Source organism: Macrotis lagotis, chromosome 2 (genome assembly GCF_037893015.1).
Source record: "Macrotis lagotis isolate mMagLag1 chromosome 2, bilby.v1.9.chrom.fasta, whole genome shotgun sequence".
NCBI lineage: Eukaryota > Metazoa > Chordata > Mammalia > Peramelemorphia > Peramelidae > Macrotis > Macrotis lagotis.
Window position 1 is genome coordinate 58,525,550 of NC_133659.1, and position 72,089 is coordinate 58,597,638.

Here is a 72,089-nt window from a genome sequence, read left to right on the forward strand (position 1 = left end):
CCTCACTAGTGCTATTATTATTCTAATTTTACAGTTCAGAGACAGACTGAGTTTAAGTAACTTGCCTAGAGTTACATAGCCTTTGAATATCTGAATCTGAATTTAAATTCATGTCTTCTGACTCTTAAGTCCAGTGCTCTCTCTACTATGTCACCTAGCTGCCTCAGTAGGCACTTAATAAATAATTATTGTTTGATCTGATGTTGTTTTTCTCTAGAAATAAATTATATAAGTGGAAATTACTTCATTATATCTTAAATAAACTTTTGTAGGCTACCCCCCCCAAAATAGCATAATGCTAGATTTGGAATCAATGGACCTGAGGTTACATCTGTTATTGTGTGACCTGAGTCAAGTCAATTAACCTCTCTGTATCTTATTTTGTCATCTGTGAAATAAAAGGCTCTAACTTGTTGACCTCTAAGATCTCACCTGCCTCCAAATCTATGTTCTTAATTTTCTCTGCAATATTTTCACTATGAAAAAATATATCCTCAATTGCAATCAAATTTTGAGATTCACAAAGCAATTCCCTAACATGTTTTCAGTGTTCTGATTAATTAATAAATTAATTAATTCTTTCCAGATCTAAGAAATGAGAGATTACTTATGTTCATATTAGTAAGTATAGCAATACTGGAATTAGGATATGTAATTTAGATGATTTACATTCTATCATAATTTACAACCTTGTTCATTTGTAAGTCATGACCATCCTAAAAACTCCCCTCTCCCATTCTCATTCTCTCCCCTATTTTTCTATTTAGACTATATTGCCATCTAACTGGAGGTGCACATAACAAGGAGGAGGACTGAGGGTGGGCCATATAATGAACTGAATTGTTTTTATTTTTGAGGTGATAGGAACAATATATTTGTGCTTTGGTTGCCTTTTGGGGAATTGTATTTCTCAGACTACATCAGGTGATGATTCTACCTAGCCACAGATCAAGAAACTATAGCAGGCAAATGTCCACACACTAATGAAACCATGTTGGCAGAGGGGTAGAATCAGTTTGAGAGTAACTGATATCAGTAAGATAGGAAGAGCATGTGAAGACTTTCCCTGGTGGGATGGACGATGAGAACAATTTGCTCCAACTGCCATGAAGACAGCTGAAGCAGAATTAGGGAATGCCAAGAGTTTGGACAGACATCTATTATGTCAAGGTCATCCTTTACATAGCAGGTCATCACCAGCATCCTGACTTTTGTTTTGCCACTTGACTTCAATGACTCTGGAAGAAAAGATAAGGCTGATAACTTTGTGTAACTTTGCCTCACTTAATTCCAGTTTACTCACAAATCAAAGAATCACCCCCATGTTATTTTCAGTCTGATTTGGAAACAAAGGACAAAAGACAACAAGTTGGAAGGAAGCATTTTTGCATTGTCCCTGATTGTTAGCATAAACCTTTGAGAGAATGATAGGACACAGAATGATCTGAGCAGAGATTCAAAAAAGGTCAGCAGAAAATGCAAATAGAACCTGAGGCTACCCCCAAATGACAACTAAATTTTGCCATTACCAACAAGAATATTATTATTATTGCTGTTTTGCAAGGAAACAATGGCAATTGCTATCTTTATTGTGGTTACTTTCCTGAGTATAGCTACAGATGCAAGCTTCCAGTGTTTGTAGGTTTTATGTTGAATGCGATACCTTTGAGACCCAAGACTCCTGGGCAAGAATTTGATATTGAATGGACAACCCAAAGAACTGGTCCATCAGTAAAAATACCTTGAATACACATTACTTATGCATGAGATGAGAAGGGGATCAGATTACCCCTGGGAAACTATATAGTCCTGTAATTATTTCAAACCTCTCTGAAGCAAAGGTTAATTATTTTTAACACCAATATTCTTACAATGAAACTACATAGCTTCAAGCCATGTTATACACAAGAGTGATGACATAAAAGATGCCATAGAGATATCACTGGGGAGATCTTTGGTCAGTCCATATGTTCCACGGGAATCCATGCAGAGTCCAAATAGAGGAAGGGTTCCAGACTATAATGGATTCAAGGGAGGACACACACACAAGAATTGTGCAAGATGAACACATATGCAAGGAGGGAGAACTCACTTTGATGACATTACAGATCCATCACAAAAGCAAAGTAATTTGCTATAGCAATGTTGGGATAGCAATGAGAACATGTGCCAAAAGAATGGACCTGCACATCTGTTTCTCTTTTCTACTAGCTAATGATGCCAGTTTGATAAGCCAGCATGAGAAATGAAGCCAAGAAGACTAGCTGAACTTCTCCAGAAGACTAGGAGTTTGAAAAACAGTTTGGAAAACTGAAGGGAGGGTTCATGGATTAATTCTTGGTATACATCTTGAATTCTATTTCAAGTAAATGCCTTTTGTTTGGCTGCGATTTCACACGATAAGTTATGAATTATTGGATGAGGAAGTAAAGATATAAAAATTGGGGCTCACAAGTAGGGTTTGAATAGCTGGTGAATTGGAACCTAAATATGGCAGTGGGGGCTACACTTGTTTTGCCATGGTCTATGAGGGGGAAAGTTAGATAACCAATGGAAAAACAGGGCTGTTTTAGAACATCACAAAACCTGTCACGGATTCAAGACTCATTCTGATTGCTTGATAGGGAGGCTAGAATGAAACAAATGACAAATAAACTTGATCCAAATCATCCCATTGGGGAACTTTCTGATTGACATTTTTCATGGACTTCTAGGGATCAGAATCCTTCAGATATAGAGACAAACATGGACTAAACTAAGCCTAAGGAACTACGGACATACAGGCTAGCTTAGGAAATTTAGTGCTAAATAGACTGGATTAGGTGATTTTCTTTTAAAATACCTTGCTCTGGATAATGTTTATGAATTTGTAAATCTTCTTCACCTTTATAAATAAATCCCAGAAAATAGTGTTGTGGGCTGGAATACATGGAAGACATAGAGAAAAAGAAAAGGATGGGCTGAGTGGCAGTGAAGTGCATCTATCTTTAGTGGCAGTGGAGGAAGCAAGAGGCAAAAGGGAATTGTCTATGATAAACCTTGGAAACCCATTTCCATTCCAACTCAGGGACTATGTAGGATCAGAATTTCAAGTTGGTATAAGTAGTTTGGAAATTAGGGAAAGGGGAAGGCTTCACCCATCAACAATCTCCCAGTTATTGGGAGTTCTAGTTAGAAAATTCTAGGCAGGAAGAATCATCAGATAGCTGGGTACTTCAGATAATGGGTACTTCATACAAATTTGTTTGATTGAATTGAATTTGGTTCATCATACTCAATCTAAAGCCCAGGCTCAGATCCTTTACACACTGCAAATGCAGAATTTATCCCTGTGCAAAGACTTCTCTCCACTAGGGTCCAACTTTTATACTTTGTGCATCAAATAATATCTCTTTCTGTTCTAGAGCCTACAGTTGGGGAATTGATGTAACTTCCTTGCCTCAGGAAGTCATCATTTTAATCTAATTAACTTCTTTGGTGAAAGATCTCTCTTCATGACAGAAGACTCATGACATTGTGGCCAAACCCAGGGCAATGGCAACGCATCTCTGCAAATTTCATTAGCAGTGGCTATTTCCTTCTTCCAGATCATTAATAAACATGTTAAATGAGGCCAGTCCCTGACACCAACCCCTGACACACCCCAAGGAACCTTTTGCTTCCAACCAGATGAAGCTCCCATTTATCACATTTTTATGAGTCTTCAGTCCTGCCAATATTCCATCTAAACAATAGCATTCACAACTAAGGCAATCCAATTTAATTTGGAAGAGCAACTTTTACAGAAAATTGTGTCAAATGCATCATTGACACCCATATAATATCTACTATATCCCTTTCATCCACTAATTATCTAATGCCATCTTTCTCCTTTTTTCTGCTTTGCCTGCTCAATGCTAATGCTATGATATGTTATTTTTATATGTTCCCTATGGAGATTATTGGCCATTACTCTCTGAAGGTCCAATCATCCCATCTTCCAATAATGATTTTATTATTTTACCTATGTGGTGTATAAGATTTTGAAATTTAGCTTTTATATTCTTTCTCCAAACTCAATAAGAATCATCATCAAGACCTCAATTAAAAGAAACTAAAGAAATGAGATGATTTTCGAGCCCAGTTTGTTGGAGGCACTACCTCAAGCCTCTACTGTAGGATTCACTCCTGGGGACCCTGATCTTTGAAGAGAGATGGAAAAGTCTACCTTTCCCCTCCCTCATTAATTACTCAGTGATATTCACAATGACAATTTTATTTAAAGCTTAAATTGTTGGCACATGTGTAGCTCTCCACAAAGTTAAAAAGGTACTCATTGTAAAATGAAAATCATATATGGGTCAAGTGTTTATTTTCTTCATATAAGAATGCGAAATACAAAAGGTGTGCATTGACAAATACAAACTTAAAACAGAATTTAGTCATTCATAACTATTGTTATAATCTCTTCTAGGAAGCTAATAATTAAATCTGATAAATACAAAAGACAATTTGTGTGAACTACCAACAGGCAGTCACATTTCATCTCTATTCTGCACTGTCCAAATGATTTCCAGTCTGGCCTTCTGTTGGTGGTCATGGTTCCCAGGAAAGATTCCTGGAGGATGGTATGACTAAATCCAGAGCAGGGGGATAATCTTAGGGAGAGGGAAAGTATGCTGTGCCTCAAACCTCCTGGGCTCAGTATCTGATCTTATTGTTAGACATAAAAAATTCCCAATTAACTCCACAACCTCTTGGCATCTTGAACTCAGAAAGTTGCTTCCAAGTCTGGACATGTTCATCATGAAAATAAAGCTCAATCACCAACTCAAGAAAGGAAAGACAAAGCAGAAAAGGCAGACAGGGGCCCCAGATGCAGAACCAACTAGGTGAGTTCATATTCAAGTATGAGGAAGCATGATCTTGAAACTTTCAATGGGGCAAAGCCCTACATACCACTGGAAGTCCCAGTTATACCTTATTACAGTGTGAATGAAAGAAACGAGTTGGTGGAAGTTGTCTCTCCTAATTGATGCAGTGTTTACTCCCATCTTGTTTTCCACTTAGAAAGGACCAAGAGACCTCTGAAGTTTTCTTTGTCAAAGTTATGTAGCCTGCCAGTACTGGATCAGAAGCACCCAGGAAGTATATTATCCTCAAAGAGAAACAAGTACTGAGTTACCAAATTCATATAATTCCCAGAAATTTCCAGGCAGAGTCTAAAAATACTTAAGTTCAATTCAATCTCTTCTATGTTGTCATTTCAACTGGGCAGATAAGGAGGTAAGCTGATATATTTTTGGATTCAGATTTATCATAAGCAGCTCTTAAAAAAAACTCTATGGGATTTTTTTAGCTCCTGAAGTTTTTTTGGATCATGTTGCCTCATCTCAAGTATTGATCACTGGAATAATACAGGACAAATCCTGTCACAAGAAATACAATGTTGATAAAATTCTCTGTGGACAGTAGTGTAGTTCTCTGGCTAATTTCCTCAAAATCCCCTTATTTTTATCCACAGTAAAAAAGTATATTGTGAAAATGTGAAATATCCCTTCTTTTTGCTTTAAGTGCTTTAAAGTTTAACAATATAGACTTACAATAAGATTCAATTATGACAACAGTGTTCTCTTATACTGAGCAGTCCTGGTTGGTCCAAAGTTGACAGTGTGAGCAGGAAGAGCCTTAGGTAAAAGAATAGGGATAAAGTAAATTAAGAGGAAGTAGTAGGAAGAAGCATCAGAAAAACCACGAAAAGGATACTGTAGCTGTGGCAATATGGATATAGTTCATGGCATATATCTGAAAGAGGCAGTCACAGAATGTGGACAGCTTTATAGTACATAGGATTGTTATGCCCAGGACCCTACTCTTCATATAAGTAATCTTATAGATAAGTCAAAGAAAGATGCAAGGATGGATCACAACAAACAAATAAATAGATAAATGAATAAAGCAGATAGACAGATAGACTGATATGTAGAAAGATAAAGACTTCACAACAGAGGACATGAGGGAGAGAAGATTCTGGATTAGGCAGAGTTTAGACAATAGAAGTCTCCAATGAGATCCCTCTCAACTCTGATATTTTGTGAAATTCCTTCAGGAAACTGAGGGTGGATTTTGCCTTCCTGACCACTGTCTCATTTTAAGAAAGCTGATAGAGGAATAACTTGTTGCCTATCCTAAATAAAAGTTCCTGACACTGCAGTGGATAAGTGATAGAAAGTTAAAATTCAGAATCTCTTCAGCTTATATTTTAGAAGCTGTCCTCCTGATGATAATGATGACAAAGCACTGACAGAGTGCTTTAAAATTTGCAAAGTGTTTTACTTATATTATTTCATTTGATCTGTACCTGAAACTGAGGGACATTTTCATCCAGCTAGTAAATAAATGACATTTTCACACAGCTAATAAGAGTCTGAGGCAGCATTAGAACTCAGGGCTTCCTAATTCAAAACTAACACTCTATCCAGAACATCACCTACTCTTTGTTAATTGAAAGATAAACCCATTTCCAGGGGAGCTGAGTCTCTGTCTCTCCAACTTCTCCATACATACTTAATCTTCCAGCCAAGGTAGGAGCTATTTAGACAGGATAATGCCCATCCTCCTTTCCAACTTTCAGACTCCTCCAGATTGAATCCCTTCTAAATGACTCACTCAGGCCTAGAATCAATTTACTTGATCACAGAACTGGACATTTGCCCCTTGGGCTCAAATCGAAGTAATGATAAAATTGCTGCATCTACTTTACATTTCTGGCACTTCCAGAGAAGAGACTTGGCTTGCATTTCTGTTCCCAGGACACCTCGGCATGCATCCCAATTAGCTTTTCCATGCAAGCTCCGAAAACAGTGTTGCTTATGTGAAAAATGGGGCATTTTCACAGAAGTTTTTTTTAAGGGCTAACAAAAATTATTGGTTTTATCTAATTTGTATCGTTGGCAGGAGGATATGCTTGGCCTGAATTCACTGGACCAAATTATATATAACCTAGGGTAGAAGTAGACATAGAGTCATGCTTGTTTCTATTCCATACCAAATGAAATGTTGTTGGAATAGTTCAAGAGCTTCTGTCCATGATGCCCTTGACAAACTTAAGCATAATCAGCTGCCCATATATTACTGATACATTTATATTTCCTAGCAGAAGTCTTCTCTTAGGACTCTATAAACAAGAGAGATGGTCCTGGAGGGGGATTCAGTTTTTTAAAATGATTGTCCAAAGACAGGTATTTCCTGTAGCATCTGTTTTATAGGATAGTAAGAAACTCCTGGTTTCAAAAAAATGAAATAACATTCTTTTACCAAATACAAATTTTATTTTAAACTTTAAGAGAAGGTTTTAATATTAATTTCTTCTTCTTCTCCTCCCTCTCCCTCTCCCTCTACAAATACAAGTTTAATGCTTAAGTTCTATGGAAGAGGGACCGAGTCCTGAATCTGGAGGGTTCAAACTCCACCTGTGCCTATGCCTATATGACCTTGGACAAGTCAATTAGACTCTTTAGTTCTGAGTTCCCTTGGTTGTGAATGAAGGAAATTGGACTAGATTATCTTTCACAACCTTTTCATTTCTAAATCTTATAGCTCATAAAGGTCAATCATTGTAGATTAGTATTAGAAGTATAATCATCATTCTCTTCTCACTTTCTACAAATCATTTTCTTAGCATTTTGGAATAGCAGGGTTTAATTGGTATATTACTCTCCCTCTTCAGCTCTAAAAGAAGTCACATGACACCAGGCATAGAAGGACTTTTAGAGCCTATTTTGGGAGTTTTACCTTTTGTTGTGTCTTGGATTCCACTGACGATCTGGTAAATTCCATGGACTTCTCAGAATAATGTTTTTAAATGTACAGAATTAAAATATAATGAGATCACAATGAAAACCAATTATATTGAAAATATAATTATATTGAAATTATATTGAATTATATTGAAAATATCAACAATTTTTTTTAAAACTAAAGGCTAAGAACCTCTGATTTCAATTCCATTATTCTAAAAGTTGAGTACAAAGAGACCTTATAAGGGAACTATCTCTCCAAGGGGCACATAGAAGATTAAAGACTAAGCAGAGGATTTTCCAAGGGACTCTCTTTCATACTGTAGATAGCTTGACAAAATAACTTGGGACCATTTTTGAAGATAAGCATCACTTTCAGAATCTAGTGTATTTATTGAGTATTGTCATCAACTGGCAATCAAGCTCATTTGTAGTTCATGTACTTTCCTCAAATTACTAATTGCTATTAAAAAAAAGTTGAGGCATTTTTAGAACCTCATTTGGGCTATTGAAGAAGTAGGGTAATGAGTGTGGTATGAAGATTGGAGATCATTCTGAATAAATATTAAAAAGTCTGGTGAAGTTTAGGTTGGAAAAAGAAGGCAACAAAGATAGAACAACTGCATCTGACTATTTGAAAGGTTTCTTGTGAAGGATGGAGTAGACTTCTTCCACTTGGTCTCTGAGCACAGAACGAGGAGCAATGTTAGAATAGTTTCAAATTGCCATACTTGCCAGTAGAGGAATGGGCTGCTTAGGCAGTGAATGGGTTTCCTTTCACTTGAGATCTTCATTGTAAAATGTAGATAAATACTTGGTGATAATGGAGAATTTTTGCTCAGATATGGATTGGAATAAATGGCCCCTGAAATTCATCTTATATGTGATTTTCTGACTACCAGATACTTAGAACAATAGAAGTCTCCAGGGGAAAGGCAAAGAATCCATCTCCAAAGTCAATGCAATATAACCTATACCTGGCAAGAAATCTTTGGTATAGGAGAGGGAAAGAGCTTGCATAATCAGTCCCAATCCAAACATTTGGAAAGATGAATAGAGGCTAGAGAGCAAAACCATAGTACAATCCTAGCCAAAGGGTACTAGCTGAGTGTTCCCCCAATAAGAAAGAAGAAGCAGGTTTTGTAGGGTAGTGTTAGAAGCTTGAGAATCTTTTCTTTAATTGGCATCCAGGAATGATGAAACAGAAGCAAGTAAAAGAAATGAATACTTCTGTGTCCTCTAAGCTATATCAGTCAGAGTTGGCATCAGAAATTTGCATCCTTTGAATGATTTTGCTTTTCAATGCCTTTTCAGTGTCTTGTACATAGTAAGTGGTTAAATGCTTGCTTAATTGAATTGGGATTTCTTTTATTTTCCCATGCAAGTTTCTTTTGAAAAATTCTGATTTTCAAAAAAGCTATTTCACAATGGCAAGGTGTTCAAAATCTTAAAAAAAATATTCACAAACTATTAACAAACATATGAAAGATTGCTCCAAATCAAAATACTTTGAGAAACATAAATCAAAACAAATCTGGGGTTTTACCTAACACTCTCAAAATTGGCAAAGATGACAAAGGATAGAGATAATTAACGGTGAATGTGTTGTGGAGAGAAAGACACATTAATACACTGTTGGTGGAACCTTGAATTGGGCCAATCATTTTGTAAAGAAGTTTTGGGAATTGTTCTTAGAAAATGATTCAAACTTCTATATGCTTTGACCCAGAGACAACAATCTAGGCATATATCCCAAGGAGGGAAAAGATAGAAGGGTTCCAAATATACAACATATTTATAGCAGTATATTTTGTAAGTAACAAAGAACTAGAAACAAAGCAGATGTCCAATGATTGAGGAATAGTCAAATAAACTGTGGTACATGAACATAATGGGATATTCCTATGTTGGCAGAAATGGAAGATGAGACGAATTGGGAGAAATATGGGATGATTCATATAAACTTTTGCAAAGCAAAGTGAGAAGACCCAGAAAACTACAGACAAATTATAACAAAGTAAATGGAAACACAGACAATGTTAAATTTAAAATGCCCAGACTTTTCTTCATTGTCACCCATCCCATTATAGAGGTATGGAACATTGCATATATTATTGGATTTGATTGATATCTTGGTTAATTTTGCTCAATTTTTAAAATTTCTTTTTTATTCTTTGTTATAGGTGGTAGTTCCTGGAAAGTTGAAAAAAGAAGAATTGATTTTTAAATAATAAATAAAAAATTAATTTTGTTTCAAATGCACTAAGATTTATTTCAAAAGAAAGGGAAATTCAATGAATCCCTAAAAGCAACCTAGACTTTTACCGTCTAATTATTGCTTTTTTAATCTCTTCCCTTCACTTGGCTGCTAAGTTGATATTTCTTGGTCCCTGCTCTCAAGCTCATACGTCTGGGCTGTTAGGGTGTTTAGGACTAGTATCTCTGGGAGAGCTTGCTGAGCCCTTCTCAGGAATGCTCATTCATCTTTGATTTTTACCTTTCATACAATATTCATCTCTAATTCCAAGGAGTTATAGCATGTGCAGCAGTCATAACCCAGTAGAATTATCTTAGGCTAAAGCAAGTTGAGGATAATGGATAAGTCTCAAACCCACTGGTGAGTAAGAGAGATGTCTAACCTAAGCATGTGAAGACTTCCCATCCAGCAGAATGGGCTGAAGAGAACAATTTGCTCTAAAAGTAATTAAGACAGTTGAAGTAGATATTATAGAATGCCCTGAGCTTGGTCAGACATCAGTGATGCAAAGGTCACCCAATGCATCCAGGGTCATCTTCAGTCTTCTTGACTTTTGCCTTGCCTCTGGACTTTGAAGTCTCTGGAAGAGAAAGATCGACAACTTTGTGCAGCTTTGCCTCACCTAAATCCAATTTACCTACAAGTCAAGACATCATCCATGATGTCATTGATCCTCTTTAAAAAAAAGACAAACAACAAAAACCTCCATGGATTCTTTCTCAAGATTGTATTTGGACAGTTCAGTGATCATGGACAGTTCTAAAAGACTTGTGATGGAAAATGCCATCCACATTCAGAGAAAAAAAATATGGATTTGAAAGTAGACCAAGGCATGCTATTTTTACTTTTTAAAACTTGTTTTGTACTTTTTTTACCCTTTAGTTCTGATTTTTCTTTTACAACATGACTAATTTGGAAATATGTTAAATGTGATTATACATGTATAACCTATATTAGATTATTTGCTGTTATGGGAAGGAAGGAGGTAATGGAGGGAGGTAGACAAATGTGGAACTCAAAAGAAGATAAATATTGAAAACTATCTTTGGATGTAATTGGAATAAATAAAATAATATTTAAAAAAAGAAGAGTTGGAATGTTCTCTCCTTTTCATTGCCAGGCACTTAAATCTCTAATTTCATCTAGTTTTATGATTTTATATGGGTCCCAGGGGGCTTGATCAGGTTCTTCAGCCAATTCAAATAAACTTTGATGCCTAAGGACATCAACAGGGGCAGCTGGGTGGGACAATGTAGTGTACTCAGTCTGGAATTGGGAAGTCTTTAGTTCAAATCCAACCTCAGATTCTTCTTAGTTATGTGACTTTAAAGAAGTCAGTTAACCTCTGTTTGCCTCAGTTTCCTCAACTATAAAATGGGGGTCATAATACCACCTACCTCCTAGAATTGTGAATATCAAATGACTCCATAATGTAAAGTGTTTAGTATAGGGTCTGGCATGAAGTATTATATAAATATTAGATATTATAATTATGATGATGATGATGTTTACTGCTTGTCAAGGATCTAGATGTATTCTTCACCCTATAAATGTATCAGAACATAGTACACACCTCATTTTATCTCTTATTTAGAAGAAATGAGGTGTGTGTGTGTGTGTGTGTGTGTGTGTGTGTGTGTGTGTGTGTAAGGGGGGAAATGATTTATTTGATATAGTTATCAACCCCCACTCTTATGCATATATCTGACCTTTTAATTATTTACTACTCAAGACACATCAGTGGCCCTCTGGCCTCTAGGATAAAGCACTAATTCTTCTATTTATTATGTAAATCCCTTCAGTCTCACTATTATCTCCCTTCCAGATTAATTCCACTTTATTTCCATCACACATGCCATATGTTTTAGCCAAACCTGTCTAATTCTCTTCCCCATACAGGACATTTATCTCCAAACTTGTGCCCCAGGACTCAAATAGTTTAATACTTCTGTCTCTTAGCATCCTTAGTGTCCTTTGAGGCTCAGTTCAGCTTAGATCCTACATGAAACCTTTCCCTAGTGGTACAGTGGAAAAAGTACCTGGGCCTGAAGTCACAAAGACCTCAGTTCAAATTCAGCTTCAGACACACCAACTGTGTAATCTTGCCAAGGCACTTAACCTTTGTTTGCTTTAATTACCTCACTTGTAAAATAGAAACTGTGATATTTTAAAAGTTTGAGAGACATAATTTCTGAATTAGTAATTTTATTAATAATGGTAGCATTTTAATAAAAGAGGTCAATGGCACTAGGGAATGCTAAAGACCCCCATGAAAGTGGGTTCACCATTTATATACTTATGGAAGAGTGGGTGTTTCTGAGGGTGGCAATCAAATCTGATTGGTTAACAATGAGAGAACGATTATTATAATACAAGGAGGGTCTTAAGGTATGTGACTTGCATTATCCAAGTCTTGGTCAAAGAGACATCAATTTCTATATCACCTGTCTCATGAAAGAGAAAATCCACATTTTCACAAGCCTTTCTGAGTAAACTCAATAAAAAGAAACACACCCATTAGCCTAAATTTAGAATTTCTTTTCCTGGGTACGTCTGACAAAGATTGCCCACACTAGTTGATTTCTGGGTGACAAAATAGAAGAAGGGAACAATTTTGGTCCTGATTCAATAGCTAGTCATTAATATAAGAAAGAAATAATCAATTCTCTCAGGGTAATAATAGCACCTAACTCAAAGCTTTGATGTAAAGATAAAAATACTTGTAAAATACATAGCTCATAATTGGGGCTCTCTAAATGCTAAATAAAATGATTAGATTATTGACTACCACATGACCAAATTAATAATAAGTGAAGGAAACAGACCAACCCTGGATCCCTCAGAATCACAGCAGAAGTTGGACAGTAAATATTGGATAGCAAGCAAAGAAAGAGTCAGGGAAAAGTGTAGATGTGGTTACTTCCTTCCTTAGCCTTTGCCTTGTGTTGAGGGGAGAGAGGAGAGTGTTTTAAGTGGGGTGAATTATTCAAACAAGGAAATTAGGTAAAGGGAAGGGAGCAGAAGCAAGAGAAAAATATGAACAGGGACCACAGCAATGTCACTATAGGTTTGATGTACCAAAGAAACAAAACCAAATGCTGACATGATGATGTTTATGGTTGAACCCAAACAGGACATGCAAGGATAAACTTCCTTCTCCTTCTTTTTGAGAGATGTGTGTTTGTGGTGGCAGGAAAAGAAGAAAGTGGCAAGGTTATACTGGAAAACACAGATACTATTGTTTTTTAAAAAAAGATCCCCCCTTTATTTTTAAAAAAGAAAACTTCTGTATTCATCTTATGTATTAAGGATTTTCCTACAACTTGGTAGAGGGCAATTCAGTGGATCTCTATAGTTCAAAAAATGGGATCAATGGTGAGGGCAATGGTGATCCTAAACTAATATAGAGGCTATTGATTGTTCTCCCTGCCTCCAATAACTCTTTCTGCCTATTCATCTTCTATGCAACTTCTAATTGGATAGTCTGAATGCATAAATATGGCCATCTAACTTCCCTACTTAAAAAAATGACCAAAGCTCTCCGTTATTTCTAAGAAAAAAACCAAAAACCATACACACACACACACACACACACACACACACAAATTCCTCTGACATTAATAAACCATCACAATCTCTCAAATACCCACCTGTTCAGACTAATTTTGCATTACTTTCTTTCTTGTACTCTGTTTTCCATGCAAACTGACCCATGGGTATTCCCCTATTCATGCTATTCCTTCTCTAGCTTCCATAAAGCAGGTTGTCCTCCTCTTGACTGCTCCCTCTTGGGATCCTTAGCTTCCTTCAGATCTTAGCTTAAGTAATACTTCCTACATGAGGCTTCTTCTAATGCCTTCATTAAGGGTTCTTTCTCTGGGGCTGGCCAACTTTTATATATAATATATAGAGAGATACCTATATCTCTCTCTCTATAAGTGTATGTGTGTATATGTGGTGCATAGTTGGGGCTATGTAAATTCTTGCTATTATTAGTATGATTATTCTATATTATTATAATTAATGTTGACTACTACATAACCAAATTATGAATATATAGTATATACAAACATAAAGATATTTATAACATACTCTATAACATTATAATGTGCTATTACATGGTTATATAGTTAAAATATATTTTCTGTTTAATATATACTTTCAATATTTTCCATTTAATTATTTAATAGATTTCTATAATGTAATTTTTACTAATATGTAAATATAACATATTATATACCATAACATGCTATAGAATGTTTTATAATATACCTTTAATTTTATATTGATAATATATATATTAACTAGTATGTGTAACATTTAGTACCATATACACATATATTGATAACTATTTCAATGTGGTTGGTTTCTTTATTGTTCTTTATTCTGAGAAAAGGTTCATAGTCTTCACCAGATTGATAAAAGGTCTGTATCACAAAAAAATGTTTATGAATCCTGTTAAATACCCTAGTCTCTCCCCAATGTTACTCTGTAGTTTATCTATCTATCTTCTCTCTATCTATCTCAATTGCTTTGTAATTAATTTATATGTATATATTTTTAATGTTAATTTATCTGTGTACATCATTGTTTGTTGGGGGGGGCAAGGATTCCTCTCCAATAGGTTAGTTTCTTGAGAGCAAACATTGTTTTATTTATGTCTTTGTCTTTCAGTTATCTCGCATTATGCCATTAAGTACTTAATAAGCCTGATGAATGAATGAATGAAACAAACCAATTCTCTAATCCTAAGAAATCCACGAGAAACAGACCAGGTAAAGACTGGGGACCCAGGTGAGAAATAGTCAGGGAAAACTGTAGATAGATTTTCCTGTCTTGACCTTCTCCTTTTCATGGGGAAGAGGGCATTCTGAATATGGGGAATTAGGCTAGCAAAGGCTGGAGGCAGTAAAAGATAGAGAGCATTTGGAGAACAGTGAATAGTATAATTTGATTCAGAAGGCTGATGTAGGGCAGAGATGTCAAAGACACAACTCACAATGCTCCCAAATGCTTCCAAACCAGATTGGAGTTTCTATCTGATTTTAATGTATTGATGTGTTTATATATATAAAAAGCATAAACACTTTTGTCTTACTAAGTCAATATATGACCCTCAGAGATCCTTATGTGCAATTTAGTGACCCCTCTGTTTCTTTGGGTTTGTAAAGGTTGTAGAAGAGAAGACTAGAAATTGGGCTCTGATCTGAGGGGAGGTCTTGATGTTTAGACTTAATGGGTTTGAACTTGATTCTCTAATTCACTGAAAGTTTTCTTGAACAGTGATGGAAGTGACATGATCATATATGCAAGATGGGACATGGGGCCAAAGTCTATACTATTTAGAAAGTTGTTACCAAGTTTCATTGAGGGGTTTATACATTAGGTAGGAAGAAAGAACAACATAGAAACCGAATTTTGTGACATTGTATATGGCAACAAAGGAGGGGGAATAACCCAAGACTACTCTTACAGTTTCCAGTCCTTGTCTTAGTTATTGGGTACTGAAGCTAAAACCCATTGCTCTTCAGTCCTTCAAGGCAGTTCCATCTCTGAGTTTAGCTTGTATAATGGAAACATGAAGCCCATTATCTCAGTTAAGTAAATGCTTCTTCTCAAACTAGAGAATTTTAGGCAGATCTAAAAAGTGTTTTTATTTTTGACTCTGAAACCTTGCCATTTCATACTTGGAGCAGGAATGCTTTTCATGTAAATGGTCACTTTTCATCTGAGCAGGCAATTAGTATACACAGACCAAAGCTTCCTTTAAACAATACCTCCACCATGAGATTTTCTTTTTTCTTTAAATGTACTTGGCATAGAAATGTCTGAGCTGCCACCACTGGAGAGGGACCAAAGAGAGATGCATAGAGAATTTGGAAATATGAGAACAGATTGAAAAACAGTGGTTAGAGAAGTAGAAGAATATGGAGAAGGGGTTTTCCTCTTCCTTTTAAAAATGCCTTCTATGTACTCCACCAAATGAGTATAAGGAAAAAAAAGAGATACTCGTGGTGTAGAAACCTTCTTAAGGGGCTTGAGATAAGTTTCCATAACTGTAAAATAGAAATAATAATTGTAGTATGTGGGGTCTTGGGAGGTTATGTGGTACAGTGAATAGAGTGCTAGGTCTGAAGTTAGGAAGGCCTCAGTTCAAATTTAGCTTCAGACACTTAACTAGCTGTGTGACCCAGGTCAACTCACATAACCCATGTTAGCTTCAGTTTTCTAGCTATAAAATAAATTGGAGAAGAAAATTGGCAAAACACCGTAGCCATGAAAACCCCAAATGGGGACATGAAAAGTTGTACCCTACTGAAATGACTGAACAACAACAAAATGTGGAGTCTCAGATGAGAGAATATATGTAAACCCATCTTAAAGGGCTATAAGAATATCCCCAAAGTCTTAATTTTTTAATAGATTAAAACTGTGCTGAGGTTTTTAGGACACCTTACATATATGTTTTAGAATACAAGAATTGTGTGATCTATTCACAAGACCTCCAACATGACTGGAAGGTTCTCCCTTGTGTGCCTCTGATCGTAGTCATTCTCATCTCCCTTCCTGGAAAGTGATGATCTCAGCAGAATGGATTGAATATCATGACTAGCATAAACCAAAAAGCCAGCTAAACAAAAATTACAGATTTGGATGGGGGCTTCAACTATTAGTAGAAGGGAGTGAGACAGAAAGAGCAATATAATAAGAAAGGGGGTTGGAGATGATTGAAAGGGGGCAGAAGCTGTAATGCCAATCCCCTCCCCCAACCCACACCACCCAGTTGCTCATCCAATTAATATTGCCAGGTGTCCTGGCTGCATTGTCACCTGCTGTCTGAGGCAGAACTGGCAGAAGCTGGTAATTAGGGAAATCCCTAGGCAGGGAAAGGGTAATCCCCTCAAGGGAGGTGAGGCTGAATAAAAGTAGACCCTATCCAAAGGTCAGAACAAGGTCAGATATGTGATGGTACTGATGTTCCAGGGCTTAGAAAAGTAGCTGATGGGTGGTCTTGGGAATCTGGGCATAAATCATCAGTAGAAATACAAGGAAATTCAAATGCAGGAAGCACAGATGAATAGTGGACAGTCAGAGCTCAAACTGTTTACTGGAAACTTCGGGCTTTGTTTCTGGCAACATCTATAACTGACTCCAGCTGATACTCTACCTCTTGCTGACTCAGCTACCCCCTTCAAGTCAAGAGTGTATCCATAGGAGGGGAAAAGAGACTTTTTCCCACTTCCAGAGTAGAACTTTTTATTTTGAAGCTATGTTTGTGGAGAAGCATAGGTCTGACTCAAAGCCTCATCTATTAGTCTGAGTTTGGGATGGCCTTGTCTCCCCTGGGGTTGGTTTTCCAAAGAAGGGGCAAGGTGATGTTATTTCCACCATCACCACTCCAATCCCCACCCCTTGGAGTTCTGAAGTTGTGCCACTGAGTGATCTTTCATCAGACTTTTTCATCTTCTTAAGACCCCTCAAGTCAACAGAGACAGTCCAGAATATGCTACTATGGGATGATAGGGTAGGGAATAGAAAAGGCTGATTTTATGCAGATTTTTAATAATAAAATAGTCAAGTCAAGTCAACTAGGTGTTTCAGTAGATAGAGTAAATACTAGGAGTCAGGAAGACTCCTGTTCAAATCCTTCCTCATGTACTTAGCTGTATAACTATGAATAAGTCACTTAAATTCTCTCTATCCCAGTTTCTTCATCAGTAAAATGGGAATAATAATAGCACCTACATCACAGGCTTTGAAAACAATATAAATGTTAGTTATTATTAAAATATTAAGAATGAATCATGAATATAACACCAGTTATTCACAGAGGTTCTCACATCCATTTTCTTATTTGAGTCTTAAAATGGCCTTGGAAAGTAGATAATAGAAGTAGTATTCACATTCCTTGCCCCTTTTAGATGAGAACAAATTACTGCAGTAATTTCCCTTTCTTTCTTCTCTATCATTTCCCTAAATGCCAAAGGCAGCAGAAAGCCTAGGAGTCAGGGAAATAAAAGGAAAGTTCTGAAAGACAACCAGCAAATGAGAACTTGTGTATCGATTAAAATGGATAATTGTATTTCATTCTTGGGTCCTCCATGCCTTGTTATTATTCTATATAATAAATGAATTAAAACCAAGCCTCTCACAACGCCAAGCAAAAGGGTCCAGATTATCTATTATCAGCTGAAGATGAACAACAAAGTGACTTTGAGATTGAAAAATTGTTTCTTTTTTTCCCCATAGTAGTCCTAGCCCATAGTAAGCACAATGAATGATGATTAAATAACCTAACATACTATAGGAGATATCAGTCCCAAATGGATGGGAAGTTATCAAGACAACATTTTGAAGGCAAAAGAAGAAATTCTTTCAAAGATAAGGCAAAGTTACTGGGGTGATGAGGCTGTCAAGAAATCAACATGGAGGTATAGGAAACTCACTGTCAAACTCATGTTTTTAAAAAACCTGAATAAATATGGAACGGTTCAGAAGTTGGAAGTGAATACAAAAGATAATGTCGGAGGCCTTAAAGCCAAGAATGAGATGAGGTTTGCCATGAATACTAAGAAAAATTAAAAAGAGATAAGACCACTGGTGAATGGACTGATGATAATAGATGATTATGGAAAGACTGAACTACTCATTTTTTTAAATTTGGCTTTTGTTTTTCTTCTCCAAAAAGAGAGAATTTTGGACTAGATTAGAGAGGACAAAAATGTTTGGGGGGGGGGGGCGGCTAGGTGGCACAGTGGATAGAGCACCAGCCCTGGAGTCAGGAGGATCTGAGTTCAAATGTGACCTCAGACATTTAATAATTACCTAGCTGTGTGGCCTTGGGCAAGCCACTTAACCCTCTTGCCTTGCAAAAACATAAAAAAAAGGTTATGAGGGAATTGAAAACTAAGCTAAATATGGGTAATTACATGCTAGAATAGGGGGTCTCAACTCTGTAGGATCTATGAACAAATATCATGAGATGGAGGAGGAAATAGCACCTTTATTTTTAATAACCTCAAATGGAATTTTAGCATTTCCTTCCATTATCCACAGTCTTCACCAGAGACTGTCTGAGGGATGTAGGACATAAAAAGATTAAGCACCCTGTTCTAGAATAACAAAAGAACTGGCAGATTTTATTCTTGATTTCTTTCAGTGCTCTTTGAAAGATCTTGATGTGTGGGAAGTTCCCCAGGCTTTGCAGAGGAACAGCTTTCCCAATTTTTAAAGAGTAGTAGAGTCTATGAAACATAGTTTGATGTTTATTCCTGGCAAAATTCTCCATATTAAAGCTTAGAAAAAGAAGAAATCCTTTAACAGAAAAGGTCACGTCAGACTCTCATAATTTCCTTTGACAAGGTAACTAGACTCCTTGAGAGTAGGTATTGTTTTGTTCTTTGTTCTTATATTCCCAGAATTTAGGAAGCAGTCTGACCCATAGGAAAGCCTTAATAAAAAAAAATTGTTAGTTAATTGATTGATTAGGAAAATGCTGAAGACAGGGTGAATTGAGGTTTCAGCAAATGATTTGACAAAACCTCCATGCTCTGCTAATGGAGAATGCGGAAAGATTTTATAATTAGATGAATTTAAATATGATTGAAAGTTTGGAATAAAATATTCACATACTCTGGACCAGTAGGTTCTCAAACTTTTTTGACCTCATGATCATTTTATGCTCTTAAAAACCGTCAATGAACCAAATAACTTCTGTTTATATGGATTTTGTCAGTTAATATTTACCCTAAAAGTTAAAACTGAGCAATTTAAAAGATGTTTAATAATTGATTTAAAATAATAAGCCTATTATTTGGTGTTATTGTTTGCTGTTCAGTCATTTCACTTATGTCTGACTCTCTATGACTCTATTTGGGATTTTCTTGGCAAAGATTCTTGGAGTAGATTGTCATTTCCATCTCCCCAATCTATTATATATTAATATAAATTACATTTTTACAGAAAAATTAGTGAGAAGAGTAGCATTGTTTAGATTTTTGCAAATCTCTGTAGTGCCTTCCTTTGACAACAATGGATTCTTTCTTTTTTAGGTTTTTTGCAAGGCAATGGGGTTAAGTGGCTTGCCCAAGGCCACACAGCTAGGTAATTATTAAGTGTCTGAGGCCGGATTTGAACTTAGGTACTCCTGATTCGAGGGCTGGTGCTCTATCATCTGCGCCACCTAGCCGCCCCAACAATGGATTCTTATATAACTTTCTTCATTGAATCTGTTACAGTATATTGTTCTGCTTTGAAGTATATGAAGAAAAGGGCAGCTAGTGGGTAAAGCCTAGAGTACTAGATCCAGAGTCAGGAAGACTCATTTTCCTGAATTCCAATCTATTCTTAGACACTTAGTAGTTGTGTAACCCTGGGCAAGTCACTTAACCCTCTATACCTCAGTTTCCTCATTTGTAAAGTAAGCTGGAGAAGGAAATGGCAAACTACTGCAATATTTTTGTCAAGAAAACCCTTAATGAGGTTATGAAAAGTTGAATACATCTCAAAATAACTGAACAATAATTTGAAAAAAAAAACATTCATCCTCAGAGAGATATCAATATAGTTGGAAAAGAAAGGAGTATTTTAATAGTTCTTCTGGAAGTGCCCATATTCAACAGCATCCCTGAAACACTGCTACAAAGAGTATGTGCATTTCTTCTTGGCCAGGTCATCTAGGTCTGGCATCTATAAACATCAGGAGGTTCTCTCTCTTCCCTTGCTCAAATGCCTGCCCTACCCAAACTCTGTCAATGAGGTGAGAATTCCTGTGACTGAAGCTGAACCTGCCTCCCAATCCAATTGTCTCTATGGCTCACCCCTTGTGGTTTAAGGGAACTAGTATGGAGAGGATTGCACTTTACTTAGTTTGAACCTCTGTCCTAGGACCTCTCATGGAAATTTCTCCAGTTGTCCCAGGACCACTCTTCTGGTCCAACTCTTGCTTATTTTTGTCACTCTATTTTCACCCTGAGGTGGAAATCTGGAGAGCTTGGAACTGTCTGCCCTATTCCACCATTTTCCCAGAATCCTTTAAAATTTTTTAATAGCACTTCATTTTCACATTGTTTTTGTTTTTTTCTTATTCTGTGAATAATGAATTAATTGCATTTCTCCCAAATAATATGTAAACATTGAGGATGTTTGTCCTTCATTCTAGAAGAAGAACATGTCATCAGGAAGGTGATGCCATGACAAACAAGTGAATGGAATTTGAGTAAGGGTGCGCCACTCTCACTTTTTCCTCCAGAGTCATCTGGGTCCAGCAGCTAGATACGAATCAGGACAAATGACTTCGTCTTCAGGACAATTGGAGATGGTCCAGGATGTGAGGCAATCAGGGTTAGGTAACTTGCCCAAGGTCACACAATTAGTGTCAAGTGTCTGAGGCTGGATTTGAACTCTTGATTCCAGGGCAGATGCTCCATCCATTGCACCACCTAACTGTTCCAATAGGTAAATATAAAGCTAAGGGAGATTAGGGAATTTATGATTGGGAACAGAATCCATTTGCTTACAAATGGACATGGTGATGGAAAGAGAATTCAGGGGACACAGACTTCTTTTGTTTCTCCATCTGCTTCACCCTCATCCTGTCCAATTAGCTGATTTGAGGATTCTTTGTCATTCCCCAGGTTTTCTCAGTTTTGAGCAAATGTTTTAAGCCCATACCAATAGCCCAAAGTTTGACAGCATGACAATCTACAAAAAAAGATTAGTCTTATAGTCTTTGCTGCATTGTATGTGCAGATGTGGTAGAGGAGGTTCTCCTGGCAGCTAGGGTGATTAGGTTAGAATTTGTCATCTCTTCTAAAATCACCATAAGTATGTGTGTAAGCATGCATATATATGCACACATATATGAACACACATATAAATATATATTATATATAAATATAACATATAATATATGTATGTATATGTACACACACAAGGCGATGGGGGTGAAGGGACTTGCTCATGATCACACAGTTATTACGTGTCTGAAGTCAAATTTGAACTCAGGTCTTTCTGATTACAGGGCCAGTACTCTATCCACAAGACCCTCCTGGGCACCATATATTTTTGGGAAGAGAGTGTGTCCAAAAAGAGGACAACCAAGACAGTTAGTTCTAGGAACAGAATAGTGGTAGAAGGATCAGCCATGTATTGGATACTTTATATATGTAGACTTATACTACTAATTTTCTTTCATATATGTTATCTCCTCCTCTAGGTTGTCATAATGATACAAGCTTATAGTCATCTAACACTTTAAGGTTGATAAAATGTTTTCTTTTCAATGACTTTAAAATGTAAGCAAAGTATTACAGATGTGGAAACTGGGACATAGGGAATTGGACCATCTTGTCCACAGTCACACACTGAGTAATATCAGAATTGGGAATCAGATCTAGAATTCTTAAATCTTTGCTCTCTTCTCTTCTACTTTCTGTTATCTCCTTAAGAACAGGGCTGGTGAGTCCTTCAACTTTGCAGCATCACACTCTCACCCGCTGCTTAGTATCTTGCACAAAGCAAATACTTCCTAAACACTGATATCATTGATCTACAGAGTTAGCAAACTGAACCACATCCTGTCTTTAATGAGATAAAGAGGAACCAAAGAAATGAAGGCAGTGGATTAACCTTTGACTGATGGCAGACAAGAAGCAGAGCTAGGACTGGAGAGAAGGTCTTTCCATGAGAAAGAACTGCTCCATCCCGTCCTCAGACTCCTTGCCACCTGATTGTTTATCCCTAAGGTTGGACTATGAATTGCCTGTTAGTCTTCTTCAATGTGACTTGAGCAGAGAGCAGCTGAATAAGTCAAGAATCTCTGGTCCTCTTAGTTGGACATGTATAATGGCCCACCCCTGAATGTCTATCTCTTTTTTTTAGGTTTTTGCAAGGCAAATGGGGTTAAGTGGCTTTCCCAAGGCCACACAGCTAGGTAATTATTAAGTGTCTGAGACCAGATTTGAACCCAGGTACTGCTGACTCCAAGGTCCGGTGCTTTATCCACTATGCCACCTAGCCGCCCCTCCTGAATGTCTATCTAAAGATATAGGGGATAAGTGGCCAGCTTGAACCAAAGTCTCCAGGACTACACCTATCCATTCTACTATGCTCAGTTATTACAACTACTCTGCATTTCCAGGCTTCAGAAATCTATCTCAGAAAACAAAAAAAAAATTACCTTTCAGCTATAGGGTCAAATATTTCTCTACAGTTTCCTCTTCACTCTAGCCTTTCAAACTGTTGCCCACTTAAGGAGAATTGCTGCTCAAACTAGCAGAGCTGTCTGTCCTATTCTTTGTTATATGCTTTCTCTTTTGTACTCTTACTTTTCCATACCAGAAGCCATGGAGGGAAAAATAACTTACAGAAAGCATAGCAAGAAACCTAAGATGATCTCAAGAACATTTAAGGATGAAACTAGAAGGAATAGATGAAAAAATGGAAAAAATATATTAAGATTTCTATGACATACTCTTCTCTAAAGTAGAATGAACACATTTGAGTTCTAATACTATTGAACTCAGTATTAAAAATGGTACTTAAGAAAATAAAAATGGGAGAAGTAGGTAGATGCAAAAAGGGTTCAGTACTGGAGGCTACAGAGTTTGGAGTGTTTTGAGGGACCAAATCTAAATGAATTCATTCAATGAATATTTATGAACAATGTACTATATACTAAGAAATTTTTCTAAGCACTGGGGTTACAAAGATTAAAATGGAATAATCTCTGTTCTCAAGTTGCTTATGTTCTTTTGGGAACTGACGACATGTGTATAGAGAATTAAATACCAAAAAATGATACAAAATAAGCATGGAATAAAAAAGGAATTAAAAAATCTGAAAGATGGAAGGATAATGGAAACTCTAACAAAAGCATGGACTTTTATATTTTTAAAAGATAAATGAAAAAATATCATTAACTAATTTCTACCTTTTCATCTCTATTAAAAATATTTATGTGAATGCTATAATCTTACATTGAGGGAATCCCTGATGAAATCATCAGAAGGGAAGAGGCATGCTTTTGCCAGTGATATTTTGCAGCAGTCTGCATCATCATAGTCATTCAATTTACTAAAAGTTATAGAGAATGCATGATTCTGAGAGTGATTACCATTTGTTGACTATAAAAAGTTTTATTTGGTAAAGCAAATAACTGTCTTAAAGGTCCCATTTGAAGATGTGTTTATTCTAATTGTATCAATTTCTGTGCTACTGTAGACACTCCTAAATGAGATCCACAAACACTCAAAGAGTTTGAACTAACTGTGCACATAGGCTAACTATCTTCATAGAAAAAACTAGTTGAAGACCTATTTTTCCAGACTATGCAGCTGAGTGGGTATCCCATAGGGTTCATGCAAGAATGCATAATCAGTGAACTGAATCCAGAATTGAACAGGAAGAACAGAAAAGACTCTACTGATATTGGGAATTTCATACTTCTAATAACGTCTTCTCTTTAAGAGGCTGACTTTATCCAAGAATTCCCCTTCTCTCCAAAAGAATGAATCTCAAGATTATAAGAGAATGGTGCTAATCAGGGATTGCCTTTTTCTTGAAGACTATGAACTAGTATTTTTCCAGGAAAATCTTTCCTTCTTTTCTATATTGGCAAGGCTGGGTCATATGCTTCCATTTTTTCTTCCAGGCATTGGATTGAAAGACCCTACTTTGTGTCTCAATTCAAAGGGGTGAAAGAATGTACCACTACAATATACTTTTACCTCTATCTCCATGATTGCCCTTAATGGCTACTGTGATATTAGTATTGGGAAAACCATGTTGGATGCAAAGGCTCCTTTCCTTCCATCACCCTTTTTTGCAATTACTTTTGTAACTAGAACTCTGAATTCTGGTCTATTTTGGCTATCATGCTGGAGCTTTCCTCAAATTCATCTTTTCCATAAGACTAGGGTCTGACCTTCATCTCCAGAGGCATTTCCTAATTGGAAGTTCCTTAAGCTAATGCTATCATAGGATCAGTTCTTATCCCTATCCAATGATATGTGAACAGATGGAAAATACACAGGACCAGGAAATGTCCTAGTGAGCTGTCAATGGACATACCTACACTCTCCATAGGTAGTTGCAATCTAAATCTTATAAAAGGTTCATTTCTAAGAAACTTAATGAAGTTGATCTATTTAAAATTTATATTGGTTAATGAGTTCCTCTCTCATATTTGTTAGTTGATCTTAAAAGTAGCACAAATATAAACAAGCTTCCTCCTGATCTTCAAATTCCCCATTAATCTCTTTCCATTAATCACATATTCTCCTTGCTATACATTCCTGCTGAAATGGCAATCATCAGTTGTTTGAATTATTTTGCTGCTAACTCCTTGGCAAATTGCCATTTTTTCCTGCTTATTGCATCAGCATGATGAGGAGAGACATGGGAGGGACTTTTTTCTAACTTTCCTACCTTTTTTGTTCCAATTATTTTGAGCTTCTTCCCTAGACATATTTGATCTGAAATTTTCACATTTCTGCCAATACTGAACAGTCATTATACTCACCTGTGAAAGGTCTTCTGAAGAAATCGACTTTCCAGCAATTTCTCATTTCTATCTTTTTTTTTCTCCTATCATTGCTGGTCAGAGCTGTCTGTTTGCAACTAGCTTCTTCATGGGGAAACTGTCTTTTGTCCTAGAATTTACCAAGGCATCAGAGAATATAAGAAAGGCTTCTCTACTAAGGACACTTCTTTCAAAAGTTCTAATCTGACTTAAGGAAAAGAAAAACAGAAAAAATTAGTACCAATGATATACATATCAGTTAGAGAACCTGCTGCCAAATCCAAATCCAAATCTTTATGCTCTTCTAAGTGTTTCTCAGAGATAGGGAATTTGGAACCTCAGTGCCGGTGAATGACTTATTCAGGGCCATATATTAAATATACAAAATCATGGTCCCCTCAAGCTTTGAATTCAGTTCATTTTCTACCTTCTTAGGTGATTTTTTGAATTAATTCCTTTGCAAGGGATTTTTTACCTTCTCCCTGAGAGTTCTCAAACCCTGAATCCTTTCTCATCTTATCCCTGATCTATAGAATCTTTTCTCCTTCAAGACTGGCCATCTCATGTCATTCTTTTTTTTAATTCAAGATTTTATTTATTTTGATTTTTACAATTTTTCCCCCTAATCTTACTTCCCTCCCCCTCATGTCATTCTTTTTTTTTTTTGCAAGGCAAATGGGGTTAAGTGGCTTGCCCAAGGCCACACAGCTAGGTAATTATTAAGTGTCTGAGACCGGATTTGAACCCAGGTACTCCTGACGGGCTGGTGCTTTATCCTCTGCGCCACCTAGCCGCCCTCCTAATGTCATTCTTCAACAATCCCTTGTCATAGTCCTGTGGATGAGGTGTCAAGCATCTATCCAGGAAAACTCCAGTCCAAACCAGATTAAAATGTAATTGAATATATTTTAAAAAAATAAATAAAATTACAAAAGAACATAGATAATGTCATTAAGTATAAGTCAATAAGCATCTACAAGAATTATTGTGTGTATGTATGTATGTATATTTATATATGCATGTCTGTTTTTTAATATATATATACACACATATATAAGTGTATGTTTGTGGATGACTCTGCCCCCTTTTCTATTTGGATTTGACAGAACTGTTGTGGTTGAAGAATAACTTAACTCCTCAGGGCAAAAAAAATGATTGGGTAACTTTATTTTTTTCCTCAGCAGGGAAGAACCAAAGACCATTGTCCTAGTATACTCCCCTTCTCAATCTCCTCACAGAGAAAGCCTTCTCTTTTGTTCCACTTGTCATCCCCAGCAGCTCCACCAATATTTTAGAATGTCCTGGGGTGTTTTGAAACATTCTAGAATACTCCTTTGACACATGACTTCTGTTGTATAGTATAACATACTGTTATTTTAATACAACATACTCCCTTAAGGGTTGTGTTACAGCCCAAAATCCTGAGAAGAGATGGAAGCCAGTAGGAGTCTTATCTCTGGAAGCATATATAATAGCAGTAGGCAGGAAACATTGGAGAGGACATTACTCTGATTTCCATTGAGATGAAGGAACTCTTATTTCTCTAAGTTTACAATCAGCTGAAGGGGAGGGACATAATGCTTACCAGATAAAAAAGGATTCAGTAATTATTACTGCAAAAACATCCTCCCATGTTAAATTTCTATATGGTTTATTGCAGGTTATATTCTATTTCTTTGTTTATATTTTTCAAGGCAATGATGCTAAGTGACTTGCCCAAGGTCACACAACTAGGTGATTATTAAGTGTCTGAGGCCAAATTTGAACTCAGGTACTCATGACTCCGGGGTCAGTTCTCTATCCACTGTGCCACCTAGCTGCCCCTATATTCTATTTCCTTATATATATCTGACCATTCCCTAGCTGACTATAGTTTTCTAATAATCTAGGAGCTGGTCAGTTCCATTTGGTTGTCAAACTCTTGCTTCAGTTAACACAGCACTTTTTTTGCAGAGTTTAGCATTTTCTGGTCAGCAGATGTCTGAAAACATTCATGAATTTCATTCTACTCTTATAAGTGGTCTCATCTGGGTCTCTTTAACTTTAATATAAAACACATTGCACAAAAGTATGCTTCAATTTTGGATCTCATAAATATAGGTTATTTATTGTAACTGAACTGTAGAGTGATAAGTTAATTTTAAAAATCCTCACAAAAATGAGGCAGGCAAAAGCTGAAACAGATATTCTGCCTATTTGTCACTCTCAATTTTCTTCCAATCAGGTTCAACTCTTCCTATTGTTTCCCATAACCACAAATGGAGGAAAGAACAATCTCAGGACCAATGATGCTCAGGATTTGCCCTTAGACAAATATGTATATTAAAGACTTAAAATAAATTTCCAGGGGAAAAAAAGAGAGACTATGCAACCTCTTTTAGGTTCTTGGCAGAGGGAGCACTGATGGGAAGAAAACTGTTTTTTTCATCATTATTCATAGATATTCTTAAGGTCCTTCTATAGAGTTAAGGCTTAATGGACAGCTGGGTAATTCAGTGAATGGTCATTACTTAGAATCAGAAAGACTTCAGTTCAAATCCATCCCCACACTTATTAGTTGTGTGACCCTGGGCAAGTCACTTAACCTCTACCTGTTTCCATTTCCTCAACTGAAAAATGGGAATAGTAATAGCATCTATATCACAGAGTTGTGAGGATAAAATGATAATATTTGTAAAGTTCCTACAAGAATGGCTGGCATATAGGAAATTCTATATAAATGGGAGCTATTATTATGGTAGGAATAACAACTGAGCAGGGACTAGTTTATCTGACAGATCCATCACTATCTACTGTCACTTAGCAGGCAGCTAAAGAATTGGGATTCATGAAAGTAAAGTTTTGACAGAGTGGGAGAAAAAAGGTAGGGACATAGAATGCTTTTCCAGGGTCTTAGGAAAGGGACCTGAGGGAGAGGGCACTGAAATCTGGAATAGGATGGGGAGTAGAAAGAAATAGAACCATAGAAAGAAGGTGAAATGTCAAAAATGAGCTAAAGTTTGCTTTTTGCTTCTTCAAGTCTAAGTAGCATTCATGAAGGTGGATCCATCACTTTAATTCCCGATCAAACAACAATGATGTGAAATACTTTAATAAAACAGAGATACAGACTACAGAGTCATTACACTATAGAGATACTAAGTTAATAAATTGAAAAGTCACAGTGTCTATGTGGAGGGAGAGGGGATGAAAATATGATATAGAACAGGAATTCTTAACCTAGGGTCACTGAACATTATATAAATATATACATATACAGTATAATATACCCATGAATATATTTATGATATATGTAGCTATACATGCAAACACACATGTGTGAGTAGGTGTGTATATCTACTCACACACATATATATGCAAGGTTGTGTGTTTTGTGTATTATACAGGTATAATGTATGCGGATATGTATTCATGCATGTGCATGTATGTATGCATATGCTTATGCATGTGTTTCTATTCTATATACATATCTATATTTAACTATATATAGGTATATATGTGTGATGTTCATATTATGTATATATTTATACATGTATACACATATCGTATCCATATGTGTGTATGTATGCACACACATGTATGTATATGAGCATTGGGCAGAACAGCAACCCTGAAGTGAGGAGGACTTGAGTACAAATCCAGCCACTTACTGTGTGACCTTGGGCAAGTCAGAGTCCTGATTGCCTTGCATACAGGGATATCTCCAGTTATCCTGATTCACGTCTGGTCACTGGACCCAGATGGCTCCAGAGAAGAAAGTGAGGCTGGTGATTTTGCACAGCTCCCCCTCATTCAAATCCAATTCATGTGCACGTCTTGGCTTCACCTCCCTGATGTTGAGGTCTTCATCAAGAATAAAAGACAAACATCACCATCATCATAATCATCATCATTATGTGTGTGTGTATAACTATATTTCAATATAACAGGTTTATTTTATAATCCTATGTTTATTTTATACTTTTAAAAACATCATCCTGAGAAAATGTTCATGGGGTTTAGCAAGCTGCCAAAGGTATCCATAACATAACAATGGTTAAGAATTCCAAATCCTGAGCAAAGTATCCAGGGTGTTCTCTAGCAGACATCTTCATAGGGCAGAACTGTTTTCAATTTCAACAAATATTTATTAAAAACCTATTGTATGGGGCAGCTAAGTGGCACAGTGGATAGAGACTGACCCTGGAATCAGGAGAACCTAAATTAAATCTGGCCTCTGATACTTGATACTTACTAGCTGCAAGACTTTGGATGAGTCACTCAATCCCATTGCCTTGCAAAAATAAAACACAACAGGGGGCGGCTAGGTGGCATAGTGGATAAAGCACCTGCTCTGGAGTCAGGAGTACCTGGGTTCAAATCCAGTCTCAGACACTTAATAATTACCTAGCTGTGTGGCCTTGGGCAAGCCACTTAACCCCATTTGCCTTGCAAAAACCTAAACACACACACACATACACACACACACACACAACACCCAAAATTTATTGTATGCTTAGTAATGTGGTAGAGACTTGTAAATGCAGGAAATATGAAATCTACTCTTTGTGAACCATTACCTGGTACTCAGTACATATGGCTTGAATAAGATCTTTCTTAACCCTACAAAAAGGCCGTGTATCACTGTATTAACAACTGAGTTGACAAGTATTTTACTTGAGATGCTAGTTCAATGGCATAATTAGACTCTTTGGTACATATCTGAAATAATCTTACTAAAAGGTTATAGTATCTCCATTGGCCACCAGAGAATACTCAGCCTATAGATACTTAGGTGACTTCCTCTAAGAATGAATCTGCAGAAAGTTGGGCCTGGTCCAGAATAAATATGTGAGATGAAATGGACCATTACTCAAAATATTAAATTGGCAGTCTCATGAGTTCCCAAGCCATATGTCTGGGTTCTCTTCTTTCAGTCATGGCTCAATGAACCTAAAGGTTCAGAGACTTAGTAAACTGAGATAATAAACTTTATTGAACATAGTGAAAATGGAAGGAAATGGGCTCAAGCCATTTTCTGAATGTTTCTCTCTTTGCTCTCCCAGATCTTTGGAGGTTAGCAGGAGGAAACTTTTGAATCAACCATCATGGAAAGAAAGATGGGAAGGGGCTATACCTGGCATTCTGTCTTAGAATCAAACATTTTAATAAGAAAAGTGCAAAAAACAAAATTAAGAATCAATCTTCTCCAGCTCACTAACCTCATAGGAAAACCCTAATAAACTGCCACTGTGAGGGTTTTTGATATGTTCTGGCCTCTACTCTAGTTATCTGAGTTGTTAATATAGTACTGATCTCTGAAAGTTTTATTCCTTATTTATCTTGTCTGTCTCATGGAAACACAAAGGAATAGCTATTACTACCCACTATCAATAGTCTGACTCCGAAGGTCCATGAAGGAAAAATAAATAGATGGGCCATAATGTCAGAGTGTAGATTCAATCCCTATCTTTACATGTTTTTTTTTTTTTTGGTTTCCTATACCATACAAACACTCTTATACAGGTTCTTCCATGTCTTAAGTCAATCAGAAAGTGCTTTGCTAGTTGGTTTCTCCATTTTTAGCCTAAACCTAAGTCCTTTTCTAACCCTAATTCTTTATCTAACGCTTCTGGCAGTGGATAGAACACTGGATATGGAGTTAGGAGGACAGAAATTCAAAAATCTGGCCTCGGATTTTTGCTGCTTACTAGCTGTGACCCTGGGCAAGTCACTCAAGCTTGCCTACCTTGCATCCCGGGTCATCTCCAGTTGTCCTAATTCATATTTGGCCACTGGACCCAGATAGACAAAGTAAGACTGGTGACTTAGCACAGCTCTGCCCCCCCCCCCCATCACTCAAATCCAATTTATGCGCTTGTCATAGCAACACCTCCCTGATGTCATGGTCTTCTTTGAGAATGAAGAACAAACAGTGGTATACTTCTGTTTGGTGACAAACTCATCATAATAAAGATAAACAAACTATTTTAGTAAAGTATACAGAGCTTGGGTCAGAGATTCAGGTTTTTATTTTGATTCTGGCATGTCTCAGGTTCCTCATTTGTTAAACAATTTTCTCTATTTTTCTGTGAAAAACAAATGAAAGTTTTTTGAAAAGTATAGTATAATATAAATGACAAGTCAGTCTTTGTCCTAGCTTCATGTTAATTAGGAACTTTCCTAACTCATATGGTAATATATTGTTATTCAGGTGGTTTCAATCATGTCTTAAGCTTTGTGATCCTATTTGGGGTTTTCTTATCAGAGATACTGGATAGATTTTCTATTTCTTCTTCAGATTATTTGACAGATAAGGAAATTGAGATAAACTGGATTAAATGACTTACCCAGTATCACATAGCTAGGAAGTGTCTGAAGTCAAATTTGAACCCAGGAAGATGAGTTTTCCAGATTTCAGGCCTAACACTCCATCCATTTTACTTCCTAGCTTCCACTGAGTCCTAAAGTAGTGGAAAGGGTATTAGACTAGAAGTCTAGAGGTCTAAGGTCTAGTTGTCATCTTTCCTCTCTAGGCCTCAATTTACTCATCTGTAAAATCAAGTTCTTTCCATCTCTCAATCTATTATCCTATCTAGCTTAAACATTCTAAGTTTTTTCAGTATTTGAGATGGCTCCTAGAAAAGAATATGGAGAAGAGTATTGCCATGTCCCAATTAATGATATGATCTTGGGAAAGTCATCTGACCATTTGGATACTCAGTTTTTTTCTTATGTGTAGATTGTGGTGTTTGAATTAGTTGGTCTCCAAGGGCTCTTTGGGCTCTAAAGTTTCATAAATCCAAAAGTTTATGGTCTGAAATATAGTAAATAAAACCATTGTTGATTTGGGTGCAGCTAGTAGATAAGGATAAGAAGCAGTATGGAGGTTCCTCAAGGGAGGGAGATGCAACGAAAGGTATGAATTGAAAAATGGAGATGTATTTCCTTGGGGAGCAAGGGATTAAATGGGAAAGGAAAAGTATGTCATTGGGGGGGAGGCATTCAGAGTGATTAATAAGGAATGCCCTGACAAAGGACTGGAAATACTTTGTCAAAGTCCCCAAATGAGGTTTCATATTTTAAAAAGTTGAGAGTTTCAACTGTAGGAAATACTCTCATTGTACATTCAGGAAGGATTTCAGTTTAATGCAAAACAAACCAGGGATGATTTTTCAGAAGTGAATGTTTTACTGATTAGCTTGAATTTTTCTGGCTGTGTCTTGTGTTCAGTGAACACTACTAATGGGTGCAATTTGGCTTTTCTGTTGAATCACCAAGCTGTGATTTCATTCCCTCCCTGGGAAGTCACATACAAAGCAACCTTCTTTCCTATTTTTCTTTTTCCCTTCTATAATCTCTGAGTGACTATAGTCATTGTGATTTGCTTGTAGCAGAACTGACCTTGACCAAGGTGGGGCAGTTCTACAAATCTAGAGACACTTTCTTTCCACAGCTTTGTCAGTGTTTCTCATTTGATCAGTCATGAAGCCTATGTTCATCCAATTCCTTGAAAATCATAATCAAATATTCCTCTCTGATTTGCTATGTAACATCTCTGAGCAGTTTTCTAGAATGTTTCATTAGAGACTCTGAATATTGGAATTTATTCCACCACCTATCCACTCACTTGCCCATGACACACAACCCCCTCCTCTCCCCTGGCACCTGCCGCCTATAACCAGAACTGATACTTAGGCAGAGGAGTGCCCTTCATTCGTGAGTGGTTCATACAGCAAATATATTTTGTTATTATAGTATAGCAAGTCCTAAATCAGGCACTATTGGACATATAAAGAAGAATAATAAACTTCTTCACCATGAGATGGTGTTGTCATGGCTGTTGAATAAAGAATTCATGCATTACAGTTGGATTAGATAACTTCATTTCCCTTCCATCTCTAAAATTCTGGTTTCTTCTTCCTGTTCCTAGGATAGCACCTGGTTTACAGTAGGGAGTTAATAAATGATTTCTATTCAAATCTTACTTCCTATACAGATAGACACTGATATTTGTGTCATGAAGGACAATTAGATTTATAGTCTGACACTCAATAGGTGTTAACTGCTTTCTTTAGTGTTGACACAAAGGAAATTGCATTGTTGCTAGAATTAAAAAATATCAGATTAGAATCCCATGTCTCACATTTGACAGTTGTAAAAGAGGAGGATAAAAGCTGGTTAGGGCAACTAGATGACTCCATGGATAGAGTTCTTGTACTGGAGTCAGGAGGGTTTGAGTTCAAATTGGACATTGACATTTACTAGGTATGTGACCCTGAGTAAGCCACTTAATCCTATTTGCCTCAGAAATGGAAAACCACTCTAGTATCTCTGCCAAGAAAACTCAGAAATGGGGTGATAAAGCATCAGACATGACTAAACAACTGAACAGTAACAACAATACAAATGGTTAGACTAGGTTTCTTTTTCCAGAAAAGAAAGGAAAGTATGTAGATAGGAACAGCTAAGGTGACTGATAAATATCCATGTATGCTAGAACATGATTCCAAAAGAACATTAGCAATACTTGTGTTAAGTCTTACCAGATATATTTAAAATCAGTACCTTATCTCTAGTTCCCTCTGTTTATTCCAATACAAAGCAACATACCCCAACAAACTGCAGACCATTTAATAACTCTTTTTTTGTTTTATTTTTGCAAGGCAATGGGGTTAAGTGTCTTGCCCAAGGCCACACAGCTAGGTAATTATTAAGTGTCTGAGGCTGGATTTGAACTCAGATACTCCTGACTCCAGGGTCAGTGCTCTATCCACTGCACCACCTAGCCACCCCACCCCAATAACTCTTAATAAAGGTAACTTTTTACACCAAAGGAAGAGCAAATATCAAAGGTCTTTATTGTGATTTATTTTTAATTTTATTACTTGAATAATCCAATGAATCTGTGGTCTTACTCATGTAGATATTCCTTCCAAAGGTGAAGACTCATTCATTTCAGCTATCTATTACAACTTCTGCCCATATTCTCCCATAAATTCACCATTGCAACAATGTACTGGGGGCCTTCCTTGCTTTCTTTTCACATTTCAAAGATACCAAATGCTTCACATGAAACCTCTTGGCTTTGACTGACCCGTCTCTTTTAAAACATTTTTATGAGGTCTTCTATGTTGTTTCACAGACATTTTAAGAAATATTTCTACTGTTCTCATCCCTAAATTGAGCCCTCTTTTTTAATAAGGAAAAAATGTTAAGTGAAAGCAGAGACCTAGTCTAATGACATACACACTGTTAGTATATCACTGCCTCTCTGCTAAGAGGTATTATGTTTTATTATCTGTTCTCTAAAACCATTATTAATTTTCTAGCTATTTAAAGTTCATCTTCCCTTTAGAGCTCTTTTCATTAACATTGTTTTGGTCTTGCATATATTGTTATTTTGGTTCTACATCTCCCCATCCCTTATTCTGCATCAGTTCAAAGAAATCTCCCCATGCTTCTATTAATCCTGCATATTCATCATTTCTTACTGGGCAATGAAATTCTATTATAATGATATATGACAATTTGTTCAGTCATTTATGAAATTATGGGCATCTACTGGTTGTTTACTGCCAGTAGATGTTTCTAGTTGCTTACTATCTTAGATTCTGTTTTTGACTTCCTTGGGATCTATCATCTATCTATCTATCTATCTATCTATCTATCTATCTATCTATCATCTATCTATCTATCTATCTCATCTACACATAGATAGATATAGATATAGATATAGATATAGATGATATAGATGTAGATGCAGATGTAGATGTAGATATAGATATATAGATATACAGTAGTGAGATCATTGGACTAAAGGGTACAAAATCAGACACTTTCTTGCATAATTTCCAACCAAATTACAAAAAGAGTGAATCAGAGTTTTATCTACAATTTTCCATTTATTTAAATCATACATTCCATCAATGTGATCCTGGCCCAATTTCTCATTTGTATCCTGAATGTTTCTTACATGCACTTCCATATCTTCCTTTGACTGATCATCAATTCCAGTTCTTCAGAGACTATAGTGTTCCACGAATCACCATACTTCAGTACTACTGTTTGGAATATTAGTATTAAAAAGGTGTGCCTCCGTTTCAGAGAGAAACTTCGAGTCATGAAAATAACCTTGAAATCTGCCCAAAACAACCCATCCTATGCTTCTCTTCCCTTCCTGTTTCATATTAGTCCCAAGTCATTATTTTCTCCATGTCTATTTATGTCATCTATTAATATTGATGGGCCAACTCTATACATTGTCTATCTAACTACATGTTGTATCCTGGCAATAGGGATGCTCTTCTTGTGTTTGTTTTTTCCCCTGTGGATAGTCAGGAAGAACTCTTTTGATTGATTATGTGTCTCATTTAAGAGCCTCTGAAATGATCTGTGACTTGATGCAATGAGCACAATGTCATATGCAAATAAGAATATTTGGGGACCTCACCATCTGTCAGTAATCCTTCTTTGATTTGGTCTCTGAGCTGGATCTCCCCCATGACATTGGCAAACATCTTTGGTGAATGTTCATTTCCCTTTTCTATGCTTCAATTAATATTAGTTATCAGAAGACCATCAGTTAAGGTTATCTTGTCATATCCTTCAAGGAATCTCATAAAGCTAGGTCCCAATCAGTTCCAATAATCTCCTGAAATGATCACATTATTGAAGTTTTTATTTTATATTTTCATTGGACTGGAACTAATGACTATATTTTAAATAATTGGAACTTCAAATAGCATGAATTTTTACGTGTGTGTGTGTGTGTGTGTGTGTGTGTGTGTGTGTGTTTGTGTGTGACCACTTTAGGGTATTCTTATTTGCACTAATCATGTCCTAGCTATATATTTTTTTTACATTTACATAGAAGGCATTTTGTTAGGAAAGTCTTTAGGGTGACATTTTTCTTCAATAATATTAATTCTTTCTGTTTCTAATCAGAGCTGTTACTGAACAGTGGCAAGACAGAGTCAAGACAACTGGTGATGGCTCTAGATGCAATGACCTTGACCTTGGTGTCTTCATGTCTAACCAAGCTCTAGGTGCTCCACAGCACCTGCTTCAGTTGTCTTCATGGTCATTGGAATGAAGTGTTCTCATCCACTCATTCTGCCTGTGGAAGACTCCCTCAACTTGGTTTAGCCTGTCTGCCAAAATGGTTTACTGGGGTGTGGTCACTCTGCTTGCCACAGCTTTTTTGGAGCTACAGGTGAAGAGTTAGGTGGTTCAAGTAGGCATCCAAGGAGGAAAGCAGCCCTGAAAAGTGCTCAACAGCCCTCACACTAGAGATATGATCTTCCTTGAACATGTCCTATACTTACCGACCCTGGAGTCAGGAGTACCTGGGTTCAAATCCGGTCTCAGACACTTAATAATTACCTAGCTCTGTGGCCTTGGGCAAGCCACTTAACCCCATTTGCCTTGCAAAAATTCTAAAAAAAATAAAAATAAAACATGTTCTATACTCCAAAAAACTAAGCAGGAATTGAGTGGAGGGATAACATTCCACAAACTTCCTCTTTGTACAGGTGGAAGGTCCACCAGTGTTATACTTTGTAAAAATTTTCAGATTTTTTTTCTATATATGATCAGTTTAACTAATTTTTCCCCCCTCTAAAATACTGTTTGTTATCCTAGATGACTCTTTGGATGGGTGAGGAAGAAATATGCTTGGGGTAATTACAGTGAGGTAAGAAAAAGAAAGTATCAATAAAAATGAACTTAAAAATAAATAAATGCTTATTCCTAAAAACAACATAAAGAATACAGTTTATAAATTTTAGAATTCTTGATCTATGGGACACTATTTGATCCCTCATGTCTATTTGTCATCCAACCCTTAGTATTTTTAGGGTCCAGTGAATATATGAGATTTTGCTCTATAGTCATGGCAACATGAGGCTACTGTTTTCTGGATATTTCAGCTTTGTAAGCAGTTGGGGTTGTCTAGATAGATCGCCAATTTGATAGTTATCCTTCAATATAAGTAAATAAATTGCTCTAACGATATCGTTTAGTCTGTCAACTCAAATGTTTTGACTGGTTGTATTTGTTTTTATTTTATTTTATATGTTTTGCTTTTATATTTCTAATTTGTCATTCAAACCAGTCAGGCTGGTTTCTGTTTGTTTGTCCAATCTAAAGGTTAACTAAGCAAGAATCCCTTTCACATAACAAGAAAATCCCATTGGAGTCCAAAATTTAAGTCCAGATAATCTGTCCACTGAAGAAAAAAGGTGTTTTTCATAACTCTGCCTCCCACAGGAACCTTTCTTGCTGGGAAAAATAATAGGTGGAGATGTGCTACAAAGAACACCAAACTTATCAAGACAGCTAGATTTGTATGTGGGAGGCTGCGTCTCTTCCCTGAAGCAAGAGTTTGAAGTTGCCATTTTAATGAAATATTTTTACCTCTGGTGGTTCTCAGTTGGGAGGATGGTCTAAGATAATATGATCATAATCATAAAGCATTAGCACTGTGAGAGACTTTAGAGATCATCTAATCCAACCCTCTTTCTTTAGAGATGAGGAAATGAAGATCCAGAGAGGCAAATTAACTTACTCAAGGTCACAAAGCTAGTTAACTAATAATAGTAATGCAGTGGTATACTGGAACCAATTCCTACCTGCTCAAGAGAGGTAACCCTAATTGGTAAAACTTCAGAGTGAGCATTCGCACCTCAGAAATATGGGCTTTATTGTTTCATTGATCATCTGCCTTAATAAGTGATGTAGACAATGGAAATAAGGCAGATTAAATTTAAAAGTGTGTCCTACATCCAAGAGAGATGGTTGTTAAACAACACACAGTGGAGGGGTTCTCAGATCCCATAGCTTTTCATCAGGGATCACCTGAATGTACTGTCTGGTCAATGGAATCTGGGTGGTTTTCCAAGACAGCTGCTATGCCCCCCCCCACTACCTTCCTTCTTCTTCCTCCTGCCTCCCACAATAGATTACTTGCTGTGTCAGCAGAAATCATAAGACTTCAGGGAAATCAGAAGCAGTCCCTGATGCAGACAGAGAGGACTCTGGTTCTTTGGGATCTGTGGCTGCTCTGGGAAAGGGAAGGAGAAGCAGAGCAGAGGAACATACCCACATTTAGCATCTCCATTGCTCCTCTCTCATCTACTCCTCCTCCCCCCAAGCTCAGTGTACAGTATGGGAAGACAAGCAGGTCCAGACAAAATCGTAGCAGCATCTGCCTCTCTGTCACTTAAGTAAATAATTTCCATTTTAATCCCACGAGAACTTCCCATCACTAGAATGGAGGAAAGCTTCGAGACTCACAGATAAACTACCCTTTTGCCAGACAACAAAAAAGTAAGCTCTAAGCACTTGAGGGTTTTTAAAAGCACAAACAACAATGTGGCTGTTTTCCTCTTCATAAAACCCGGGTGCATGAATCATTTAAATTGCAAGAGGGATTCTTGGAAATGGCAAATATAAACTCCCTTAATCATCTTAGCTCTCCTAGGCAATGGGATCACAGAGAGAGTGGTACAGAGACTATTAAAGACCAGTAGGCGAGACGAAAAAAACATAACCTGCTCCCCTGGATTCTGGACGGGTAACAGTTGGCCATGGGATGGTGTTCAGTGTCCAGGAAGGGTCATTAAGCAGCCCATCTGTTCCATATGCATGATGGCTTACTTGCTATTTTTTTCAACAGTTTGATGACATAGACGAATCCAGAGAGTTTGTGATATTTCTTTCAAGTAGGGAGAAGGAGATTTCTTAGGGGAATAGGTGATGGTAACCACCTAGCACGGTTTGAGACCATCAAGACCCTGGAATCTCTCCAATAGCCAGGACACAGCTGCTGCAATGTGATGATAAAGTGGACTCAAGCTGGATTCTTTAAGATATTGAATGATACTATCTTTCTTTCTGAAGGTTTTTAAAACATCATTTATATCTTGAAGTTTCTGAAATTCTAAAAAGATTCCTGAGGAGATAGAAAGGGGACTGACCTCTAGGGTTGTTTCTCCTCCTGTGCCCAATGTTCACTCTCTGCCAATCCTTCAATTACACAGATTTATCCAGATTCTTTTTGAATACATTAATCCGATATGTTTATTTATTTTCTTTCTTTTTTCAGTCTCAAAGCAGCTTTGCACTTAAACAGATATATTTGAGGAACTTATGTATTTGACTATTAGGCAAAAAAAGGGATACTAAAAAGCACAAGACTTAAGGAAATGATAATCAAGGGTGTCAGACATATAGCCTGGAGTGCTAGTCTTGGGGTCAACTACTGCCAGGGCCCTCACACTGGATTATAGGAATTTTGAGGTGTTGGGGGGATTATCTAGTCGAAAGCTTTCATTTTATAATTGAGAAAACTGAGTCCTGGAGAAGTACAGGGACTGACTCAAGGTTGAGCAGCTAATCCCAAGGACACCCAGAATCTCAGTCTGGTGGAGTTACTGGAAGCATACTAGATTATAACACATTAGACTAGAAGATGTCTTAGGAATGATTTGGTTTATTTTATTGATTGGGAACTGAGGCTCAGGCAGGTAATTGATTGGACTTGACTTACCAATGGCAGAGATGAATGTTAGCTCCTCAGACTCTCAAATCAATGCACTTCCCCTCATATCTTTTTTTGCCAGAAAGAACAAACAAAAGCATTTGGTACAGCTAGGTGGCATAGTGGATAGAGCACTGGTCCTAGAGTCGGGAGGACCTGAGTTCAAATCTGACCTCCGACACTAGCTGAGTGGCCTTGGGCAAGTCACTTAACCCCATAGCCCTGCAAAAAAAATCCCCCAAAATAGCATTTAAGAGGCAACTAGTTGGTTTAATGGGTAGAGCATTGGATCCAGAGAGAAGACCTGAGTGTAAATTCTGCCTTAGATATTTACTAGCTTTGTGATGCTGGACACAATCTCTGTTTGCCTCAGTTTTCTCAAATGTAAAATAGAGAACCTACTTCCCCAGTTGTTTGACAATTAATTGAGAAGATATTTGCAAAGTGCTTAGGGTAGTGATAGGCACTGAGAAGTGTTTAATAAAAGCTTGTTTTCATTTATTAAATGCCTTGTTAGAATGTGCCAGTTGCACTGCTAAGAATGGAATATACAAAGAAGGGCAAAAAATATTCCTTACCTTCAGCGAACTTATAATTTAATTAGAGTCAGAATACACACATGCTATAATATACACATATGTTATTTACAGAGACGCACATGTTAGAATACACACATATGTGGTGTGGGTGTGTTGTATGCACATACATTGCCCATTAGTTTATTTTAATAAATATTCATGAAATAAGAAATTAAATCCATTGATTATTAATAAATATTAATACCAATATTTTATATATTATGTAAAATGGAAGGTAGGGTGCTCAACTAAGATTAGTACCTCTGGTGTGAAGGGTGCCATTATTTTTCACTGCTGCTTTCCATCTCTGGTGTCTACCTGATTTACCCTATTGTCATTGTTTCAAGAAACTGTAACATGTGACCATACCCCATTAAACCATTTCTGCAGATGGGATAAACCAAGTTACAAAAGCTCATAGGAATTTTCCAGGTAATATAGCAAGAGGGGGTTAGGATCAAGGAGTTCAAGGTCACTGCATTGTCTATCTCTATGAAGGACAGGGAAACAGATGGTCCTGTGACTAAATAATGACTTAAAACGCTTTTTCAGAAAGTTCAAACAAGGCAAGTTTTCATATGGAAGTCAGAAGAACAATATATGAAAATGTTAATGTTCTTTCTGAACATTTTTTACAATTGATTATGACTTGGGAGACACCAGGTGCTACACTCCATGAGCAAAACAGAAATATGGTAGGTTAAAAGAAATGTGAGATGAACAAATTTAGAGAAATCTCCACTCCAAATGTTCATATGTACTATTTGTGCCTGACCTGTGATAGAGCCTTCCAAGTTAATACTGGTCTGATCAGCCACAGTTGGCCACACTGTAACTTGACCCCAACATAATGATGCCATCTTGGTCTTCTTCAGGGACATAGGACAATAACCATAAGGTAATTTGTTATGTATCATATATATCATATATTTATTTATCATGAATAGATATTAATATAAATAATAAAGTCAAATAATTACTAACATTCATATGGATGCATTATATATATTATTCTATATTTGCACATATATGTGTATATAGGTACATGTAAAAAATAAATTGGATGTAATCTCAGATGGAAGGCAGCAATATTAAGGAGGGTTAAGGAAGGATTTTTAGCATAAAGTAGGATTTTAGTTGAGACTTGAAGAAAACCAGGGAAAGCAGAAATGTAGAAAGAAGGGTGAACATTCCAGGCATGGAAGACAGTCAGGAAAAAGTCAGAGTCAGGAAAGAGAAAGGCAAATAGAGCATTGTAGTTGGATCATAGAGTATGGAGGCAGGAAGGTATAATAAGAAGGTTGGAAAGATAAGAAGATGCCAAATTATAGTCAGCTAGATGATTCAATGGATACCCAAACATGAAGTAACAATGATTCATCTCCCTGTAGTTCAGATCTGGCCATGGGCACTTAGTGGCTGAATGATAAAAGATTGAAGAACAATACCTTTCCAACTTCAGGTCGATAGTGTTTTATCCACCACACAACCTAGATGCCCCCAAGCATGGTGTCAATATGTAATTAGTTAGTTAACATATGTGTACAAATAGTGTATAGTGTATACACTACTATACCAAATAGATGTTAAGTGTATCATTTGTAAGTGGGGCATGTTTGCATATTGATGATGCATCTTGGAGGCTTTCAGGTGCAGTTTATTGGAGAGTTCAGGAGAGAGTGGGGCTAGGTAGAGTTTGTATTAACCACTAGGGTGTTGACCCTAATGACTAAATGTTTCATAAATCTAACTGCTAATCTTCATGGAGTGATGTAAACATGATGATGACTCTGATGATGATGCTTACACCTGGCAGATGTAGCTATCTGACTGATGAGGTTCTGAGGGGTCTTACATGAGTTGAGAGAGTACCTGATAGAGTTTGTGAGGAGGAGAGAGAGAGAATCACAAAAGCAGACCCAGAGTTTGATGAGAGATTAAACCAGAGACTGTATGTGATCAAGTCTATGTCACTCCATTTTTTCATCCATAAAATAAAATACTAACAACTAGGAAAATTTCTTTATTTGGACAAGTTTGATGCATGGACTCCATGAAAGCCTCTCAATTAGGATTTGGGTGGATGTAGGAAAAAAGTTTCAACTCTTTTGGCCTTCAGGAACAGATGAAAAAGGATTTTAGCTTTTCAGTAACAAGGGGACTTATAAGAGAGGTCTTATATAAAGTCTATATGAGAAATAACATTGAACTAAAAAATGGAACTGCAGGTGACTGAAAAAGCTGAATGACTTTTTAATGCATTCATTCCAGCACCTGACACTGTGCTTGATGCATAGTTCATATTTAAGAAATACTAGTTGGTTAGTCGATTGATTCATTTAGTCAACAAATATTTAAGGAGTTGTTATTAGGGCTGTATTGAAGCCAGCTCAAATTGAACCAATTGTTAAATTATCCATGTGAGTGTTTACACCTTAAAAATTGGCAAATGCCAAAAATAAAGACTTGATTTATTATCTTGATGGTTTAGATTTAACCTAGAGATGAAGAAAATGTTAATAAGGCAGATAAAAATATAGTGTGCTGTGTATACATTTTTTTCCCAGAGAGTTGGTTGTTAAACATTTACAACAATTTACTCCTGCCTGCTTCATGTAGAAAATGTGGTGTGAAACTATTTATTCATTCATGCAGCAGACATCTATTAGGTGCACCAATTTCTGTATTTGGCAAAGGGATACTATCACCAAAAGGCAAAACAGTCCCATGCTAAAGAAGTTTATATTCTATTGGTAGAAAACAACATGAATGAAAGTAATTATTTTTAGCTTTTTGCAAGGCAATAGGATCAAGTGACTTGCCCAAGGTCATACAGCTAAGTAAGTACTAAGTGGCTGAGGCAGAATTTGAACTCAGGTCCTCTTGACCCCAGAGCTGGTGTTCCATCCACTGTGCCACCTAGTTGCCCCAAAATATAAAGTAACTTGAGTGGAGAGAAGAGGGTACTAGCAACTATAAGTATCAGAAAAGACCTCCTCTAGAAAAATGACATTTGTATTGAGTCTTGTAAAAGGTTGAGATTCCAAGAGATAGAGAGGAAAGACTGGATAACTAACAATGGTCTATGAAAAGGGATAGAGGTGGCTATTAGAAAGTGTTCCATAGGGAACAGCAAGGAGGCAGAACACAGGACACAGGACCTAGACATCTAGAGTGGGGAGATACTAAAGGTAAGAATATCTGTTAAACCACTGTTGCAAGAGTTGATAAGGGTCTGATTTAGGGCAGTTGCTGAGTGGAGAGTAGAGAGTAGGTGGTAAGAAGTAGGAGTTGAGCATGCTCAATGGACAAGACTTGTCTGTTAATTGGATATGAGAAGGTGGGGTGAGGAAAGGGGAAGAAGACTCAAGGATGACTAGAGTTGGAAACCTGGTGAATGGAAGAATGGTGTTGGTCTTATTATTTTTAAATATGATTTTCCTAAACTTTAGCAAATTTATTTTTTCAACTTTATTTTATTTTTAATTTCTGGACTATTTCCATAATTTTTCCATAACATAGCATAATAATTAAAAGATGATTACACATAAAACCACAAATCTATTTATAAACAACTTTCTATTTTTAAAAAAATAAATAATAAAGTTAATAGAAATCAGGAAGTTAGGAAGTGGACACAATTTAAGATAAAAGATAATCAGTTCCGTTCTGGACAAGTTTAGATTGAGTTGGGGAAGCCTGCCATGCCTTCTTATTCTAGAAGATCATTTCTCCCCCTGAAGCCCCTTCCTCTGGTCAGTCCTTCCTAGAGCATCTATTTTAGGGAAAGTGGCCAGGCTAGTCATGTTCAGTTCTTCATCCCTCCCTGCGCTTCACCCCTTACTTCTTTATTCACCATGCCCCCATGCCTGCCCCTTTCTCAGCTTCCTTTTAGTATCTACCCCTATTAAAATTTCAGCATCTTAAGGATGGGATCTATCTTTCCTTTTGCTTGTATTTGGATAAAGGGTATCACTTCCTTCCCTGTGGGTGTTCTGCCCAAAGGAATGCAAATTTTGGTCTCTGAAACCTGGCAAGATATTCCAAATCACTCTGCCTCTCATAAGTCGCTCAACAATAAGTTCCAGGCCAAGCCCCACTTGCCTATTGTTTATACTCTGATTGGCTCAGAGTGAATGTAACTAACAGTTGTTTCTAATTTGGTCTGAAACTCTGAAAATCTTCCCCTCTCAAATTTTATATACATATATATGTATAAATATGTGTATATGTATATACACATAATTAAATATATAAATGATTAGACATGTGTATTTATAGGTGAATGTATATCTATATCTATATCTATATCTATATCTATATCTATATCTATATCTATATCTATATCTATATATGAATGGGTAAAAGAGGTCATTCTTTGCTTCATTTCTTTCTTACCTAGCCTAGAGCACTCAATGTGTATTGCCTCAGTCAAACTGAGACTTATTAAAGATGTTAAGCTTAAAGTCTTCCACTACATGGGGCCATCTCCTGATGGCCTGATCCCTATATGGCCACTGGTCCCAGATGGCTCTGGAGAAGTGAATGAGACTCTGGATGGGACTTTGCACAGCTCTTCCTCACTCAACACTTGCATGTCATGGCATCGCCTCCCTGATGTCATGATCCTCTTCAAAAATGAAGGACATGTTGAAAACTGTCTGAATGAAAATTACGTGCAAAAATGTAATTGGGGAAATAATAAAGAAAAAAAAAGAATGAAGTACAAACAGCACCAACAATAATTTGTATTCTCTGCACAATGTAATGCCCATCACATTGTGGGCGATTAATAACTTGATTCAGGACCGGTGGTCAGGACAGAGACAAGGGTTAAAACAGCTGGGAAATAAATGTGTATAGAGGTAACAGTTGGACCCATGGGGCTGACAAATACAACATTTTCAGTAGTTGATCTGAAACAGGAAGGTCATTTCATTCAATCAAAGATTATGTTCTGGGGGTGGGGTGGGAAGGGGACTTTTTGCTTCTCTCTTAGCTCTGTAGTAGATGCAGGAATTCTCCCTTACTAGGCCCTAAGAAGCTAGCTGAAAGGCAGTGTTGAACTAATCTAGAGGAAGCCTTTCATTGCAGATCCCAGGAGCCCAGAGAGGAAGCACTTACTTACTGAGGGCCTTTGGTTCCTTGGCTTAGCAGGCAGTGTTCTGAAGTTCCCCACAGGACTCTGCAACCTTTTTTTTTGTACCTGGTTTGACTCTTGGATGGCTTTCGGCACCCCATGGTGTACTCTTTAATCCAAGCTAGGGACAACTCTTAGGATGGAAAACAATCAAACAAACCATGCTGAAGATAACAATTTAATATTTTTAAAATGTTTTTAAAATGCTCTGAACTCAAAGAACACAAAAATAAAGACTGGGAATTATTTGAACATATATTTTTTTTTATTCAGATTCATGACCAGGATGTATATTTTATCTGCGTTTTAGCTTGCTCGACTTGATCATTAATGAATCCATTAAGCAGGACCAATCCCCTCCTGTTTGGGCCTGTCTGGCCTGAGTCTCTGCAACATTCTGTCTGGCCAACCCCTTCTAACCGGTTATCCTTTTATCCAAATCAATTTCTCACACGAGAAGACTCAAATCAGCCTAATGAATAATGTGGATCAGATTTCAAAAACATCACTATCCAGCCTGACTGCCAGGACCCAAATCTATGAGATGCTACAGCTCCCATGAATATCATAGCAGGGTTCAATTCAATTTTATAAGCATTTATTTAAGAGGCCAGGTACACATAGGGTTTTGTGAAGGTCAGATGAGACCATACCTAGAAAGTGCTTTGAAAGCCTTAAAACGTTAAATGTCATTTGGTTTTGTTATAATTATTATCTCATTCTTATCATTTTAGATGGAGCTAAGGTACTATGGTCCCAGGACAAGTCTCTAGGCTGCTATTATTCTTTTATATTTTTATATTTATTTGTAGACTTTCATAAGTGGCTAGAATGTAATTATATGTAAAAATGTTTTAAATCTTGTTTTTTTTACTTTTTTGAGTTGTAAATTCTCTCTCTCTTCCTCCCTCCCCCTTTCTTGAAAAGACAAGCAATTTGATAGAATTTATATGTACAGTCATGTAAAATATATTTCCATATTATCTGCTTCTACTTAATTTTATGAAAGTATTAGAATATAAGCTATTCAGTGAAGGGCTCACTATAAGCACTTTTGCAATGACTCCAATAGCAGGCAGGATGGAAAGGATGGTATGGACTTTTTCCTGTTCCCATGAGATCTTGTCATTGGTGGATATCATTTGTGGATGAGAAAATAGAAAGCTAGATAGGCTGACTGATGTCATGGAATCATGGATTTAGAATTGGAAGGAACCTAAGATATCAATAGTTCAACTGTCTCATTTTTGCAAATGAGAAAACTGAGGCATAAGTAATGAAGTGATTCCCATAGTGGGATATAATACAATTGTGTCTGAGGTGGGATTTTAACCTAGGTCTTTCTGAGTGTATCCAGTTCCCTGTTTACTATATCATGCTATTTCTATGAACAATGAAGAGGGAAAAAGCTTGCAAACATCAGAAGAAGCTGTTGGGTGCCAAATCTAATGTTCGTTCCATTATGCCACATTGTTTTTAAAATATGTATGTTCGAGGGCAGCTAGGTGGTGCAGTGAATAATGCACTGGCTCTTGAGTCAGGAAGACCTGAGTTCAAATCTGGTCTCAGACACAATAATTACCCAGCTGTGTGACCTTGGGCAAGTCACTTAACCCCACTGCTTTGCAAAAACTAAAAAAAAATATGCATGTTCACTCTTCTCAGGGAAAGAGGTGCAGGTATTGATACCTTCCTTTCCTTATTCTTCTAGAGGAGATAGGAATTGAGGAGAAGTTTGGACATAAAGCCATTCTAGTCTGGCCATCGTGAGATATTATTTCTCTCCTTAATGCTCAAGTAGGGTTCTGTTACTTTACTTAATTACTTAATGTACTTAATTACTTATGCAATGCCCAACCCAAGGAGCAATCTCAGGGAAAACTGTCAATTACATGAAGTTTGGTTTCCCATCTTCCATTTCTATGCCTTCCTTTTCTTGGAATTCCTTCTCAGTTGGTTATCCTCTGTGTCATTTTTTTTCCCCAAAGCAATGGCATTTAGTGAGGCAGCATCAAAAGAACATTAGCCATAAAACATCCTTCCAATAAATCCAGGGAGAATATTATAGATTTTCCTTCCATAACTGTATTTAGCATTGGTGAAAAGAATGGGACACACTTGTAGTGAGGCACATATGTAGAGAACACATATGCCCAAAGAAACTCATGCTCCTAATTTTATAAAACCCTGTTATTCTCTTTTTAAATTTGTTTTTATTTTTTAATTTATGAAATTATAAATCATCTCCATAACTTGGTAGAATAAAAAAGTGATTACACATGGAACTGCAAATTGATTATATAAAACCTGTTATGTTTTTTAAGTATATAATGAAATCATTGTGTAATTTTTCTTTTCTTTTTTCCCTTGCCCTGGGCATTACTATCAGTTAATGTTGACAAATCCTGACTAAGTACTACCTGATAAAACTCCCCCACTCCCACTCCAGGTAGATTTGCATGAAGTCTTATGTGGTTCTGTTCCTAACTGGCAGTTGGGATTACATTCTCTTGTGACAATCCATAAGAATTCACAATGGAGAGAGGAGGATAACCATCATCCTTGCTCAGTGACATAACTGTCAGATCCCATTCATGATCCCTTACCCTGACCATGACTATAAGATAAAAGAGATAAACTGACCTAAATAAAGAGCCTCTCAGGAAAAGTGAGACTCCCACTCACTAATATGAGAATATCATACACTGTAAGTCTGTCCTCTATAGAGCTCTCCCAATATCTCAGGTAAAGGAATGCTTCTCATGGATCTTGCCAGTAGAGCACAAACTTTGGCAGATCCTACCAGTGTAAAGCTTGATCATAACACAAGATGGCATGTCTGCCATCCTAACTTCACTAAAACATCACCACAGAGTTGGCTACCAATGGAAGATTATTTTTAAGCCATAAAAGCTCAAGAAGATGATCGATTAATCAATCTATTATTAGAGGTGACTAAGTGACCCAGAAGATAGAGCGCTAAAGGACAGTATCTGAAACATAGAGAAGATGCTATGCAAATGCTAGCTGTTATTACTATTATTATTAATTATTATTGAGACATAGAGAGGATTTATCACCTTCACTGGTAGAGATAATAAACACACTGATTAAATTATGGATCCTTGAACTATTTGAGCATGATAAATGATGAAAAATAATTTTGAACTTGAATAGATATTCGATTACCCCATCTGCTTATGAGGTCAATGTTCCTCAGCATATAACCATCCAAGGTAAGTCAGGGTCAGACATGGTTGACAACAGGTCAGGACCAGTAAATAGGCAGAGCCTTGAGCAAGCAGTGGCTAATTTACTCTATCCTTTATAAGTTGACTTTCTTGTAGTATGAGGGGTGATTGAGGTGCCAGTGCCTATAGAGACAAAAGTTCAAAGGTTCTAAGAAAGAGTGCTCATATTTAATTCATATGGAGAAGAAAATTCAAGATTAACCAAGAACCAGGATCACCCAACTCCTAGAAAAAGTCTCTTTCCACTGAACAATATTGGCATCAAGAAGTAGAAGTTGTTTTGGACTACTATTGGTTGACTTTTCTCATCTTCACATTTATGATAAAATAAAATGGGTTCTCTTTTACCTTTATTGATATTTTAATATTTCCCATTTGTCTGTCTATTCATACCTCCTGAAGTTTAATGATTATGATAAGATTTACTATAATAAAAGGTATCAAGAAACACTTTAATTTTGATTTATAGTTTAGTTTGCCATCTTTAAATAAAATGGTGGCCAATAAAGATTCCTAAATAGTCATAATGGACTATAATGTAATGTGTAATGGGTTTCTGTGAAAAATGGTGCATAAAGAGAATTTAAATCATGTCTGATGAGAAAGAGTAGCTTAGTTCATTGTCTTAAAATATGAATAAATTGCCTGTAACATTTATACTAGGTAAAACTGACTCCTTATCTACACTAGTTGTATGATATGGGTCACCTTAGCCTATTTGCAGAGAGACTCATTTTTCTTTTATGTTTTGTTCCTGGAAAAGGAGCTCAGAGATCCTAAAACCTTAATTTTCCTTTGAGGTGATTGGTGTACAATGGATATTTAGGGGATAGGGAAAGAGAATGGTTTTGTTTATTCTATTGGAAATTCCAAAGTGAGGAAGCTTCCTCTAATTAATACAATTTATCTTCCTTGTAATTTAATAGTTTCAGAGCTGCTTGGAGCCCTATGAGGTTAATTACCTTACCTAGGGTCGCACAGTCAATGTGTATATATCTATATATATATGTATGTATATATATATATACATATATATATATATATATGTCAAAACCAGGATTTGAACTCAAGTCTTCCTGGCTCTCTGTTGACATCATGATTCCTCTCATTGTGAATGTTGAATTGAAGTTGAATTGAATTGATTTAATTTTTGAATGCTTTAGAAGAATAAAAAATATTATACTTTTCTTTCTCTGTACTATGGAAGAACAAGGGTTAAATTTTCCACTTAACAATGTTATTAAAATAGTCAACACTGCTCTATACATTAAAAACATTGATTTTTTTCTGTGAATTTTCCTTGTTGCATTCATTTTTAAATTCATTCATTTATGGATGGCAGTTATGCCTTTTGGTCTTTCTGACACTGTTCTGAGTAAAGTCTACAAGTCACAGAAATACAAGCACAGTCTCCCTTTAAAAGAAAATTTGCTCAGTTTATTGCTGGCACATTTTTATGCCTGTGGGAGAAAAAAAATCATTTTGCTTTTGTTTGCATTTACCTACAAATAGTATTTATTTACATGTATCTCCCATGGATTATGCATTCACCTTGTCACTCAATATTCATTCTATTATTTTCTATGCATTGGCTACTCATTCCTAGGGTTTCATGGGAATTCCAATCCAGCACTTTTGCTTTTTTCCTGTCCTCTGGGACTCCCTAGCTCTCTTTGAATTATCAGTAATCGCCTGCCCAGGCTCATTAGTCAATTCCCTCTGGTCTTCAGAAAGCTTGCCATGTGGACCTGCTGATTTGTATATCTTCCAGTTGTCCAAAGGCTCCCTTTGCTGCTATTTCCCCAGTGACTCTTTTGATACTATCTTGAAGCTTCTTAATTGTTCTCTCTTTCTTCTCTTTATTTTTTTCTTAAATGAAGCCCAGCATCTTAAACATTTTAGCCTTAACATTTATATTGAATGCCTCTGTCTGATTGTCAATAGGTTTATGTCTTTACCATCCTTCCTTTCTTCCCTGTAGCTATACATAAAAAAATCCATTATTATTCCTTTAATTCCTCTGGTGTTCATGAGCACATTCACTGTTTTGTTTTCTTGTTGCTCTTGTGTTTTTACTGTAAGCTTTTACTGACACAGCAAACCCCTTTTGATTTTTCTTGACTCTGAATGACATTGTCTGCTACATCCTAAAGACTTCTCTTAGGAAAATACCTCAGTTGTTTTCTATTCTTTTCATGTCCTTGTTTTTCCTCACCTACCATTAATTTTGGATCAGTCTCCCTACTCTATTCATTCCATGATTGATGCTGTTGCCACACAACTGCATCTGTTATAGAATCTTGTATCATTTTAGCATATGTAGGAGTCCCTTTATATGAAAAGAATCTTAAGGGTTTGATTCAGCTGAGTCAAATGCCTCTTAAAGGTTCATTTTATCCCTCCACATAAAAGAATCACAACAAAGGTCATAGGTCGGTTAGTCTTGGAAGAAAATTCATGAAACAACAAGAGTCAGGATCCCCCAACTCCTAGAAAGGTCCTTTTCCCACTCTGCCCTGTTATTGGTTGGTTTCCTTCACCTTGGCATTTATAATCAAATAAAGGACATTTGAAACATTGAGTAATACCACCATCCTCATTTCACAGATGAGGGAACTGAGGTCCAGAGACATGAAGTTATTTGTCTAGACCATAAAACTGGCAGGTATCTGATCAGGGTAGGAATGAAACCCATTTCTCCATCTCTGAATCTAATGCTCTATTCATTATAGGAGACATTTTTGTTCAATTTGGACTTGACTAGCAGTTCCTTTTTCCACCATCACTGACAAGTAATCATATAGTTTCTGCTTGAACACCACAATGGAAGGAAAAAATCACAACCTACGAATTGTCTAGTGGAAAGAGTGTTGAACTTGGGACCAGGAAGACCTGGGTTTGAATACTGCCTGAGGCACTTACTAGGTTCCTCATTTAGAAAATGCAGATAATATTAGCTTCTACTTTATAGGATCATTATGAAATTCTCAGGGTTATATATGTAAACCATGGTACTTTGAAAATAAATTTGAGGTATTAAAACCAATGATGGCAGCCCATTCTACTTCTGAAAAGGTCTAATTATTAAGAAAATTTTACTTATGTTGTACTCAAATGATGTCTCTTCAAATTTCAAATTCCTTTAAATCTACCTTCTGGAGTCAAATAAAACAAGTCTTACCATTTCATGATTCTTCTGCTTTTTAAAATAATACTTGTTTGATATGATCTCAGGTACCTTCACTATCCCGGCTATGTTTCCATATGTGCTCTAGGATATCAGTGCATAATAGTGAAGGCAGTATTACAGATGTGATCTGATGGGTCATAGCACAGTTGATCTTTGACTTCCCCAGTCCTGACCAGAATGATGTTGTTGTTTTAAAAGCAACCTCAAATAATATTACCTTTCTTAACCACCACATGACATTACTAAACTATATTGAGTTTGGAAACCAAATGGAACACCCAGACATTTTTTTACTGGAGATATTGTCTAATCATAAAGTTGTCATTTCATATTTAATTGTACAATCAATGCTTTTGAACTCATGTAGACCTTGTAGGTTATTTTCATATGGGGGTTTAGTGACTCATCATGGGTGACATAGCTAGAAAATGTCTGAGATCAAATTTGAACACAGGACCTACTGATTTCAGGATTGCTGTTCTATCCACTGAACCGCTTTGCTGCCCCTCATGTAGGATTTGAATATTTATTTCCTCTGAATTTCATCTCATTATATTTTGTTCATCATTCTAGTCATGATATTTCTGGATCCTGATTCTTTTATCCACTATACTAGTTATCCTTCCCATCCTCATGTCTTCTTCAGATTTGATAAGTATGATTCTTATGCCTTCATTCAACTAATAAAAATATGAAACAACATAGGGCCATATACAGACAGATTAGCTTTCTTTACTTCCTTTGAGCAATATGTCATTAAATTCTGTTGTTGGAGGGAAGAGGTAAATGCTGGTATTACTGAAGCAGAGGTTGAGATTTAATAGGAGGTCCTGCAGAAAACTTTGGTGATCTATCTTTTTCAAGAGGAGATAAAGTAGAAATAAGCTGGGAGCCAGGATTGGTAAAATCATTGTAAAAGATAGGAATAAAGTCAAGGAAAATTGATTAAAGTATCCACTATGTGTTAAGGTCTGGGAATAAAAATAGAAAAAAATTCAATCTTTGCCCTTAAGAGGCTTATATTATAATGGACGAAGATAACACATCAAAGGAATGAGATTGGACAGTCAAGAAAATTAGGAGCTGGGACCAGAGAGGAATGATGGAGTGGCAAGTGTTGACTCTTCCCCAATGGGACTTTCCAGTCATGAGTTGACCTCAAAGTACAGTCATTTCAAGGAATCAAGCAAATGGTATGTAGCTGGAAAAGAGAGGTTGAAGTTAGAAAGTGGGCATACGACAAATCATGTGGAGTTATTGGAGACTGAAGAGGAGGTAGAGAGGGTGATAGAATGGCTAACCCAGGCAAGATCAAAGAATAAGAAGAGGAAATAGTTCTCCAAAGATAATTGAAGTGTATCACAATTTGAACAATTGCTCCAAATGATTAGTAATTGTAAGTGAATGTAAGACAACTCTTACATTTCAAATTACATTATCAAATTGGCAAAAATCAGGAATAAACAAATTTAGAAGGACTGCATGAGGACAGGTATACTAAAATGCTTTTGGTAGTTATGTGAATTGGTCCAGACATCCTTAAAGAACAATTTGGAATTATTTGAGGAAAATAGTTTTGGATACTTTGATCCAGAAATATGCTTGTTGGGAATATAATTAAAATACATTAATAACAAAAAGAAAGGTCCTGTACATGACAATATGTTTATAGGAGCACTTTTTGTGATAACAAAGAATTTGAAAGAACATATTCATCAGATGAGGAAATGTCTAAACTAACTTTTGCATGTGAATGATTAGGAGGAATTTATAGATTTTATAGAAACATGAGTCACATAAATAAACCAAGTCAATATGAACAGTTCCTACTTTTTACCAGGTACTAAGAGTCTCTGCCCTCAAAGAACTTTTAAGATGCATATGAATTGATTATAGAATGGAATAAGAAAAACCAAGGAAACAACATAAATGATGAATATAATAATGTAAACAAATAATAAAACAAAGTCAGATATTGTATAATTATAATTAGCAGTCTTGGCAAGGAAGAAGAGATGAAGAAATTCATTATCCTCCTTTCAATCATTGTTTGTCCTCCTTCTCCAAGAGAACTAGTGACATCATGGGGTAATGCCTTGACTTGCACATGAATTGTATCTGAGCAAAGTGGAGCTGCACAAAGTCATACTCTCACTCTCTTCTCTGGAGGTGACAAGTTAAGATGACTGACAAAGACCCAGAATGCAATGGGTGACCTTGACCTTTTTAAATTAAGGTCCTTCCCTGGTCTCACTTTGGCCAAGGTTGAACTCATTTGATGACTTAGGACTAGGTAAAAATTGAGCCAAAAGATGGCCTAATTTACCATTACAAAAATAACAATCTGGGGGAGAAGACCCTGGTTCTGGTTTGAACAGAAAACAATTTTTATTTGCACTGATTCTAAGTCATCAAAACCTAAATAGTGAACCACAGAAGCACTTTTGGGGCCCTTTCTTTTGGCCATTCAGTGAAAGAAGGCGCAATATTGAATATGCTGCCAGACTTGGTTTTGCTTAACTGTTTTTCTTTGTTGAAAGGAAAAATTCACTGGATGTGGGTAATAGGATGGATCTGGGGAGTGGCATGTCCAGAAACAACAATGACATTCAAATAAAAGCTTCCATACAACTTCACTTAAAATTAAAATTTAAATCTATAACCTTTGTAGAAGAGAAGAAGCTAGGACCATGGTTGAACAAAAAAGCCCAGGCTAAATGAAAAAAAAAATGGATTAGGAGAATAGCAAAATAATGCCTATTGTTATCATGAGTAATGACTTTCAGTAACTGGCAGTGTGAGATATACAGGGTTTCAGGATGTATAGGATGTTCAGGGAGGACTAGTAAGTTTTCTTGGCTATCCATCTACCTTTGGTGTTCACCTGGCACTCAACTCTCACTTATAGGTCCAAGAAGCTGCAACAAATGCAGCAGCCTATCTCTGATAAAACCATTTTAGCAGATAGGTTGAGGGAACTGATAGGCCTCAAACCCATTGCTGAGGGAAGGAGATGTCTACTTCAAACAAGGGAAGACTTCCCCCAGGGGAATGGGTAAATGACAATAATTTGTTCCAAAGGCCATGGAAGCTCAATGCCAGGGTCATCCATTACATTCTGGGACAGGATGCATTTCCAGTCATCTTGACTTTCATTCTGCCACTGGATTTTGATGATTTTGGAAAAGAGAGTGAGGCTAAAAACTTTATGCATCTCTGCCTCCCAAATGCAATTCGTATGCAAAGTGGGATATCACCCTTTGTTGATATCAATCTTTGAAAATCAAAGGACAAACAGCAACAAGTAGTGGTGGGATACAGGAACCCTTTGGATTCATGAACTTGACACCAGCTCTAGCTTTGACTTATAGGAAGAAAATACTAATAATGTAGGAAGGTTGAATATTGGCGATCCTAAAGGAGATATGCCCCTTTTTGAGGTCCTGACCCAAGAGGAAAGTGAACACTGAATAAATGTTTTGGGTGGAGATCCTATGCCACCATGGCCAGGTAAAGAAAAGGCTAAAATTTTTAAAATCACTATCCTGCAAAATCAATATTTTATTGAAAAGACTAATCCTGATTTGAGGATTTGTTTCCTTCCCTATATTTTGTGAAGTTGTCTAACCCCATCCTATTGCTGCCAGTGTTCCATATACATGTTGATGCATAAGTATCTCAAGGCATAACCACCTGAATAAAGGGTGGGTTGTGATAATCAGATAGATAGATAAATGGATAGGTATTGATATTACTACTACTGTCCAAACATAACAAGGAAGAAAAGTTAATTCTTAAAGTCAGTTGGTTACAATAGAAGTGGCAACATTGGATTGGAAGTCAGAAACCATGGGTTTGATTATCTTCTAGGAGCCAAGATGGCAGACGAAGCAGCAAAGCTCCAGAACTCTCCTATATTCACCTCCCAAAAAAAAGACATGGGCACTCAAATAAAAAATCTTTAGGCAAATGAATTGGCATTTCAGTCATTATTTCATAGTTTCATAGAACTGCAGCACTAGAAGGGACCTTAGAGATAAAATCGCTTAATCCCTTAATTTTATATGTGAAAAAATGAACTTTGTAACTTCTAAATAACAATGTTGCACATCAAAAGGCCAATGGAAGGAGAGTGTCCCAAGGTGACATTGAATTCGAACCACAGGACTTTTTAATTTTACCTTATTGTCTGATTTCCACAGCAGAAAAATGAAGGATAAAGTCCTGAAGTTCAACTTTTAATTCTTATGGCCTTTTAAAAACAGGATCATGATTTAGTTATAAAGAATGGCTAACTAGGTAGGGGAAATGACAAGGGAAATATTCAGAAATGAACATGATGTCAAAATGAAAAATTATCAATTTTTTTAAACAATAGAATGATAGACCTAAGAAATTCTAGTACAACCCACTCAATTTACAGATGAGGAAACTGAATCCAAAAGAGGTTAAGTGCAATATAATATATGTAGTATAATATAGTAAGCCCATGATAATACAAATTTGTTGTAAGTGCCAAAGAGAGGAGTTGACTTCAGATCCCCAGGGGGCCAATCCAACATGTTTTCTTCCAAAGGAAACAAAAGGTTACCAGTTTTGGAATTCAACATTTAGTATCCTCTTGTCTCCAAGTGGAATCTCTCATTTCAGAAACTCTAACATTTCCCTGTACCTTTTTATTGTGGTAGTGGTGGAGATGGTGCCATGGTAACAAGGAAAGATGCTATCTCCTTTCTTATACAAAAAGAGTCAGAGGTGTTTGAAGAATCCAATCTGAAATGTTTTCATTTCAGGGTTGGCATCCTCTAGAGAAGTTGATGGAAGGGATTTCACCCTCCACAGTTTATAGGCGTCACTTTTCTTCTGTATGTGTTGCCAGTGGTCCTTATAATACAACAGAATTTGGGATTTCATGGGGAAGGAAGGGAGGATTGCTATAGTTACATCATCTTTTGTCATTGATATATGCATTACACTAGTGATTTTTTTATGCTATCATCCCAAGAAAGATGATATAGATAAATGAACAGGTTCTTGGATTTGGACTCACAAAATCTGGGTTCAGGTTTTGCCTATGCCATTCCATTTGTGTAATTTCATATTCTGGAGCCACAGTTTCCTTATGTATAAATTGGAGATAAAGTAATTATGCCACTTAGCTGATGAGAATCAAGTATGAAAAGCATTTTGCCAAACTTAAAGTAACCTGGGGTCAGGGATTATATGTTTTATTACCTTTGTATCTGCTACTTTGCAAGCCCTCGAGTCATAGCCAGGTGAAACTGAAATGTATTTATTTGCTGTTTGTAGTTCAGTCATTCAGTACAATGATCAAAGGCAATTCTAAGACTTTTGATGGAAAATACCATAAACATTCCAAGAAACAACTAAAGAGTACAAATGCAGACCATAGCATATTATTTTCACTTTTTAAAGTTTATTTTATGTTTTTTACCTTTTCATGGTTTATTTTTTCCCTTTTTCTGATTCTTCTTTTACTATATGAATATTATAAATAAACAAATCAAAAATAAAGGATATGTGAAGAAAGATGTTAGTTGAATCCAGAAAAAAGAACTGATAAATAGAAGTTTGTCTAGAATAATTTTACATGTATGTACAAATGTACATGTACATATATATTTGTGTGTAATGGTAGTAATCTCTAGGGTGGAATTAGGGAAGGGAATAAAAAAAGGGAAAAAAGATAAATTTGCAAGCAACTTTATTATATATTTAAAAGGAAAAATAATTTGTACCTAAAAGCTTTGCAACCCATGTGCAATTATTTTTATTTTATTATAATATGTAATGGAAATAATTTTTCTGTTCCAAAATAAAATAAGTTTTAAAAACATTTGAAAAAGAGTACATGATGTGAGTTTGTAGTTGCAAAAGCCTTGAGTGATATATATATATATATATATATATATATATATATATATATATATCTTCATAACCAGAGGATTGAATTGAATTCTTCAATGTATTGCCCTGAACACTGGGCCACATCTTGATTGGAGAGGATTATGAGTCCTAAGCCATTTCTGGCCTTTTGATGTAATGCTTGTACTATCTCTCTCACAAAGCTCTTTTGAGGAAAGTTCATTATAAACAAAATACTATAGGAATGTGATATCACCATGACTGGCATCATTTTAAATGAGAGTTACAAAACATGTTATCCATATTATATTCTCCAGCACATAAATCCTGTTTCACATTGCTGTGCTGACTGTCCAATAGTCTTATTACAATTTTTTAAATTACATTAGCCTTACTTAGTAAAGAATCATAGGGGGTGGCTAGGTGGCACAGTAGATAGAGCAACAACCCATGAATCAGAAGACCTGAGTTCAAATCCGACCTCAGACACTTAATAATTACTTAGCTGTGTGGCTTTGGGCAAGCCATTTAAACCCATTTGCCTTGTATAAAAAAGAATCATAGAATTGCAAAAATGGTTAGAATGAACATTATAAATCTTCTAGTCTGAGTCCTTCGTTTGAAAGATGGAGAGACTAAGTCTGAGAAGGTTCAGTACCATACTCAACTCTTTTTCTATGTGTGACTATATGAACTTTGAATGAAAAACTGTCATGAATGTAGCTGTGAATTGGCCCTATCATTTGGGGAAATAATTTGGAATACAGATGAAAATGTGACTAAAATGTCCTTACCTTTTGGCTCAGAGATTCCCCTGTTTGGCACTCATCCCAAGGAGACCAAAGAAAGAAAATCCTCTAAACACCAAAATATTCAACTTTGTGTTTTAGCAAAGAGTTAGAAATAGAATATGTCTTAATTGACTAAAGAGGGGTTAAACAATTGTGGTATGTGACTGTAGTGGAATCTTAATACATCAGAAGAAACAATGAATATGAAGAATTTAGAAAAAATGGGAAGACTTAATGGGAGTTGATGCAGAGTGAAGTAAAGAGAGTTCCAACAAATGTTTATATATATATATTATATATATATATATATATATATATATATATATATTCTTTTATATGATTCCTCATATCCATATAAGCACACATATACACACAAACTTGAGTTGAATCATGAAGGAATATAGGGATTAATTGTTAGAATTGTTTTGTAATTACAATGACTATGCTTAACCACAGAAATAAAGATGATAAAATGCACCTGACTCCTTTTCACTGGAATGGAGGAGGACTATGGATTTAGAATGAGCAAATGATGTTAGATGTGATTGATATGTTGGTTGTTTTTGCCTACTTTTTTCTTTTTTTTTAATCTTTCTTATAACACAGGAGAGTAAGAGAAGAATTTTTGTGGAGATGAATATGACATAAAACAAAAAGTCAACAGTAAAATATAACCAAAAATAAGAAAGAAAAGCTATCCATATCCTCATATGTTTCTCAGTTTAACCTCACCTGGAATGATGCCTTACTTTTGTGTCTCATTTGGAGGTTTTCTTCACATACAGCCAACCCAGAAACAAAGGTCTAAGCCATTTTTAGCCTTCCACCTTGGTGCATTTGGAATCATTGGGGTTGGTCGACTTAAATTCTAAAAGCCACAAGGGAAATGGATCCTAGGAGTTCATGAAGAAGAATCCAAGGCTAGGCTCTGGGATGGAATCTCTCTTCATAAATCATCAGGCTTAGCATTTCATGCTGAGTGCAGCCTTCTCCTTTGCAGCCTGGGACTCATGATTTATTCTAGGTGGAAAGTACAGAATGCTGATTCCCCTTATCTCATTCTCTGTATACCTCATGAAGAGAGAATAGCATAAAAATTATATCCTCCTGGGCTGGTAAGTTTTGGTTTTCATTTCCAAGCCCATGCCAACCCATACCTCTGCATCCAAATAGGATTGCCACCACAACCATTCCAGAAAAATAATATTAATAAATATGTCTTATTAGCCCAGGTGACATACATGTCACCTTGGGAAATTCTCCTTGGGAGTTTTCTGTTTCCTCTCTATGTAAAAACTTCACTTTTTCCCCCAATGATTTTCATAACATCCCTCTGCTTGGGTTACAACTATGTAAGTTCCATTTTGAAACTGAGGCAAAGAATAATATTTATTCATGTTTAATGGTAGTGCTAAGAATGAAATCTGACTGTCCTGTTTTAGCACATTCTGATTCATTGTTGGGTCTTTTTTCCAAGATGCTTTGTTACTTTTGATAGGTAGAACTGGGGTCAGGGAATGTAGTCTAACAAGGTAACAAAGCTATTATTAAAAAGATGGGGAAATTATCAAGTTGAGTTTCCAGAAAAAGAACTATTTCTATACTTCTTGCCTACTTTGGAGAAGTTGAAAAGGAAAGAATGATGATGATGATGATGATGATGATGATGATGTTTGTCCTTTATTATGGAACACCATGATATCAGGAAGGTGATGCCATGACAAGTAAGTGAATTGGATTCGAGTGAGGGGACACTGTGCTAAGTGTAGGTGAGAAGAGGTAGATGTATGCATTCCAATGAAAGCATCTAAATGATAAGGGAGGCGAATACTTATTGTAAGAGGCAGGGTTGCAGGTATTCTGCTTCAGTTTCCTCATCTACAAAGTGGGTATTATAATAATAGCATCTGACTCCTAAGGTGGTTGTGAATGTAAAATGAGCTAACATTTGTCAAGGATTTGCAGACCTCAAAATACTATATTATTATTGGTTGTTGTTGCTGCTGTTGTTGTAGGAAGTCACCTACAGTATCCTGCAACTCCTACAAGGTCTCATTTGCCTCCACCTATGTTCCCTATTTATCGGTTAAGGCTATGACCATTTTCCTATATTAAGAAACCCTGATCCAGGAAGTAATTTGGGCATGCAATTGATTTTCCTTCGTAGTCAGCAGCTCTAGAGATCTTTAAATAAATGGCCAATAGGTTATTCTGAGAGTGTTGAATGTCACTTAAAACAGAAATTTGAACAAAGAGGAGAGAGGAAGAACAGAAATAAAAAACAGAAAGAGAGGAGAAGGGAGGAGAGAAGGAGGGATGGTGAGACAGAGAGAGAGAAGCAGGGAGAGAGAAGAGAGAAGAGAGAGAGAGAGAGAGAGAGAGAGAGAGAGAGAGAGAGAGAGAGAGAGAGAGAGAGAGAGAGAGAGAGAGAACTTTTAAGTGTATGGATCTGCAGGGAAATTTTCTAGCCTGATATAAACAAGAAAATCTAGTGAAAAACATCTAAAAACAAGAATATAATTCTAAAATAATAGCCCTGAAGACATAGACACAGAAACATTCTTGTGAAGAGGATGGAATAAGGTTAGCCCTCTTGGTGCCCTCTAGACTTGATTAGTGGATATGAGGTCATTGACCTGTGTTCAAACTAAACTGAGAGAAAAAGAATAAAAAGAAGCAAACTGGAGGTGGGAAGCAAAGAAGACAAGAAGTGTTGAGAAATGGAGAGAGCTCCTGAATGCTCTAAAAAAGAGTGGTGTGTTTTCTATCATAAGGCCAGAGAGAGTGTGGGGACCATCTTTCCCTACAGAATAGAGGAAAGGATACAGAGACAGTGGATTTGATGAATGTTATTTTCTTATGCTTCCTGTCTTATATCTTTAATTCTTCCTTCTTTTTTTGGAATTTCTACTACCTGGCCTTCACTTTCCCCTGAGGATGAGAGACAAAAATTGTACCTTCCTCATTTCAGATTTGAAAGTCAATGGCAGTACCATCTTTTTATAAGGAACTGATCACTACTGAATCAAAGTCTTTCTTCTTAACAAAGGAAGGCACATCTCCAGCCCAGTCGTTTGGGGCAATGCTTATTATTCCTGAATAGCAAGGCCACACTAAGATGTCAACCAATAATTGCAGCATTGCTAAGGCTCTGATCTTAGCAGGAAGATGTTGTTAGACAACATCAGTTTATTATTTCCAACCTGACTCAGACTTATACAGATGTGGTAAATAGACTTAGGGAGATTTGAATTTGAATCCTGCCTCAGACACTTAACTAGGGTGACCCTGGGCAAGTCATATAATCTCTATAAAATGGAATATTAATAGCATCTCCTTTCCAGAGTTACTGTGACAACAATTAAGATATTTTGAAAAAATTTTTAGAGTTTTTTTGCAAGGCAATGGGGTTAAGTGACTTGCCCAAGGTCATACAGCTAGGTAAATATTAAGTGTCTGAGGCTGGATTTGAGCAGCTCAGGTCCTCTTGACTCCAGGGCCAGCGCTCTTATTCACTGTGCCACCTAGCTGCCCTTTGCAAACTTAAAGCACTGGATAAATGTGATATATATATATATATATATATATATATATATATATATATACACACACATATATATATGTGTGTGTGTGTGTGTGTGTACATATCTACAAACAGATATTATACAAAATGCCATTTAAATATATACATATAGTTAGTATTGCTGTTTTTGTTACTATTATTGTTGCTATAGAAATGCCATACTCTTGGCCCCCACCTTCCCCCACTGATCTGGCACTCCTCCTATGATGCCCTAGGTTTGCCTGATGAAAGCTTATCATTTTTTGCCCAACCGAAGTCCTACATTCTTCTCTCTGACCATCTTGTAGCAGCATCACTGGGGTGTACCTTACTTTCTACCTTCAACACAGGGAACACTCATTAAATCAATAGTATTATTCCTGGAAGAGTTATGTCAGTCAACTGTTCTGTGACTCCAACTCACCATTTCCCTTACCTTCCCAGACTAAAAACCTTGTGTGTGTGTGTGTGTGTGTGTGTGTGTGTGTGTGTGTGTGTGTGTGTGTGTGTATAAATATATATATATGTATACTAAGTGCTTAATAATTGCATTTTCTTTCATTAAGTTATAGCGAGCATTGTTTTTAGAAAGTGCATTAGTTAAAATAAATATTAGTTAAAATAAATATATACTTATTGCCTGGGAGGAAAAAGATGAAGGAAAAAGAGAATCTTGATAATCTTTCCATTAGTACAGATTAGTTTGTTTAATCTTTCATTCACTTAACTATCCATCAATCCTTTCATTCACTTTAGAAATATTTTTGAACATCCAAAACACTGGTGGAAGCTACAAAGATGAATTTGATAATCTGTCCATTGTCTGACTTTAGACATTTACTAGTTGTGCAACCCTGGATAAATCATTTAATCTTGTTTGCTTCAGTTTCTTCATCTGTAAAATGTGCTAGAGAAGGAAATGGAAAACCACTCCAGTATCTTTGCCAAGAAAATACCAAATAGGTCATGAAAAGTTGGACATGACCAAAAGCTAATTGAACAACTCATTATTGTTCAATGAGTGATATGAAAGTTTAATAGTTGGGGCAAGTTCTGAAAAAATCTTGGAGACCTTGACCTTATTGTCTAGAGTTGATTTTGTGTTAGTTACAATACTACAATTTGATCCAGGTGGTTTGGGTTTGGAGTAGGAACTCCCTTTGTGTCTTATTTCACCAAAGTACCACTTAATAACAAAGATTCAATTCTGTATGTGTATTGTCCTGGGATCCTAAAAGAAGAATTAAGCTATTTATTGGATTCTTCTCTCCTTCTTGGACTTGTGAAGTTCACCCAAGGGCAAGACTTTACATTTGTCCCCAGTGAATTTCACCAATTCATCAAAATCTTTTTGGATCCTGACTCTCTTATTGAATTGTTAGCTCTCCTCGAGAGCTTTGTGTCAAATGCAAATTTGATAAACATAACATCTAAGTCTCACTGATAAAATTTTAAACAGCACAGAACCAAGCAAATCTCCAGTGCAGATTTCCAGCCAAAATGACATTGAATCCTTAACTATTACTCTTTGAATCCACCTGTTTAGCCAGATCCAATGCCACTTCTCTGCATTGTTATCTAGTTCACATCTCTATATTTTCCATCAGAATAATATGAAATACTCACTCAATTGCTTTGATAAAATTTGTATAAACTACATTTCCATCATTTCCCTCATTTATCAGTTTAATAACTTTGTCAAAATATGAAATAATGTTAGTTTGGAATAATATATCTTTGATAAAAATCATTCTTGCTCTTTACACTCACTTCCTTTGCTAAAACATTCAGTAGCCATCCTTTTTTTAAACTCATTTATAGAAAATTAACAGTAATTGAAGTCAAGTTCATTGTCCTATAGAGGGCAAACTCTATTTTTCTCTCTCCTCCAACTCTTTTTTAAGGTTTTTTTTTCAAGGCAATGGAGTTAAGTGGCTTGCCCAAGGCCACGCAGCTAGGTAATTATTAAGTATCCGAGGCCGGATTTGAACTCAGGTCCTCCTGACTCCAGGGCCAGTGCTCTATCCACTGTGCTACCTAGCTACTCCTCCTAACTCTTTTTTGAAAAAATTAGAGATTTACTTTAATGGCTTTTATTTAAGAGAAGAGGTAATGTGCTACTGATTGTCTTTTCCATGATCATTCTTTTTAAAATGCATCTTTTACTGAACCTTTTGGTTTTTATATCCGCTGAAATCTTCTACCCTGTTTCTCCCCTTGTCTTCTCCCAAGGAGCTTTCCATTATCAAGGAACAAAATTCCATAATCTTCACAAATAATGGACAGTTTCTTGGCAATCCACAAAAGCCAGTTCTTTCAGTACTTGAGGATCTAATTCACCTGGGAAAGGTGACTAGAAGAGATCCAGGACAAACTGTGCCCTCTCTTACAAAATTCTTACATACCTGCGCTACTTAAGATATTTCCTGATAACCATTTTTGTTTTATATTTCTTAGCACAAATTTCATTTTCCTGAGCAAAGAAAAGAGAAACAAACAAAATCACGAGAAGCTCTGTTTTCTCTCTGTCATTAAATTTATGTTGCTTTTAATGTCCCTCGTCAGTCCTAGTTCATATCTTTAGCATACTGAAATCATTTTAAAAACACAAAAGCTATAATAATAACAAATTAGAATTTTGATAATACCTACCATATTCTAATCACTTCCTTAAGAACTTTATAAATATTATCTGATTTGATCCTCCTAACAATCCTGGGATGTAGGTGTTTATTATTATTATTATTATTATTATTATTAATTTTACAGTTGAGGAAACTGAGGCAAATAGGGATTAATTGGCATGCCAAGGGTAAAACAATTAGTAAGCAAATTCAGACTCAGGTGTTTCTGATTCCTGGGCCAATACTCTATAGACTGTGCAGACAAAGTAACCATACTCTTGCATTCTTTTTATATTTTTTTAAAGTAGGAACCTAGGGACTGGAGGGGAGGGCTTGTGTGTGTGTGTGGGGGGGGTCACTGTTGTGTGAGCTGTATGTGTTGGTATTAATGAGGTTTCTGCAAAGAAAACAAGATGTTGGAAGGAGGTAGAAATATTTACTTCACATTTTTGCCTTTGTCTTCTAACTGCTCTTTTCTTCCCCCAATTTTCTTGCTGTTCTTTGTGTTGTGGATTGTACCGTGAAGATGTTCATCTTTGGCCCTCTCAGTCCCAAGTGGGTGCTCATTTAAAAGGATGGGAGCCAAAGGATGTGAAGCAATGACTTACTCTAAGGGCTCCAGACCAGGTCATGCTTCAAGGTTATGTGCTGGTCTGTGGGAGCTGTCATCTTGCTTGAAATTGAGCTGATTTCGTAACTCTGGAGTCTGGCTCTTCATTATGCCTTGAAGTCCTGAAGGTTAAAGTCACACCTAGCAAAATATCAAGATAGCAAAAACAAAAATAAAACCCAACAGCCAATTTAAATTCTTTACTTGCAAATTTGTTTCTGAGAGGAACTTTTGCTCCCATTTTTGATGCATTGATAATTTTCAGAAACAGATTTAACCTTTCAAATTAGTCCTCATGAGAGAAGACAGGGACATTCCCCTATGTTTATCATTTATACTTCATAGAATACAATTCAATTAAACTTAATTCAGCAAATATTTATTAAGTGCTCACTGTGTTTACTGTACAAGATTAGGATTGGGAATACAAAGGCAAAATGATAGCTTGCTCTCAAAAAGTCAGCAACTTTATATCCAGCTAGCAGTATAGGTGGAGAAAAGGCAGAATTCAATTATTATCAACAGAAGCTCCTTACAAAGAAGTCTGGGGATCTACTTTCAATTATCAGTTTTTTGAGGGTGTTACTGTTCTTTCCATCATTAATATGATTCTATAAGTAGGAATGATATCAAAGAAGGGGTAATATCAACTGCTTTATCCCTACATTCTTAGGGTCATTCTTGACCTCTTTGCCTCAGTTCTCTTAATTTGGAGGGCTATAGTGCACACCCTTTCCAGCAATATCACTATTAGGTCTTTATCCCAAAGAGATCATAAAAAGGGGAAAGCACTCACATATATAAAATATCTATAGCAGCTCTTTTCTTTATAATTGCAAAGACTTGGAAATTAAGGGAATTGCCATCAATTGGGGAAGGACTGAACAATTCGTGGCATATGAATGTGATCGAATAATATTGTACCATAAGAAATCATGAGTAGGCAGACTTCAGAGAAGACAGGAAAAACTTATTCAAACTGATGCAGAACAAGGACAACATTGTATAATTTAACAGCAGTATTGTGTGATGATCAACTATGATGGACTTAGTTCTACTCAGCAGTACAAAGATTAAAGACACTTCTTAAAGACCTGTGATAGAAAATACCATCCATACCTGGAGACAGAACCATGCAGTATGAATAAAAATCAAAGCATACTATTTTTACTTTTTAAAATTTATTTTTTTCTCATGTTTTTTCACTTTTTCTCTGATACTTCTTTCACAAGATAAAAATGGAAATATGTTTAATATGATTGTAAATGTAGAACCTATATCAGATTACTTACTGTCAAGGGATGGGGATAAGAAAGAGAGGTATAAAAATATGAAACTCAAAATCATAAAAAATGAATTTTATTAACTATATATGTAATTAGAAAAACAAAATTTCAATGAAAAAAGACTGTGACCTGGAAAAGAACTTAGTTTTAAAGGTCAAAGTCTCCCCCTGCATCCAGGGCATCTCCAGTCATCTTGATCCATATCTGGCCACCAGACCCAGATGGCTTAGTGAGACTGCTGTACAGTACCCCTCTCCCTCAACTCCTATACACTTGTATATCATAGCATCATCTCCCTGATGCCACAGTCTTCTTCCAAAAGAAATGACAAACAAAACTCTGTTAAGACATTAGATCTTCCCTTATGGCTTATAGATGAAACCTTCAATGTGTGTATTATTATCACTCATTAGAATGTGAGCTCCCTGAGAGCAGGTAAATGTCTCACTTTCTGTGTTCCTTGGGTTTTAGCATTGATTGAATTTTGTATACAAATAAATGTTTTATTCATGTGGGCAGTCAATCACCCAGATTGAGAAATTGGAGTCATCCTGGATTCTTTATTTTCACTTATCCTCTGTTTTCAACCAGTATTCAAATTCTGACAGCTCCTCCCCACATATAAGCCACTAAATTAGCCAAAGTATGGTTCAAACTTCACATCTTTTTCTCAGTCCATTACCAAAGTTCCCTAAACTATCTTCTCTGGAATGCACTAAGCAATTCTCTATACAGCTTTCCAACTGATATTCCTTAAACATCAATCTAAGCACAACACTCTCCAGTTCTAGAAGCTTCAGTGGCTCCCTATTGCCTTTGAAATTAAAAATAAAACTGTTTGCTATTGAAATGCCTTTGTTGTCTGACTCCTCCTCTAGATTGATCACACCATGTTGTTCTTGCTACATTCCATGTTTCAATCAAGTTAGTTTATTTTCTCTTTCCCATACATAATATTCTACCTCTTCCGTCTATACCTTCCCTGAGGCTGATACACGCATTGCCAGAGCTAGCTCAGTATTTGGGATCCCAAAAGAAAATGTGGGAGAAAAGAAGTATTAGACTGACTACCAAACAGATGGTCTACAGAGCTGTTGTGCTGACCTCATTGCTATTTGCCTGTGAAACCTGGACAGTCTACCAGCACCATGTCAAAAAACTGAATCACTTTTATTTAAATTGTTTTAAGAAGATTCTGAAGTTTGCCTGGCAGGAGAAGACACCAGACACTGAGGTCCTTTCTTGAGCTAACTGCCTAGCATGCCAACATTACTACAGAGAGTGCAACCATGATGGGCTGCTCAAGATTTTGGAAGCCAGATGTGTACTTTCCAAAAAAAAAACTATTTTATGGGGAACTTACAGGGAAAGTGCTCACAAAGGGGTCAGAAGAAGCAATATAAGACACCCTGAAGGTCTCATTGAAGAACTTTAGAAATAATTGTGTAGTATGGGAGACACTGGCACAGGACCATGCAGCATGACATGCCCTCATCAGTGAGGGTGCTGCACTCCATGAAGAAGGCAGAATGGAAGCAACTCAAAGGAGACGTGATATATGTAAGTGTAGAGGACCCCCCCCACCAGGTGTTCACATGGACTATTTGTGCCCTACATGTGGTAGAGTATTCCAAGCTCATATTCATCTGATCAGTCACAGTCGGACATACTGTAATTTGTCTCAAACATGTTGATATCATTTTGGTCTTCTTTGATAAAGACAGTCAAGAACCAATCATGCCTACCTGAGAAATTCTTCCTGTTCATCTAGATCTCTTAATACCCTTTAACTCCCTTTAAAAGCTCGTCCTAAGTGCTACCTCCTGCCAGAGGCCTTTTCCTATTTTCCAAATTGTTAGTGTCCCCAGTTACAAATTACTTTGTATTTACTTATCTATGTGTTTATGACTTCCCTTTGGTAAAAGGCAGACTCCTTTGGATCCTTTTATCCTCAGGACCTAGCACAGTGCCTGATGAATAGTAGGCAGTAAGTAAATTTTTGCTGAATTGAATGTCAGAGTTGGCAGGAGCTTCATAAGTCACCTGGTCCAACCTGCAATCAAGCAGGAATTTCTTCTATGACATCCCCAACCAATGATTGGTCATCTACCATCACTTGGACAACCCCCAGGGAAGAGATGACATTTAAAACAAAGGGAATAGATGAATTTTAGAAGAGATGGAATGAACCAAAGAAATCTTGCCATCCAATCTGCTAATTTTAAAGTCTCCAGGTTGGGAAACAGACCTGTAAAAGTTAAAGCATTTACCTAAGGTTACAGATCTAATTAGGAGGGGAGATGGGGATTTGTACCTTTGTCTTCTGATTCTACTGCTATTCCATGATGCATTGCACTTTCTGCTTAGGATGACTCCTCCCATTTCCTATTGGTATGAGGATCAGATTTCCTTCTAGTTCCTTCTCTCACAATTTCTTCTAATCAATATAATTTCAGGTTTTTTTGTTGTTATTTTTTCAGTCATGTCTGACTCTGCATGATCCCAAATGGGTTTTTTTTGGCAGAGATACCAGCATGGTTTCCCACTTCCTTCTCCAGTTCATTTTATGGTTGAGGAAACTGAGACAACACAAGGTTACTTGCCCAGGGTCACACTCTGAGGTCAAATCTGAACTCATGAAGATGGGTGTTCTTGACTTTCGACCTGGCATTCTATTCAATGTGTCACTAGTTGTCCCAAATGATATGAATTAAGTTCTGAGATGCATAGTTGAGTAAATAGTATTAATAAAGGTAATAGAAAAGTACTAAAGATTGATTTCAGATACAAGAATGGATGATGTTACAGTGAGAATAAACTCTTTCATTGAAAAAGAAAGAAAAGGAAATATCTCAAGTTTCAAACACAAAAGATTTAGGTTAACACTAAAGGAAAATTTTACTGGTTGCAATGGGTTTACATGGAAAATTATTGCCTTCTGAATGACCTTTGGAATTATACACAATCTCAGTTTCTTGGGTACAATTCTTCCTAGAAGTGAAGAGGTAAATGAGCTGATGTCTTGGCTATCCTCCAATGCTAGTAGACTGCAATGCTGGAATTGGGGGACAGTGATGAGAATACTAGATTTGAATCAGAAGACCCAGGTCTGAATCTTTCCTCCCACAATTGGTACCCTGTTTTACTCTCCTGACTTTGCTCTGATTCTGAGGTATTGCCATCATACCTGCTGGTTGGTTTCTTGGCCCATTCCAATCCATTTTCTACTGAACTATCAAGGTAATTTAGCACAAATCTAATGATCTCCTACTCAATAAATTCCAATGGCTCCAATGATCAAATATAACATCCTCTGTTTGGTATTTGAAGTCCTTCATCAGTCATCAACACCATGTTCCTCACTACCATGTATATAGTGTTTACTTCAATGACATACACAGTGCTAAATTCTTTACAATGATTAACTCAATTGATTCTCAAAACCTGCTCTTTCCCCATCTTTTTATTCTTCCCACACTTTTCACTTCCATCCCCATGTACTCTGCAATCTAGTGACACCAAAATCCTTGTTTTTCTTTGAACAAAATAGCCATCTCCCTGCATTGGCATGGATACTAGCTGACTCCCATGGCTAGAATGATCTCCTTCCTTATCTCTGCCTCTTCTTTTTCTTCAGTTCTCTATTAAATTCTCACCTTCTGCTATAGGAAGCATTTCCTGATTTTCCTTCAATGCTAATGCTTTCCCTGTAACATAATCTTATAGATTGTTTGGATATAATTGTTTATATGTTATCGTCGCCCCTCCCCTTAGACAGTAACTTCCTTGAAAAAAGAGGCCATCTTTTTCTTTTCTTTGTATCCCCATCTTTGTATGTCTGCCACTTAAAAATTTTTATCATCTAACTGAACATGCTTTAGTTGCCTTTTCATCCTAAAAATTATCTTAGTTCCTATGACCTTTTTACTCTGGAACATGCCTCTGCTATGATGACCACCTTCTCCCATTGGGAATTCCTCCTAAAAATTCCAGTTTGAGCAAGGACTCAGGGCACTCATCCTTCATTCTTCTAGGTCTGTTTTTAACTCTCCATAATTTATCACTAACATCTTCCCTTCCTGTTTTTCCTTTTTCCCCCCATTTTCCCTGTATGTATTATCTTTCTTCATTAGAATCTAAGCTCCTGGAGGGGAGGGATTCTCTTTATTCTTTTTTAAAATTTAAATTTATTTATTATTCCAACTCCAGGCAAAAATAAGTTTCAACATTTTTGAATGATTTTTTTTATTTTAATGTTTTAATTGTTTGCATATTCACATAGAACTGAGACATATTCAATATGAATGATCATTTCAGTTACAGACATTATACCCAATTCATTCTCATTTGTCCTGCTTGACTCTAATCCAAGCATATAAAATTCTAATTCTACTCATCTCAAATTCTCTGGAATTCAAGAAAACAGAAATTATGTATAAAGGATGTCCAGCAATTATCACCCTTCATTTGCTTGCTTTGTCAGAGATATTGAAAAAAATACAAAAACAGAAGATATATATATATATATATGATACATTGTGTGAACATGAAAATAATGAAAAATGAAACAGTTTTATACCCTGATGAGATTATTAAAAAGGGTAAAAACATCACCTGTACAAAAATGTTCATAGCAGCTCTGTTTGTGGTGGCAAAGAAATGGAAACTAAGGGAATATACATCAATTAAGGAATGGCTCAACAAACTGTGGTATATGTATGTGATAGAACACTATTGTTCTATTAGAACTCAGGAGGGATGGGAATTCAGGGAAGTCTGGAAGGATTTGCATGAACTGATGCTGAGTGAGATGAGCAGAACCAGAAGAACATTGTACACACTAACAGCAACACGGGGGTGATGATCAATCTTAATGGACTTGCTCATGCCAACAGTGCATCAATCAGGCACAATTTTGGGTATCTGTGATGGAGAATGCCATCTGTACCCTAAGAAAGAATTGTGGAGTTTGAACAAAGTCCAAGAACTATTACCCTTAATTAAAAATAATGTTGTCTTATTATGTAATTCTGCTATATCTCATACTATATGTTTCTTCCTTAAGGATATGATTTCTCTCTCATTATATTCA